Source organism: Suncus etruscus, chromosome 17, assembly GCF_024139225.1.
Source record: "Suncus etruscus isolate mSunEtr1 chromosome 17, mSunEtr1.pri.cur, whole genome shotgun sequence".
Classification (NCBI taxonomy): Eukaryota; Metazoa; Chordata; class Mammalia; order Eulipotyphla; family Soricidae; genus Suncus; species Suncus etruscus.
The window spans coordinates 7,684,424-7,756,512 of record NC_064864.1 but is presented as its reverse complement, the minus strand read 5'-3'; the positions used below and the strand labels follow the sequence as shown (position 1 = coordinate 7,756,512).

The window sequence follows — 72,089 nt, the reverse complement described above, 5'->3', positions numbered from 1 at the left end:
CTCACTCGAATCTAGAAATAAGCAGTGGCCATTTTTCTTATGGTATAAAGAACTAGTGGGACTCTATAAATAAATTATGCCTGATAAAGCTGGTACAATGCAAGTGTCTATGTGTGTTACAATGATGGAGCCAACTTAATCAGTTCTACCCATCTCAAAAACTTTCCAGGTCTCCAGAAGTGGTAAAGATATTTCTCTCCATGCTACTACTTCTCTTTTCCCCATGTCACATAAATCACTTGCACCCATTTCCCAAAAGCAAGGACATATATATATATATATATATATATATATATATATATATATATATATATATATATATATATATACAGGTTCTAATCTTCTTTGAATGGACAGAAGCTATGAATGAGAACTTTTTGCCATAAATATTGTGTTCTTAGTTCTTGCCCATGTATACTATTTATTTAATGTGTTGTTCATGAAACTTCTTTTCCTTTGATGAACATAAGCAAGAAAATATGACAAACAAGAAAACAATTGCTTAATGGGAAAAACAAGTCAGAATATCATCGTGGAGAGTTTGATATACATCTACACACTATCGTCACCAAATAAGTTTCATTCCACTGCAAGAGCTGGCAGGTAGTCAGATGTGAAGGGGAGTCCGAGTTTGTTCTGCTTTTCTCAAATGCTAATAGAATGTAATTGGTAGAATTGCAAAGACATTGACTTAGCATAATTTCACCACTGATGTACACAGGCTCGTAGTTTAGTTAATTCGAATGCATTCCTTTTTGCAAAGAAGCGAGAATAGAAACATTTCTACTGTTATAATTTCACTTTATTTATTTTCCTTATTTTCCTTGCCTCCCCTCCCTAGTTATTTAAGTCCACTCTATCCTTGCCTCAACTGTATAGAAGTTTGACTTCACGGGGAAAGACACCATCTAGAGACTGTATATTATACTGTAATGTCAAAAATGTGGACGAGTTGATATCATATAATGGAGAGCATATCACCCTTTTACTAAGAGATGTAATAGCAGAAATAGTCCTGACTGTGGAAACTGCCATGATAACTGCTATGCTCATTTTTTATTGATGATGGATAAAAATTCTCATAATACTGTAGCACAGTCACTTGCTGGAATATAGCCTCGGGCTGCCCTTAGGGCTGTCTTTATTTATGCACTCTACTCTTACTATTTGTAATGACGATGAGGATGATAATAATTATAACAATAGGAATGATAGCAATAAAAATATTCGTACTTTATAAATTAGAAGAGGAACTAGACGTTTCTGCTGTGTTATGTTTTTCTGAACCTACCCCATTGAATCTTCTTTCAAAAATATTCAAAGATACAAGAAAAATCCGTGATGTTCTTTACCTTAGCTTCTGTTGCTAATAGACCTGTGCTAGCAATTTGAGCAGAAGTGCAATCTTCCTTCCCACTGTGGGTTTTGCTGGTTTTGCAGCTAATATTATAGGCTTTAGAAAGATTATTAATTTATAAAATGCCCTGAGCCTTATAGGATATAAGCCATTGAGCAAACTAGGAAAATAAAATTACATAAATCGCTATTAAGTTTATAGCATCAACTACAGTGACTCTGCGATGACTCAATATAGTAAGTAGTTTTAGGGGAATAGGCACAATCAGTCCATTTTAAAACCCTTAAAAGATTAGAATTTAAGTATTAAGTAAAATTTTTCTAGATACTTATAAAGGGAGTATCAAATGAAGATTAGTAAAGATCCCAAGTGATCATAAAATATAAAGTAGTAAGCCCAGAGTAGTGTATAAATTCTTATATAACTTGGTATTTTTATGGCTTTAAAAGTATTCTTGTTTAAATGATTTTCTTTGGGAGGGGAGACACATCCAGCAGTGCTCAGGGGTCTTTAGTGGATCTGTGCTTAAGTATCACTGCTGGGGGGAAGGCATACTCAGGGATCCTAGGTTGTGCCAGGAATTGAACCCTTGTCAACCACCTACAAGACAAAAACCATATCCTCTGTTCTCTCTCTCTCTCTCTCTCTCTCCTCACTCCTCTCTCTCTCTCTCTCCTCTCCTCTCCTCTCTCTCCTCTCTCTCCTCTCTCCCTCTCTCTCTCCTCTCTTATCTCTCTCTCTCTCTCTCTCTCTCTCCCCTATCTCTCTCTCTCTGGCCTTCTTTTTAAATGATTTGAGAAAGATGTTCTTCACAGCCACTATGGAAAATTTACTGTTAGATATTAACATTATGCAGCCATCAGGAGAGTTTTTTTTCTATACGTGGATGTACATGGAATCCATTATACTGAATAAAATAAGTCAGAGGGAGAGAGATAGACACAGAATAATATCACTCATCTATGGGTTTTAAAGAAAAATTAAGGACATTTTTGCAATAATCCCCAGAGACAATAAAGTTGAGGGCTGTAAGGACTGTTCACAGTATGAAGCTCACCACAGAGCGTAGTGGTGCAGTTAGAGAAATAACTACACTATCATGACAATCTTACTGAGTGAGAGAAGAACGCATGTCTTGAATACAGGCAAGGGTTTGGGGAGAAGGGAAATGGGGAGCATTGGTAGTGGGAATGTTGCACTGGTAAAGGGGGATGTTCTGTTTATGATTGAAACCCAACTACATTCATGCTTGTAATCATAGTGCTTAAATAAAAATTTAATATATTAAAAAAAGAACGGTGGTAACTTTGAATACTGGATTTTTTTAAATGAAACCTAGAATTAATATAATTGATCAGGTTTCTATTTAAAGAAAGCAATATTCAAGTATATAGCCTTTCCAAAGTTGTGTATAGACATTTATGTAATAAGGTTTTCTCATTACTCCTGAAACTCTCCATGTTCCTGCTTTTTTATGTTTGGTAAGCTTTATAATCTGCTTAACTGCTTGACCTAAATTTTTAGTGGAAAGAGAAAGGGAAAAAAATTGACATTTTTAACTCAGACACGAAAATACTTTTTAATGTCAAGCTATAAAATCTATTTTTTATATTTATACTAAGTGTAAGTTTTTAAGGGACTCAAATTCTGAGTGCTAAATAGCTTTGAAAGTGGAATCAGTTCTAATTTGAATCAAGCTCTGGGTATAAGCAAAGCACTGCACAACTGAATATCATTACAGAATTTAATTCTATGGACTCTTTAGAAAGATGTTTTTTAATGTCTTTTAACTTATTCAGCTATAAAATACTGGTAACTGTGTGTACTTTGAAAACTAATTGTAAGAATTAAACATAATCTGCATGAAGAAGTAGTATTAACCATCTTGTAATTTATTTTTTCTCATCTGTAATATGCGTTTAATAGATTATTACAAGTAGAGTGTGCCTTGAACAACTGGCATATGTGATTTTCTTAGAAAAATCCATAACACAAGATACTGCAATTCTTACTTATCATTGTTCTTTATATTTAATGTATTTTCATTTTATTTTTGTTTTGGGAACCACACCGACAGGTATTACTCTTAGCTCTGTGCTCAGTGATCATTCTTAAAAGGGGTTCAGGGGACCTTATTCGGAGCATGTTATTTAGCGTTTGTCAGCCATTTTCAAAGTAAGCACCTTAACTCCCATACTATCATCTCTCTAGTCCCTTAATATATTTTTGTTTTATAATTTTTAATGAAATTATTGATTAACTTCTCATTATCAGTGTTGAAAATATAAGAATATCAAACTGAATGCTATAGAACTTTTGGGGAGGGTGTTTGGGCCACATCCGTGACACTCAGGGATTACTCCTGGCTATAAGCTCAGAAATTGCTCCAGGCTTGGGGAACCTTATGGGACGCTGGGGTATTGAACCATGGTCCATCCTAGGTCAGCTACATGCAAGGCAAAAGCCCTACCACTGCGCCACCTCTCCAGCCCTGATATAGTACTTTTTTAAATGGGTTTAGAGTGATTAATAAAACACTTTTCATCTACACTTGACCATTTTCGCACATTTGATTCTGTCATCAGAGTATAAAGGCTTAGTTTTTTAGGCATTTTTTCTTCCCTAAGAAAGGGAGAATAGCACTTTGGTCATGGATATAGAATGTTTTTTATACCACTGATACATAAAAATATATACATTAATAATTCGTGTCTAAATTAGAAAATAAATATCTATTAATTAAAATGTTAATTAAAATAAACATTCAAATTTTAAATTAATTAAATTTAATTTAAATTAACAATAAAATGAATAAAAAATGGACTATATATTCAAGAAATATCCTTTTAATTTCTTTATATAAGACATAAGTAGTAATGTCCTGAATTTTTCTTTCCTCTGACTTATTTTGCTTAGTAAGATATTTTCAAGTTCCATCAATACTGTAGTTTAAAAATAGATGATTTATTTAACTGCTGAATATTATTCCATTGTACTAACCATATACTATCTATGTATATAATTATATACTCACATACATAAATACATGCATACATAAATATATACATACGTAAATGTGTACTAGCCATAATAATTTCCACACGTGTTATTAGACACTAAAGTTTGTTCCAGAACTTGACAATTGTAATTAATGTTACCGTAACATACGTGTTCAGATTTTGACTTCATGCTTCCATGTCCTTATATAGAAAGTGCTGAATAATATGTTACCTCTCTTTTTAATTAAAAATTACTGAATTTTTATGCTATATTTATATAAAGATTGAACTTGTTTATAATCCCAGCAATAGTTAATGAGAGTTCCTTTTCAACATGTTGCCACTTGCAGCTTTTGATTATAGCCTTTTTTTTTTTTTTTGATTATGGCCTTTTTGATTGAAATGATTCTAACGTGGGTGACATTTGTATCATATTGATTTAATTTCAAGTTAAATTTTTCTAATAATATGTAACGTTGAATGATTTTTATGTATATGTGTATTATCTATACTTCTTGAATATTTGCTTATTCAGATTTTTTTTCTTTTGTTGAAAATATCATAAGACCACATATGGTAGTCCTCAAGATTTACTCCTGGTTCTAAGCTCAGGGACAACAAGCAGTGCAGGGTGTATAAAAGAGGATGGTTCCAGATCAGAGTCCAATGGCCTTCAGGGCAAGTACCTTATCCACAGCATTATTATTTTTTTTTTTTTTTGGCCCACACCCGGCGGTGCTCAGGGTTACTCCTGGCTGGCTGTCTGCTCAGAAATAGCTCCTGGCAGGCACGGGGGACCATATGGGACACCGGGATTCAAACCAACCACCTTTGGTCCTGGATCGGCTGCTTGCAAGGCAAGCGCCACTGTGCTATCTCTCCGGGCCCAGCATTATTTTCTTATGACCTTCTTTTGCCCATTTTTAAAAGTTGATCTCTTGTTTCCTGTACTGCTTAATTATGTAAATTCTTGGTTTTGTTTTCCTTGACGGTGGAATAGAATTTCCAAATACATTTTTGAGGCTGAAGTTCTGGGCTTATCACCTCTGTCTTCTATGTGTTATGCTTGGGGTCTGTTAATCAAGTCTTAAATTCACTTTGAATTAATTTCTGCATGTTTCTTCTAGGTCTTTCCATTTGTTTTCATATAGATTATTATAGGATCATAGTATAATTATCCTTCACAATTCTACAATAACAGTTGTAACTTTATCTCTTTTATTCTGATTATTTTAATCAAATCTCTCTATATCTCTATATTTGTGTCTATCTCTCATCCTGTATCTCACTTTGCCCTTATGGTTTCTGCTGAAATAATCAGGTTAAAGATTAACTGGTTACTTTGTATAATATATCTCCTACAATTCTCTTAACTGCTTACAATATTTTATATTATTCCAGTATTATCAGTATTACCCATTTCCAACTACGCTGTATACCCAGTAACTTCAACAAAAGTGAATATATGAGACATATATGTATTTATATATATACATTTTTATATACATAGTGGCATACCATGCAGCTGTGGGAGGTTGAAATAATGTAATTACTGAAATTTTAAAGGAATTTGATGACAGTATATATTAGGTTAAATAAGTCAGCAGAATAAAAATGATCACCATAGGTTCATCCTTATCCATGTAATATAGAATAATAAGACAAGAGAATTCAAGGTTTCAAATGCGGTATACCTAGATTACTTTGGTCCCTAAAATATAAAACTGAGAATAAAAGGGAATGAAAGAAATCCAAGGTGGTGAGTTAGAGAAGATTGATGGTAGGTAACAGGTTTAGGAAGCAAGGAAATTAGACCTTAGGGTGGTGTATAGGTGTGGTATATCTGAACCAAAGACCAACAACACTGATAGCATAGATCCTGGCTATAATAGTAAAACTTAAAAATAAGGAGGCAGGTTGTCTATGAGAGGAAACATCAGCACACTGTTAGATGATGTCAACACTGGTGATGGATTAGGTGCTAATGAATGCCTGAAACTCAACTATAAACGACTTTAGTAATCATGATGCCTCGATAAAACATTTTTACATAAATAAAGTGACTTGTGCTCAAAGTATGATTTTCAAAAAACTTCCTTCAAATTCCATACTTAGTAAACACATAAAGAAGCTCTCGTGTATAAGTTTGTGTACATATAAACATATACACGTGTGTAGAACAATATTATTGGAAATGCTAATGGGGCTAGACACAACTTAATCAACTAATTAAAGAGTAATGAGTGAAAAATGAGTTTAGAAGTAAATGGATGAGGGACCAGGAGATAGCTTAAAAGACAGAGTGCTTTATATGCAAAAGACCTGGATTTATTTTCTGGCACAGCAGGTATACCCAAGAGCCTCCAGGCCACTCGATGTGGATCCCAAAGCAAAACATATATAAGTGCATGTTCACTTAATCTCCATTGCGTTTATTCACTTAATTTTAAAAGACACTAAAGAAAATAGGAACATAAGTATTATGTTGTCAAAGGAATAATTCTTTTCATCATTTTCATTTGTCTTTTTAAATCAAAGGGACAAACATCTTAAAACTATGGTTAACTTTCACAACACTGAGGGTAGCATTAAATATTCTGTATCCTTGAAGAAAAGCTTGAAAGTATGTGTCTAAGTGTTGAGACAAAAGAAGAATGAAATAAAAATTCTAGGGAGATAAATTCCCACTGGCCACTGATACTTGGAAGCTTCCACTCCCAAACCCTATTGTACACAGATTATTCCAATGCAAACTCTGGAACAATTAAACTAGTAACTAAGCAGAACCATGGGGGAAAGAAAATGTTAAATATTCATGACTCATCTCCTTCTCACACAAAGTCAGCATAAAAGTATGCATGTACAATGTTTGCAAATAGCTGACTGTACTCACATTTTCTTTCATAAGAGATGCAGGACACACAGGCACGAGGTGCTTTTATGAAAGACATGTTATCCCACAGTACAAAAAAAATCTGTAATGAATTATTTTTTGAAGTTTATGGTTTCAGAGTAGTCATTCTCATGAAAGTCAAAGTCACCCCCATTCAGTAATAAATTCTTTTCAGATGCAATTCAGACTTTCCAAGGTTACTAATTCAGGGGACAAATTATAGTTCTCTGATAAGAGAAGATGAGGAAAGAAAAGTAAGGACTGTAGTCTACTGTAGACAGTAGACTGCAGGAGGTAACTGAGCAGTTAATGAGCATTTGAAAACATTTTTATGCCAAAGAATAATAATTATGTTAGGTTTGTTTATATATGCTAATAGAAAAGTCAGAGAAAGGAAGAATTATGGGTTTTGTTTCAATTTTTTACCTCCTGCAGATTTATGTGGTTTTTTTTGTTTTTAGTTTTGGGGCCTGGCAGATAGATTCATGTACCGACCTAAAATGCTTCTATGAAAGTGGAAGAGCAATAAGGGAAGAGACAGAAAGGAGGAAGGCTGTGCCAATAAAACTCAAAAGCCTCTGAAAGAGAACCCCCAGTCCTGCTTGTTGTATGGTACCTTTAATTATCCTAGTTTTGTAAGAAAATGTGGTAAGAGTTTCTGAGAGAGGAGGGACTACAGGTTTGTCTCCCCAAGTTCTGTTAATGTAGAAAATGTGAGAGTCTTAAGAAAAGTCTTTGAAATAATTAATGTCAGTATCAAAGAAATAATAGTGAACTTCTGCTTTGAAGAAATCTGCACAAGGAAAACCATATTACTGAAAATGGAAGCTGTGGAGACAACAAATTCAAAGACAGATAAATAATAGTAATTGAATCTCATTCTGAATATGCTGATAAATGTAGCTGTCATTATGACTTGGTTTTGGATCCAAATCCGGGAGCACTAGGACTGTGTTGATCAAAATTAAATTTGAAAAATTTCAGACACATGAGAAAGGTGAACCCAATGTAGAACTTTAAACTTACTTCAGCTTACTACTACATACTAGTTCAATAGAATCATTTCATCACGTCTTCCTTTCCAGGTTCTCATTTTTGTCGTTATTGGTTTATTTATTCATTTCTTTATTTATTTGCTTTTAGGGTCAATCTCTGTGAACAGAAATCACGCCTGGCTCTGTATTTAGAAATTATTTCTGAAAGTGCACTAGGGACCATGCCATGGATGGAGCATGGGTTCTTCATGTGTAAGATCAAGCCCTACCCATTGTATTATCACTCTAGTCCTTCTGTCCTGAGGTTCTGAACCTTTGGACTTGAACCTCTATACAGACTTAAAAACATGTTCTTTCAAAATATTTTTAGCACTTGAGTGCTCATTTCCTCATTTGAAAAAAATCTGAACTCCAGAATAGTCATGAGGGTTGAGCTAACACTAATGTAAACAATACGTGCACCAACTAATGTGTACAATTATTCTAGATAGGAAGCATTATTAACTAAAAAATCCTATTTTATTTTTTATAGACGTCATTTTGATTTTTCTTTGAGAATTCATTGTAAACTTTCATATCTTCACTATTAAAGAAAAAGATTCAATATTTGGTAGGCCACACCTGATGATGCTAAAAGCTTACTCCTAGCTTTGTGGCTGTACCCTCAGAGATCACTCCTGGCATTATTTAGAAGATCATAGGCAGTATTGGTGTATGTCAACCATGTGCAATGCAAACACCTATAGAACCAACATATTTTTTTTCTAGGGTGTGTAACTCAAAGTTTAAAGAGCAGGATCTAATTTAATCAAAATCCTTATGTGGGCCTGTCAAAGAGTAGTCAAAATGACACTAAGGTAATGAACCTTTTTGAGGCATATGAAGCTGTAATATAGAAATTATGATAGTATTTGCCATGGTTTCTTAAAGATTGTTGGATGAATCCTATGTTTTATATGTAATATTTTATTTAAAGACATTTTATTAAAGTTTAGAAGGAGGTAGGTAAGGCAGAAATTAATTCCCTAAAAGCTACTAAAATATTCCTGAACATCTGAGCAATCATGATTTTAAGGTCATAGCTATATATGCGATGGTATGGTATAATAAATGGACCAATGCCTGACAATTCAATCTTCTTTGGCAAATAATACAACACCAATATTTAAAGAATAAACTTATTTTGTTTAGCCTTAATATTACATCTTTGCCATTTGATGCACAATTTTAAAACACACGTGATTAATGTGTTATAGATTCCCAGCACATGACTAAAAAAGGGTATGTGTGAGTAATGGTATCAACAGAACCAGATATGTCTGCAAAAGTCTTAGTCAACAGACTTCTAAGAAGTAACAACAGTAGGTTCATAAATTGTTGAACACGGGTTCATATCCTAGCAACTGTAAATCAAGCTGAAATTATGTTTGTGTCATACATTTTTTTTTTGTTTTTGTTTTTGTTTTTGGGCCACACCCGGTGACGCTCAGGGGTTACTCCTGGCTATGCGCTCAGAAGTCGCTCCTGGCTTGGGGGACCATATGGGACGCCGGGGGATCGAACCGCGGTCCGTCTCCTAGGCTAGCGCAGGTAAGGCAGGCACCTTACCTCGAGCGCCACTGCCCGGCCCCCATACATTTTTTTTTAGAATTAATTTTTTACTCTGGACAAGGAGGGACATCCACTGCAATGGTTGGGAACAACTCTGGGTAATATTTGGCCTGATTGTGTAGATCTGATAGGTAAGTGATCTGGCCCATAAGTCATTTCTGTCAAGACCACACATAGTGGAACTGGTAATATGGAAACACAAGGGCTACACTTAGTGACCATGAGTTGCTAGGATTGAAGTGTGTGTTCCATGCAAGGACTGTATCCCAGCCTTTTGAGCTACGCATAGCACTGAACCAGTATTTTTTGGGGTGTGGGGGGATCACACCTGGGCGCTCAGGGGTAACCTGGCTCTAAGCTTAGAAAGTGCTCCAGGCAAGCTCAGGCCATATGGGATGCCAGGATTCGAACCACCTTCCATCCTGGATTGGCTGCTTGCAAGGAAAACACCCTACTGCTGTGCTATCTCTCTGGCCCCTGAGCCAGTATTTTTAAGTTCTTTGAATATCTTGCAGTAAGATTTCTGGATCCTGCAGTAAAACATTTAAATATTTTGAGAAAATTCCATTTTTCTTTCCATAAAAATTAGACCAATTTATGTTCCTAGGACCAGTGTGCCTTTTCTCTAAGCCTTCATCTGTACTTGTTTCTGATTTGTTGATACAACTATGAGGAGATCGTAGTTCTAAATTTTGATTCAAATAATTACTAATAAACAATTTTCAAGCACTATTGACAATTTTTATGTGTTTTTGGTAGACTGTTCATCTCTTCTCACTTCTGGGTAGCATAATTTACTGCTGACTTTTATGCATAGCATGTATATTTTATTTATTAGTTCATTTATATATGTTTGATATGCAAAAAGTTTCTCCCACTCTGTAGGATATTTTTTATTTTAATGACAGTTTTATTGACTGCCTTCAATATTTTTATCTTGATGGAATACTGTTTGGTTATTTGTGCCATTATTTCCCTTTATATTGGAGTCCAATTCCCAAAAGCATACTTAAAGCTTACATAACTTATGGCATAATATGGTGGCCTTGTTTCATTTTATGCTAACCTATCACCATTTCCATTTGTTAGACTTTCTGTTATTCACTAAATGTTGTTGATTTTGTCTGATAAATTGACTATCCATGTGTGTATGTGCCTATATATGTGTGAGTGTGTGTGTGTGTGTAAATATAGTCATTTGTAGGCTTGATTTTATCAATTCTACCCATTATCTGTGTATTTTAAGTCCAATGCCATAATGCTTTCATTATTATTGTTTTATAGCATAGTTTAAAAGTGGTGAGTAGACACCACCTCCATTTTCCTTTTTTCTCAATATTCCTTTGGTTACATAGGTATATGCTATGATTCCATACAAATTTCAGTAATCCTGGCTTCCTTGAAGAATGTCACAGAGATTCTTTTTTTTTTTTTCCTTTTTTTTTTTGTCTTTTTTTTTTAACCACACCCGGCTATGCTCAGGGGCTCTTCCTAGCTTTGCTCAGGACGCCTTCCTGGCATGCACGGGGGGCCATGTGGGATGCCCGTGACCGAACTCAGGTCGAGCGCATGCAAGGCAAGCGCCCTACTCGCTGTTCTATCGCTCCGGCCCCGTCACAGAGATTCTAATAAAAATCACATTAATTCTTTCCAGTGCTATGAACTAAATGACTATTTTTAACAATGTTATTTTTCCAAACTATGAACGGGAAATACCTTTTTTCTTTTTTGTATACATATTTTTCTTTTAACAGAATGATATGATTTTCTATGTATAGGACTTTCATCTCTTTGTTAGATTTATACTAGGTAGTAAATCTTTTAGACTTGATGGAAATGTGATTGTTTTCTTGATTTCTTTAGATTATATTTTCCTTTTTTAATGTTTGGTTATGTAAACTTTTACTTTTCTTTCTTGTAATCTAAGTAATCCCTAAGTTCTTTAAGTTGCAATGCATATAATTATAACATACTTTGTCTTATAATAATCTTCTACTACTGTTTTAATTTATTTAATTATTTTATCATAAAACCTTGTGATATTACTCCATATAAAATATTAAAAGTTATTATTATGTTTTAATTGTATATACCAAGCATTCAGTTATGTTATGAAGTGTACATTTGATAATTTGTGTTTCCTTTTAATACTTTAGGGTCATAGTGTAAGTACAGGGTTTAAGACACTTAATTTTCATTTAACCAAACCTGATTTAATCCCAAGAAACCATATGGTATCCTGAGCACTATTAGGAGTGATCCCTGAGCAACAAACTAAGCGTTGAGTACTCCTAGGTGTAAATCCAAAACAACATAATAAAAGTAATAATAATATAATAGAAATAGTTTGATGATGTCTAAATGCCTAAATGTCTAAATGTCTAAACTTGAAATGTGAAGTAATTCACCCAAGACCTTTCTCAAACAGATCTAATTGACTTATACTTATTTTACATTGCTATATAGAACAGATATATACATTTGCTATCATAACAAATGTTTACACCCTTAAACTTGCCATTTATTCTCCATATTGCTATGTGTTTTCACGCACCATTTGTTTTCTCGGTAACGGAAACTTTGCTGCCACTCTATTACTGTTTTCTCATCTACTCATCTTTTACCTCTCATGGGTGACCTATTTCCCTATCCAGAGCTTATTACTAAGGGAAGAAAAACAATTTCATCATCTAGGATTACTCCGCACACTTTGTGAACCCCATGGTGTACTGTGAGATCAACTAAATCCTCCAATTCTAGATCCCTGATGTCTAGGATTTTCTTTGAAAGAGCAGTGCTAATGAGAATAATAAGATAACACAGAGGTCTGTGATTTATCATTTATCATTGTCCTGCATTAATAATTGCATTGGAAGTAAACAGGTGAATCAATGGTGCCAGAAGTTTCTCCCCCACTTAAACTGAACTTTATCTTGGGCTTACCATTTCATTTTTTATTTTCCCACTGGATTTTTTTCCTGATAATTTTTACTAGTTGAAATTATCTTTCTATGTATAGTTATTATCTATCTTAGCTGTAATCAAAAATGCAAAGGATAACTTATGTATCTATTTATCTCTGGGCTTTGCTCATGCATAGCTTTGAAAAATACTGCTTTAAAGTTCATTCTTTTCCCTTGATTATGTATATTTATTTTAATAATACGAATAAGTCTGGAGAACAACAGGCAGAGCATTTGCATTGCACATGGCTGATCCAGGTTTTATCCCTAACTTCCCATATTTTTTCTGGAGCGACATCAGTAGTAATCATCAAGACAGAACCAATAAGCCCTGAGCACCAATAGGTGTGGCCCTCAAAACCCAAAGCCAAAAGAAAATTATGTTTTTTTTTATTTATAGACCTGCTTTTCAATTTGAGTTTCTTGAAACTTTAATAAATGTAATTATTCTTTGAGAATCTATGCCAATTAATACATTTACATGAATGTAGAATTAATATCTAAATACTATAAATTTCCCAGTCATTATCCTTAAGCACACACTCTCTTTTGTAAATATATATATATATATATATATATATATATATATATATATATATATATATATATATGAAATGCTATTTCTTCATTTTACTTTTTTCAACTTATTCTTTAAATTGTCCTATCTTTTTCATCTGAACTGCTCTCTCCTCCATTGGTGGTTTCATTCATATATTTGAGCCACATCTTGTCATACTTTGGGCTTATTCCTGGTTGTGTCTGGAATCACTCCTGGGGGTCTCAGGTCACCTTATATGGTGCCAGGGATCTAACTTGGGTTTATGGTATGCAATTAAGTACCCTAAATGTTACATACCCTTCCAGTCTCTTGTTTTGCATTCTTAAAAATGGCCCCTACAAAGTATATCTAGTTTTCTCCTCCATGTTTCTTATACATTCCCATGTAAATGTTCTTCTGACACTTCTAGTGCAACATGTCCACAAATAGAATATAAAACATGATTTCCCAAATTAGTTGCCTTCTTGAGATCTCAATTTCTGTAACCAGACCTACAATCTTTATAGTTATTTTGGCTCAAACTTTATGAATATATTTGATTGAGACACCTCCTTTACAGATTTTCTAAATCTTATTTTTACTTAGTATAAAGCATAATTTTCTTGTTTATTTCTGAGTATTGACTACATAATTGTAGTCAATTATTACAGATAAATACAAGGTATTTTATGGGAACAAAATTCTACATTGCTATGAAATTTCATCAATAATAATTCGGGGACCAATTTTTAGGAATAATTGTATTAATAATGTAATTTATTTCTAATAAAGCCTAATAACTCATAATAAACTTATCAATAATGTTCATAATAAGATTGATAGATAAATACATAAATATTTGTCAAACTTAAGTTTATGTAAATTTGATATATTCTGGTTAAATAACTAAGAACATATTAAAATAATTATGAATATTATGACCAATTTAATATAAAACTAGTTCATGAAAGCATCATAATCATGATGATTAATTATAAATGTCTAAAAATAGGGGCCAGAGCGTTAGCACAGCAGATAGGGTGTTTGTCTTGCACAGGATCAACCCAGATTCGATTCCCAGCATCCTATATGATCCCCCAAGCCTGCCAGGAGTAATATCTGAGGAGAGAGCCAGAATTACCCCAAGTGCTGTATTTTGTGATCCTCCAAACCAAAAGTACAGTCTAAAAATTAATGTCATCAGCAAACATCTTATAATGCCTGCCACATGTCAGTGAACTGTGAGAAATAAAGAAATAATCAGAGATTGTCCTTGGTTCTGAGGGAAAATTTATATTCAAAGTATTTCAAAAAGTGACTCTAACTTTCCTCAACTTTATTTTCTACCACCTACCGTCATGCCTGTGCAAGGCTCATGTTGATTCACTGTTGGGTTTGTGTAGAACATGAAGTTGCTAGTTTGATTCCCAATAAACACTCTTTGAAATGTGAGAGGTGAAGCAAAAAGGAAAGAAACAGATAAGGCCAATTCAAAAAAAAAAATAAAAGTTGTTTAAAATCATTCATTTTGCAGGCCTATGGCTCTTGATCACTGTGGGATAGCCCCTGCCAGATCTCTCATACATTGCAAGAGCCCATGTTTGTGTTATAATGACTTCAGATATAATCTGCTGCTTTTTTTTTCAAAGAGATTTTGTTCAGAACTCAGCCATATTGCTATGCTCAAAGTCTGAGAGATCGTTCATGTGAAAACACCAGGGAAGACTTAAAAGCATTACATGAACCTTCAGATTAATCTAAAGTGTTTTCCTACGGAATGTCCCAAACAGAAAATACTTATTTGTCACATGTGGGGGGGGGACACTGAGCTTTATTCTCACAGAAACACTGAGCTGAAAGCAAGATCGCTTGGAAATAGCACATTCTAGCAATCTCAATTACATCAAAAGAGTCTTAGAAGAAAGACATGTTTATATATATCGAAGATAAAAAAAGTCTCTTTCATTAGCTCTTTCCAAGTAGATTTCAACAAGTGTAAAATTACATACAAGTGATACCTCAGGATAAAGAATGCTATTTTGGAGTCACTTTTGAGAGCACATGTCCACCACTTCTCCTTTTGGTAAATAGCTCCCTATGTCGTTAAAGAAGTTCATCCAGGATATTTTCTCTTCTTGTATAAGTCAGTTACAAGTGAATGAATACAAAATATGTGGTAGGTCTACATAAAGTTTGTTAAGAAGAAATCTTAAATTTTCAACAACATGGATGGAACCAGAGAGGGCATTGCTGTACAAAGTCAGTTATGAAGTTAGAAATAAATCCTTGTGTTTATGTGAGTAGAGAGCTGAGGTTCCAGAAAGTGAGTGGGGAGTGGGAGCAAAGGTGGGGAAATAAAAGAAATAATAAAGTCATTTAAGAGTAGTGAGTCTAACCAGGCCTAGGGGGGGTGCGGGACTTGGGTAACCCCAGCACCCCTCTACCGCCTTGCTCCAGATCTCCAGGGCTTCCCCAGGCCACATGCCTGGGCAAGCCAGCGAGTTGGGTCCCTTGGCGGAGCTTGAAGGTACCCTAGGCTTTCCCCCATTCGGCTACTTAGGGAGGGTCTGGGTGGGGCTCTGAACTTCTGGCCTCCCAGCTTCTTGATGCAGTCACTGATAATCTCTTTCCAGTCTATATTTTCAAAATCGCGTGGGGGCTAGCGCACCCTTGTGCACCAGATATATTAATAGTACTATCATTGAATTATGTTTTTATGTATGCAGAATGTCTATTTTGTGCTCTGCTCTTTCGCACACCCCTACAAAAGATCATTTTTCTCTTTAACTCTCTTAACCCCTATCATCATTACTCCTCATTTACCCTCTTTAACTTAAGTACTGTAGAGTCCTTAGTCACAGACCAAGTGGTGTCCTGGAGTTAACACCCACCCAACTACTCCAAAAGGCATAGAAAGGACACATATGTCTTTTCAACGTTTTATGTGGTGTTTTTTTTTTGACGGCTATAACTTTTGCTAAATTTTCTCTTATACAGTGACGATCCCCCCCTCTTTTTTATCTTCTCTTTGTGAACTGTTCAATATGGAATTTGGTGTGAAAGAATCCCTCAGTTTAATGCTTATGTTTGAACCAAGTCATGGGTATTGTTGGACGTGTTCTTACGCCCCCATATACTCTGATAACGCCACGTGGCTTTATTTCTTGTTTGCATAGACACACTAAAATGGGAAAATACTATACATATAAATAAGTTCTTATCTAATAGAGATGGGAACACACAAATCTTGTAGTGCAATGGGACCTTGCACCCTGAGCATTGACATAAAGACCTGGCACAGGCCTCAGAAGAATGGGCATTCTCCATTCACCCCTGATCTAGAGAAGACATCTACGAAACATCCAAGGTTGTCTATAACATCACCTGGAGGCAATCCTCTACGAGGAAAGACCCTACTGCTGCTCTGACATCAACCTACTCAAAAGAGACTTCCCTTAACACTGAGAAGACTTAACAACAACAATGACCTGCTTACTGGACAGGGCTTTCTGTATTGCCCCTTAATTGTGAGGTGAAACTAGAGGATACTCCACACCAGCCTGACTTCAATGTAGGATGTGCAGATTCCAGAATCTTTAATACAGAAACCTGATGCCAACAATAGGACTGCATGAAAAATAAAACTGTATTGGCACTACAGACAATGACTTGGGTTGAATAAACTAGTTTTCCTGGAGCCTAGAGTTGGTCTTATGCCAGGAAACTTCAGGGGTAGGGGTCTCCTTGTATTTAGACCAAGGCTTTTCCTTTCTATGTCCCCCATATTTTGGTGGGCCTATGCAAACAATATTTGCCACTCTAACACCATTTTACTGTGTCCTTAAAAAAAAAACCTCTTAAACTTTTGATGTTAACTTAAACTAATATGTATGCACATGAAAATATAAAAAAATACTATGCCTTCAATGTTTAAGGAGTCACATAAATCTCAGGGCTTTAGGTTGTTTTGTGTACTGCTAAGAAATGTTATAATGTACTACAATCTGGGGACTTGGGGACAAAGTAATTGTACATGGGTTCTGCCTTATTTTTCTTAATGTTCTTTGTAAGTTCAATATTTAGGCATCAGCAAGGGGATTTCTTCTGAGAACTTTGTTTATGGGTGATTGTCCTTTCACTGTAACCTTACCTTGTCCTCTTTGCATCATTTTTCTCATAATTAAAAATAAAAAATTAAAAAAAAAAAGAGTAGTTAGTCAAGGGGCCAGAGCGATAGCACAGCGACAGAACTTTTATTTGCCTTGCACTCAGCCGATCCAGGATGGGTGGTGGTTTGAATCCTGGTATCCCATATGATCCCCCACCCAAGGAGCTATTTCTGAGCACAGAGCCATGAGTAACCCCTGAGTGTCACCAGGTGTGGCCCAAAAATCAAAAAAGAAAAATAAAGGAAAAAAAAAAGAATAGTCAAAATAATAAATACCAGGAGCTCGATAGAAAAGTATAAGAACTTTGTTTGTGGTCATGATATACTAAAGTAAATTTAAGTAATAAATTCAAATTCATAAACTCACCATTAACAGAATAAAAACAAGTCAATAAATTATAAAGCAGACTCAGCTGAGTTTAACTCCAGTCTTAGCAGAGATGGCAGAGAAGCTGATGAAATTGCTAGTTATTACATGAGGTGCAAGATGGCGACATACTGAGGACCAACTCTAGCAAGGTAAGCATTCTATTTATAAGCATTCTATTATGGTTTTTGAATATCCAGCGAGGCGATGCAAATCCAGGCCTGGAGTCCAGAAAAGAGATTAGATACAAATAAAAACCACAGGGGTTAGTTGAAACCAAAAGAGTTGATGGAATAATTATAGCATTTGACCCAGCTGTTAGCTGTCACTTGGGTCATATGGGAACCCTTGAATAATAAGGAAGAACATTATTTGCCAGAAGGTAAAAACATCGCCCAAGATCCCTGAACCACAACCATCTGAATTACCCAGCTATGTAGTTGGCAGAAGAACAGCAGTATCCTCAGAGAAAACATATTTTGCCTTCTTGATCCAATTTTCCTTGCCCAAAATTTTTTGTTTGAATACAACTATATGATGTGTGACATATGGTTGGTTTAGGAATTATTTCTTCTCAATAATCTGGTCAGATTTGCATACAATCCATTTGATCTCTAACCACAGAAAACTGTAAGTTTTACAGATATTTGACAGAAATTTAAAAAGCTTACCTAAGCAAGTTGGATGGGTTAGGATGGATTGAAAACATGCAGTCTCTTCTTTCTCACTCATAATTTCTTCAAATTTCTTTTGGGGGGAAATCAGTTTAACTAATATAATTCAATGTGAAAATCTCTATTTTATTTTGACATCTCTATCTCTATGAATATCAGGGAGTGTAAAAATGTCAAACTGGAACGTGAAAAGTACTCTCTATGGAACCCATCAAAGTCCAGTGAAATCATTTTGGTCACTTTGATTTTTCTATGAAGTTATGGAACTATTAATTATTTCATTTCTCAACATTTAATGCTTCTTATGGCAAGCAGAATGTGAAATGCCTTAAAGCTGTGATTTATCTAATGCTATCCTTAGTTATACTTGTAAAGTTCATATTTTCTTAGGTGAAAATGATTTATGTGATTCTGCTTTATATGCCAGATATGAGAATCAATACATGACAGCAGCAGGCTTTGTAAGTTGGCATGGTCTGCTTTTATAATTGCATTTAAAATTAAAAAAGCAATACCTAAACTTTCAAGCTATAAAAACCTGTGAAAGAAAAAATGTGAGGGCAGAGCAACAGTACAATGAATGAAGCATTTTTTGTCTTCCACACAGAATCCCATATGATCTTCTGAGCTTAACAGGCATGACCCCTGAGCACTGGACCAGGAGTAAGTCTTGAGGACCTCAGAGCATGACTCCAAAACACAAACAAGTAAATAAATAAATAAATGAAAAAGAAAAGACCTATGTTTCTGATCATAGGATAAAATCAGCATCATTTTTTATATATGTTTTAGCCACTTGTAAATTTATGGATGACATTTACTCCCCAAAAAGTGGAGAATTCATTAACATGGTTTATTGCTTAACAAAATAAAATACCCATATTTGCCAGCATATAAGATGACCCTTAAACCCATGAAAAACTTCCTAAAAGTCTTAAAAGTAAGTTACTTCTTAAAAGTAAGAGGGGTGCAGATCACTCATCCCTGAAGCTGAAACAAGTTTCAGCATGCCATATACCAGCATATAATATGACTCACGACTTTTAGGAAGTTTTTCATGGGTTGCAGGGTTGTCTTATATGCCAGCAAATACGGTAGCTCAAAGTTTATTATCTTCCTTAAAGATTAACTTCCTTCTTTTAAAAATCTCTGTGACATAATTCAATAATAAGCTTATTCACGACTTAATACCTTTCAATGGCAGTAACCATTCAAATATCTGCCTAAACAGCCATATGATGTTTATTTACACATATTTACTCTAGATTCCATTTTTTTTTGAGTGGGGAGTGGGGGGTGTATACCTCACCCAATGGTGCTCAAGGTTTACTTAGAGATCACACTAATGGTGTTTAGAGGACCATATGTCTACTGGTGATAGAAATAAAAGTTGACCACATGTGAAGTAATCACTGTACCACACTTTACCCTCTGCACAATCTCTTTAGCCCCAGAATACATGGTTTTGATTGTTCCCTTTTTGTGGAGAGTGGTCAGTTTAGGCCACACCCAACATCCAACAAGGTTTAGATGGCCTGGACTTGAACAGGATTTGAACACTTGTAAGTATTTTATCCCACATACTATTACTCTGGCCCCTGTAGAATACAATCTTAAATGTTGAGTTGCTGGGTCAGATGATAATTTCATTTTCTTTCATTTTAATTGAAAAAAATATCAGATTATCTCCTGAAAGTGGTGCACCAATTTTAATCTTCAAATGCACTGGGAAAAAAGTTCCTTGCTCCCCTCTAATATAGCATTAGAAGTAATTTTGAAAAATTGTCAATATAAAAATTGAAAAATGATATCATGTGATGTATTCTATATTTGACAAATCATATTTAATTGTGCTTTGACTGCATTTCATTAATCATCCTTTTACAGGGAATTACATGCATCTTTTGCTCATTTTTCCAAAAGTTAAATTTTTTATTTGTAAGAGCTGTTCGTTTTCCATGAAAATCAATTCTTTATATTAGTTACTTTATCATACTTACTACAGAAATATTTACTTCTGGGGCTGGAGCAATAGCATAGAGGGTAGGGCATTTGCCTTACAGACCTATGACCTATTTTCAAACTCCAAGCATCTCTTGTGGCCTCCCAAGCACCATCAGGAATAATTTCTGAGCACAGAGCCAGGAGTAACCCTTGAGCCCCACTGAATGTGGCCCAAAAACAAACAACAAAAAACTTACTGTTGTTTAATTTTGCTTATGTAATTATTACTAAATTGACTCTGTTTATAAATAAATTATTTATTTTCTATGATTTCTAGCTTTATAAGTTTCTTATGAAATTCTGACAATTGCAATTATAAAAGCAATGTTCTAGATAGATTTGCTTTTAAAAATAAAAATTTGCTTATAAAAATATTTAATTTTTATTACATTATTTTAGTGTTTAAGTAATTTAAGTATTGAAGTAGGGAGTTAATTTAATATTTTTCTCTAAACCATTTAAAATATTCTCTTTCCCAACCAATACATTTATAATAGATCATAAATTTTATGTATGTCAATGTATCTTTGATATTCCATTTATCTGAATGGAAAAATTCAGAATCATTTACTAATAATTATAGCTCTCTGATATATTAAATGTATACTAGTCCCTCTCCATTTTTAAATTTTTCTTTGAGTACTATCCAGATAATCCTTCAAATTTATTTTATGGCATGATCTTGGAATTACTGTTTAGTCACTAAAATTTAAAATATTATTTATGTCAATATGGCATTATGTTAAATATGTATATCAGCCATGAAAAATTGATTCTTTTCAAAAATATCAATATTGATTTCCACTCTACAAATAGATAATATCTTTGTTAATTCATTGACAGCATTCATGAAATAATTTTTTTTTGTTTTTTTGGGGGCCACACCTGACGGTGCTCAGGGGTTACTCTGGCTCTCTGCTCAGAAATAGCTCCTGGCAGGCACGGTGGACCATATGGAACACCGGGATTCGAACCAACCACCTTTGGTCCTGGATCGGCTGCTTGCAAGGCAAACGCCGCTGTGCTATCTCTCCGGGCCCCATGAAATAATTTTAATGCCTTATGTAACTCTTGAATATTTCTTATTAAATTTAGCTCTATAATAGTCATTATGATAGTTCTGATTAAAGAGAAAGCGTCTTCAAACATTATTTGTAATATGTGATTATGAGTGCACTCACATCTTTTTCAGAAAATTGTTCATGTGTTTATAACTTGCTCTTCCTTTTAGAAATTTCAAAACTTTACACAAGAAAAATTTTGTCTCTATAAATACCATTCTTTTTTTTTTAACTTATTCACTTCTGGTTTCCATAGCCTTCTTCTGATCTTTCCAATTTCCCATTTGCCAAAGACACATACCACATTATCTTCTAATATTTTATAGTCTCTCTTTTATATTGATATCTTTAATCCATCTGGAATTTATTTTTATATATGGCATGAGATAAAAAAAATCTAGTTTTATCTATTCCAGATGGTTTGCAATTTCCTAACATCATTTATTTATATGGTCAATCTTTCCATCGTAGTTTGATGTGCCACTTTATTCATATCCTAAATCAATCAGAAGTTTTAAATGAATCAAATTAGAGAACAAAGACATGAAAGAAAAATAATATTAAAGTAAAGTTGCACATAAACTCGTGTATATAATAAAATATAAATATCACATACCTAACAAAATAGTTTATAAATCATAAAGTGTAAATAATTTCATAGAATTTTAGTAAAAATATTCAGAGAACAGAAACCATAAATATATAGCAGATATCTAGCTAAATATTCATTGTTTAGATTTATTTTCATCTTACAGAATGTCATTTGAGGCTATAAACTTAAACATCTTCGGGTATCTATTTTACCACTAAATTAGATGTTTTTCAGAGTGGAGCGGAATTTCTACTAAGCAGAAGACAAAGTATGGAAACAAAACAAATATAATGGTCTCATTTTGAATTTTAATTAAGGGAAGTTTTGTATTCCACTTATATTTCTCAAGCTTTGCCATATTCTAAATCTCACTCATCTGGCACTGGCATAGAGAAAAGGTGAACAAAAACTTGTCTTTGTCTATATTTTCTCTTTCAACATGAGACTTACTTGAAAGTCACTGGACCCAATAAATCAATGATGTGACTTAAAATCTGGTTTGGGCACTTAAATAAATATGTTTGTAGGTTTTTAAAATTTTCCAGTAAGTATTGAGGTAACTTTTCATATAATAATAGTGAATCCTAATTTATTTTCTGGCTAAATATTTTTGCTCTTATTTTTCTGAGCTGATGTTAATAAAATTGAGAGTAAATTAATAGATTTGTTTAAGAATCATTTTGGAAGATTATGAAAATGAAAATATAATGTAAATTTTTATTTCTTATATTGCTCATTTCATATTAAAATACCATAATTTTATTAATCTTGTCAAGTTCTATGATAATCATACAATAAGTGCAAACAAAGAAAACTCTCACAGACTTTAGGTCGGGAAGGTATGTAGGGTGTTTGCAGTAGGTAGGGTGTTTGCCTTACATGTAGCTGATTTAGGTTCAATACGTGGCACCTCATATGGGCTCCTGAGTGAGCCAAGTGTAATTCCTGAGCTCAGAGCCAGGAGTAAATCCTGATTACAAACCAGATGTGGCGAAACAAATAAACAAAAAAGAGTAAAGAAAGCTCTACAGATTATAAACTATATTTCTACATGGCCTCCCTAGAGAATAAACTTTGTGCTCTTTCACATATGGAATGACTTCTTGGTTGAATTCATTTTCATTTGGGGATCCACAAATGGCTAGTTTCAAGGCTTACTCCCAATTCTGCATTCAGGAATCACTTTTGGACTATGGTGGTGCTTGTTACCAAGAATAAAAACGGAGTTGTTAGCATTCATGAAAATTTTCTTAACTCCTGTACTATATCACCAGCTCTAAAAAGATGCATACTTGAAGAAAATGTAATAAAATGTGCATCAAGCATTAAATAATAGCAATCCTAATTCTAATACTACTATGATAATAATAATAATAATAATAATAATAATAATAATAATAATAGCACGAGCTACTGCAAATAAGCCACTATCTTCAACATATGGAATTGCACTCTCTATGTAGTATGATGGGGAAGTATGGCAAACATCTGTTTGCACAAAAGATCTAAGTCTGTTATTACAAGGGAAAGGAAGTGAATCCTAGAATGTCAACATGTAGGAGGTAACTGCTCTTATAGCCACATTATAGTAAACACTTAGATGTTTAGCAATTTAGAATAAAACATACGTTTGGCAATTTGTAATAAAACATCCAACTATATACATTTTCAACATTCCATCAGGGGTTAGAGGGATATAACCTGGTCTTGTATTTTATTTTAAATAAATACAGATATTTTTTCTACTATGAAAACAGTAAGTGCGAGAGAGAGAGAGAGAGAGAGAGAGAGAGAGAGAGAGAGAGAGAGAGAGAGAGAGAGAGAGAGAGAGAGAGCTGGCAGTTAGGTTAACAAATGCTGCCCTTAGCAGATTTTCCTGGAAAACTTTACCAAACCATGTCTATTTTTGCTACCATTAATGGTTGAGATGGTTCTGGATGCTCCTTGCCTTCCTGGCACTGTAAATAAAGCAAGAATCTGGAAACTCTTCTATTTCCCAGGCCTTTGGAGGAGTGTTAATTACAAAATGCTTTACTCAAACACTAGAAGCTCATTCATGAATCCAAGCCAAGTCTCAGATTTGAAAGTATTTAAAAATATCCTTGCAACAGCAATACAACTTTATCTATTTTTAGAGGCTCAATGTTTGTTTTACTGGAAGAAAAAAATTAAAACATGAAAAGTATGCCATGAGCAAATCTGCAATAATAAATAGCACATACATGTTATGGAAGAAAACAGTCAACATAAAAACAGATTCTGTTGAGGCATTTTTATAAATTGTCATTATTATTTTGCTCTCAAATGCTCAGAATTTTATATAGTATAACTTGAAAGTTGTATTTCTTTATGCTAAAAATAAATATTTCTGATCTTAATGTTTCTAAATTTATTACATAAATGGAAATGCTTTTACACTTTTAATTCTACAACCAAATTTTATTGCAAAAATAGAAAAACAGGGAGGCAAATAGAGAAATGTAAGATAACAGACATGGAAGAAGCCATCCATCAGAAAATATTGATTTCTTTGCATAAAAATAGAAGTTTCTCATAAAATATAAAATATTTGGAACAAATACTAGATCAAAGAGTGAATTTTATAGGTAAAATTGTCCCAACTGGTTGCCATACATCTTATTCAATTTAAGTCTTTCATCCCCTGTCCTATCTTTAATGTCACTGTGAATTCCTGAGGATAATAAGTAGGAGGAAATATGCTTTGAATCTTAAAAGAACAGCTTGAAAACTGCTAGCTTCATTTAATTGCTCCTACAGAGCTAGGTAATTTTCACTCAATATCCTTCAAATCAAAATTCGTTTTTAATGGTTCTGAATCACTGCCATCCAGAAAGCACAAATTCTATAAAGAGAAGGCAGTCTGTTTCAATTTGAAAAAAATCAAGATTTAATTCAGAAAGGTAAAGAAATGTAATGATTTCCACAACTCGGTGGCATATTCTAATTTTCCTTGGTAATCAAGGTCTGTGACAGTGAGTCGGATTGATTTGAGGCTCCATCACCAATATTGTCCTAGACCAAAGACTGAGTCGTGTCAGATCAGGGGAACACTTACCATTCTGGTAAACACCAGAAACTATGATATTACACTTAATAGTTTCAAACACCTATATTCATTTCAGTACTTCCTGGTCTCAACCCACATAATTTGACTTGACATTATAGAACATGAGAAATTGAAGTTAAGAAAAATACTTGACGAATACCGCAAATCATGTTCAGAGTGGAAAGAGTGACTTAGCTAACATGTTACCAGTATTTCCTGCCTCTCAACCAGTAGATATATAACCCAAATGGCTTGCTGTGAATTTTGCAGAGCCTAAGCCAGAAGCAATAAAAATTTCTGTAAGAGCATATGCACCATGACAGATATCACATCAGTCCAGAAAAATGATTTTCTTTCCCCGGGAAGGTCTGTAGTACAGAAGAGGGCTCTCAATGCCGTAGAAGCTGGCCAGAGATTTCGACTGCTTCCAGCTCACAATGAGGTAATTTTAAAGGCATCATTCCCTTCATTTGTTCTGCATTCACTGAATGTACATTTTTTTTTATGTCAAAGGGACATTGCAGAAAAGATCAGATAGTTGGACAATGGTACTGCAGTTCAAAGCCTCTCTATTTTCAGGTAACAGCCACAATTTATCTGCACTAAATTTTTTAAGGGCAGGCCACTGTTGTCTGTTCGTAGCTTTCCTAACAGTTCAAGGCAAATAAATGACTTCACCACTGTTGAACAACTACAACATCTGATACTACTATCATAGCTAATAATCAAAGTTTTTCAAGTGAAAAGATTTTTTTCTTGGCTTTGATTTAAGGTCACTTTATGTGTTCTTCTTTTGAAAAACATCTTAGGCACCGATGTTAAAAAAAAAAAAGAAAAAGAAAAAGTTTGGGTCCTTAAGATGAACTGAAAAATCGAACATTCAAGTCGGATGGTGCTACCAGTCAGTAATTACGGTATGGAATGAGAGTTTTCGGAGTTCAATGGTGACATCTGCAAAGGAATAGCCAAGCCTTCCTTTGAATTACTCTCCAAGTCTTCAGGGGACACATCGCTCTCAACAGATTTGCCCAGACAGCTCTGCTCTCCTTTCAGAACTTTTGGTTGATTTTTCAAGGAAGCCCGGACATCCAGGGTCAGCACTAGAAGGCGGTATAACTGTAACACCACCACGAGGAAATTCTTGGCCGCAAAGAAAACCAACATCTGGTTTATGACTTTGAAATAGGTCATCAGTAAGAGGCGCACAGCTAGAAAGGGCCCATCTTGTATGAAGATGCTGATGCCGATGTTCCATAGATCGGCACTGTATTGGCTGAAGAACAGGCTGGGGAAGCCCCTCGCTGTCACCGATAAGGGGCACATGAAATGCTGCACTGAAAACACAAAATAAATCAGTTAAGGTATTTTATGAATAATTAGAAAGAACAGTGAAACGGGAACAAGTCTTCTGTGATGGGTATGTATGCTGATTAACATGTGGAAGTGTGTCTTTAAGTTAATGCTGGGAATAACAGGTAATGCAACCCTGCTATTGAATATACATAGTAATTTGATATTAAATATTGGATCCTGCTATAATTTCAACAAAACAGCAAAGAAAATTAGTCGTCTAGTTTCCATTCACATTAAACGTTCAACTCATGTAGGAAAGGTGCAAAGAGAAGTTAAAAAGGCTAGAGAGAAAGTGGTCTGCTACGTAAGGAGGAGACATATCAAAATATTCCTGTTTCATTCTCCTCACATGTTTTCTCATTTTTCTAGTAGGAAGAAGCTGACCAAGTTACTTAACTTGTATGAGCCTCAGTTTCTTCCTTTGAAAACAGGTAAACAGTGATGTTTGTAAAAAAAAAACAAAACCAGTTTTCATGGGGTTCTATTTGCTTCCATCAGAATACTTGTCACCCTTCTCCATTCTAGCATTCTTTATCCCTTGGAAGAATGAGTGACTTGCTTGACTGCTAAATCTGAGCTATGGAAGAGTGTATTGAATTCTTTTAACTCAGATCTTTTTGTTGGTATCTGCCCATTTGCTGATCAACTTGAATAGCCAGCCACATATGTAAACTGTGTCCTGAAAAACTAAGCGCTAATATTCAGATTCAAATTTCATTCATGTTAAACACATTTTTCTAATTGTAGGAAGAAAAAGGCCAAATAAACACCATTGTTATTTTATTTTGTCCAATTCCTTATGGCTTTGTTACACAGTGAGCAAAGGACTGGATAGAATTACTGATTTTTCAATTGAATAAAGGCAGTCCAATCAACAGATTAACTTTTTTTTTTTGGTTTTAATTCATGAAATGTAAATTTAATTCAAGGTCAATGATAGAAAATTATTCTCCTAAAATAATAAAGACTTTCATTTGGAGTTTTTCAAACAAAGAATGCCTTCATGTACTGGAGCCTCCAAGTATTATGAAGTAGCTTTGATATGTGTGAACAGAACGCACTGTTTGTTGGAAAATACAATGGTGATTCAGTCAGAAATAACATTTGGTCTTTATTTTTCAAACAGCTGCATAACATTATCACCCCTGAAAGTTTACAGAATTTTTTTCTTAAATAAAAAAATGTCTTAGCAAGCTGTAAACCACAAGAGATGAGAGGGTGTGGATCAGCCGTGTAAATAACAAAAGAAAATCCAATATAAACTCAATAGCCTTTTCTCAGAAATTTGTGTCAGGAGTAGATCCCAGAGGACCTTATAAGAGTTCAATAGCAAAAGTGATGGTGTTAATTTTGTGTCAGAATACATAGCTAACCAGCATGTTTAGAATACCTTCTAGGTAATATTCAAACAAAATATGTGTTTTATAAACAAAGATTTCATATTTTGCCGACAATTTGTTTCAGAGCATACATGCTAAGGGAGAAATGGCTTTTAAATTTCCGCTACTCAAAGTAACAAAAAAGATGCGAAAATATCTCTGCAATATTAATTCTCATTGTGATATTAAGAAGTGGGTGTTTGTAAAAAACAAAAAACAAAGGTCACTCTTAAAGGAATACCATTATTGCATATTAAAATTATTACAGAGTGCCATGGCATCCAAGAAAATTCTCAACTTAAAACCGCAGAGTTTCCAGTATTTATGGAATGACTTCTGATCAATGTTGTCCAATACAATCTTCTGGGATGGTAAAAAATATTCATTATCTTTGTTTTCTAATCCATGTGATGTCTTAAATATGGCTAGTATAACTAGTATATGGCTAGTATAGGTTCAAAAATATGAGTAGTATAGCTAAAGAATTGAACTTTTAATCTCAACTTTAAATTAAATTTAAGTCATTACATTTGACTATACTGTACTATAATGTGCACAGAGCTGATGTAGATCTTTCTGAACTTTTAATGCCTGGAAAATAGTTTAGCTATTGTAACATCTTACAAATTTATGCCTTTTTCAAAGAAATATCAGTAGGTTTCCAAAAGCCCCAACCTGGAAAATTTTGATTTTTTCATTGTAGCTCTAAATTGATTCTAATACTAGGATCTAAAATTGAGATAAAAGTAGCTTTTTTGTATTTATTGTTGCTTTGGAGTCACAGCCCATTGGTGTTGAAGACTAGCTCTGGCTCAGATTTTAGGGATCACTTTTGATATTATGGGCTTAGACTATACCACATGAGGTATTGAAGACACAACCTGTTTTGGCCATGTGTAAGGCAAGCACGATACAATCTCGCTGCACCAGTATTCTTTTTAAAAATTTCAAGAGATAATATTCATATATCAACACCCTTGCTAAGCATTTCTTTAACTTTAATTTATTGACTCATTGAAAAATACCCTCTCTCATGGCTACTCTGATTATCATCCACATTTCATGGATGAAAAAAACTGAAGCACAAATATAAGTAATAGAATAACTGTCTCACGTAAATGAAAAACTGTTCTTACACATCCTCCTAACTTTCCATGACCAGAGTAGATTTGAATATGCCTTTGCTAACTTTCAATCTATTCTCAGCTAAACTGGAACAATGAGATTATAAAATGACAAAACCAATAAAACTATCAGATTCCTGCTTAGCAGTCATAGAATTTACAGAAAATTGAAATTTTATGTGTCTTTGAGTAAACATCAGCACACCTGCTAGGTCAAGTGGAAACTGCAACATGCTCCACGTCCATATGACAAGGATTGCATAAACGAGTGCAGGACATTTCCTAGAATGCAGATAAATTTGAAAGTTAGTAACAAAAATATTATATGCGGAAAGGTTTGTTCCTCATATCTACATAATTATAATGGGACAATGAAATAGAAGGTCATAGTACAAAAACCAAGCAAAATATAAAATAAAATATAAAATAATAATAAATAAATAATAAAATATAAAATGCTATAAGCTGTTCTAGCTTTTAGGTGTTTGCCTTGCATATAGACAACCTTTATTCTGAGTGTGGTCCTTCCCTCTACCCTTACAAAACAAATAAACAAAAACAACCCCCCACAAAAAACACATTAAAAAATGACACATAAAACTCAACTTTGGGGGCCGGCGAGGTGGCGCTAGAGGTAAGATGTCTGCCTTGCAAGCGCTAGCCAAGAAAAGGACCATGGTTCGATCCTCCGGCGTCCCATATGGTCCCCCCAAGCCAGAGGCAATTTCTGAGTGTATAGCCAGGAGTAACCCCTGAGCATCTAACGGGTGTAGCCCAAAAAACCAAAAACAAACAAACAAACAAACTCAACTTTGACTGATACGAACATCTATATGAATGTTAGAAAAACTTCACCCAGATTGTTGTTTTCAGTTGGTCAAATATGGATAAATAAGGAGGAAAAAAACCAAACAATTCTGTAAAAGCCCAAGATTCTTTTAACAGATTTTATTAATGCACCATGATTTATAAAGTTAGTCACAGTGGAGTTTTAGGAATACAATGTTCCAGCATCATTTCCATCACCAGTATCAACTTCCTTTCATCACTGTCATCAGGTTCCTTTCCACACACCCAAGCTACTTCCCACCCCCAGCCTGTCTCCTTGACAGGCAGATTTATAAGTTTATTTGTGTTGATTGGATCTCCTGCTTTCAGTGTTGTTCTGTTGTTTAGATATATAGAGACCATAATTCTACTGCAACAATGAGCCCGAGGCTGCTGACTGGTGTTCCTATTACTTTTGTACACGCCTTTTACTTCCCCCTCAATTTCTTTCCTTCCCTTTCTTCTTCATGTACACTATGGTCAGTGGATCAATTTAAAACACAAACAAACAAATGCAAACAGAAAGATTAGATGATGGTCAAAAATTAAAAGCTCAGTATATAAAAGAAAACTATCTTCAGTTGGGAAAATATGGGAACAATTATCAAATAAAAAATTGACATGACATTAAGGTATAATGAAAGATAAATGGTTGTTTCATTTACCACTCTATCTCCAGAGTCTAGACCAATGTCAATGAAGTTAACATTTCTACAGCAAATAAAAATTTTCAATGTCCAAAAAAAAAAAAAAAAAAAAAGACCATACTTGGCAATCACACAAAGATCATGAACCTAGTATAACAGTCTTGGAAAATAAAGTCATAAATGAAATAGAGGCTAAAAAATGCAGAGAATATTAAAGAAGTATCAAAATCACTTTTTAAAGCAAAAGTACAATGAAGTCTATTAATTTGAGGTTAATGATGTGATAGACACTATTGCCAAATTCATTGTTAAGGATTTTCATATTTCAGAAACACATCAGGGAAGAGTAACTGAAATCACACCAAATGAGCTCATTTTAAGAGATAGTTTTAAGTGCTTCAAGTATAAACTCCCACTCCACAAATAGGCCTAAAACACCGAAGGAATTTATAACTGAAAGATCTAAGCTGCTATTGCCTATCTTGACAGCAGTGGTGAAAAAAAGAGGGTGACAAATAAGTGTTGAATTTTCAATTTAAGAAGTATCTTAAAAACATAATGTACATTTATTATTAATTTCTTCTTAGATTATATAAACAATTGTTCAAATAATTTCATAAAGCCCTTATTGGAGATGACTATAATTATTAGAATCAGCACTGCTCTCCTGAGAATAATTGCATTCACAAGATTATTTCCTCTTGTATTTTAAATAGAGAGGATCACCAGGCAGGTAATGATATGTAAATTAATAATGTACATTTATAGTTAAGTAAGACTTACTTAAAAATACATTGTATTAACAAGATCAAGAAATGTTCCCAGTATGATATAGTTAGGTAGATTCCCTACTGTGTAAATAAGTCCCTAGACGAAGTTCTCTAATATCAAATTACTGGCTCTGCCTCTACTCTACTCCACATCTCTCCAAAGAGCTGGTTGCCAACATCCACAGAGAACATCTTATTAATAGACATAGGACCTTGATATTGCATGAAAAATTAATATCATGAAAGGCAAAACTGGGATCTCCAAAGTATATAACTTGGTAATCTAAAACAGTAAACTGAAAAGTAGTATGTCACAAGCATTCTTTTAAAAAGGCTCAGAAATTTTCACTTTCTATTATCCAAAATTATTCCCCAGTATAACATAAATTTTGGTTTTCCAAATCAGATATTTCTTAACAAGATGTATATAAAGTTAATTTATATAAAGTATATATAACTTATGTGTAATGTGTAATATAGTTGTATGTCATATCTTATATCATATTATATTATACTATATTACTTATAATTAAATAAATAGCAATTATTTATTATATTATAATGTAACAATAATACTTATTACATATGAATAGCTTATATAACTTTATATACATTTATATAAAGCATACAAAGTCTATAAAGGTTCTATAAAAATTTATAACTTTTCTTTTATTGCAGTGTCAATGTGTATAGAGTGATGCTTCTTTATTTTAATCATTTTTTCTGCAGTTTCTTAGACTTTTTTCCAAAATTTAATTCTAGGATTGCAGTTAATCATCATGTCAACTTTACAAAGTAGTTACATTAATAATTTCTATTTTCCAAGGAAACAAACTAAAGAACAGATTTTTTTGTTTCTATTTTGTGGCAATACCTGGCTCTGCTGAGGCCTTACTCCCAGCTCTGCACAAGATCACTCCTGGATTTGATCGAGGGATCATAAGCAGTGCCAGGAATGGATCCAGGTTGTCTTTGTGCAAAGAAAGCACCTTACCAGCTGTACTACAGCCTGAGGAATAGAGTAATGAATATGTATGTCCAAAGTAATGAGCTATATTATTGTGAGAAGAAAGCAAACTGGAGAACAGATTTTAACATCCATCCTTTTAGCCATTGTACTGTTTTACTTTCAAAAATTAATGGAAAGTTTTAGCTCTTCTTTTTATATAATATTCAGAGTACATCAGAAATATTGCTGTGCTTAAAATTTTAGAACAGCTTTCAATTCAAAATAAAGAGATCGGTATTGTAAAATCAGCTTTCCTATTGAGATAGTTCAAGAAACTCAAAACTGTAGATTATGTCTTTAAAATGCCATTTTATTCCACATATTTTACCTATCAGGTGAGAAGGGAATTAAAATTATTTCTTGTGAAGTCAGAGAGAAAACTGCACTTAAAGGATTTTATTTACACTTAGAGTAATACAAATTTCATCAAAATCATGGAAATTATCTTGTAAATCAAAATAGAGTGAGATGCTCCTGTGGAGATATTCTATACTAGTAAGCATTGTCAAAGACAATATGAAAAAAAAAACACTGAAAAAAATTTTAGAAAGGATTTTGCTCAAGATATAAAAGATATTGGAGTCTAAAAGATAACACATTGGTAGGGCATTTGCCTTGCACTTGGCCAACCCAGGAAGGATCTGGGTTTGATTCCCAGTATCCCATATGGTCCTCAGAATCTACCAAGACTGATTTTTGAGCACAAGGCAGGAATAACCCTTGAGCACCACCCAGTTTGCCCCCCCTCTAAAAAAAAATGAAAATATTTTTAATAGTTACTTTGAAAATTTATCCTACTCCCAAACTACCAAAACAGTTTACACAATATATTCATGAGAAATTTATCTGCAAGAAAAAAGAAGTCAATGGGAAGTGGGTGTTCTGTTTTCATAGTAAAAATTCTAGCTACAGCCTTTATTAGAAAGAATAGATGATCCACATTAGTAAATTCATTACTATCCCAGAATAGTCATTAACAAACTATTCAAATACTTACTGGTTATTTAGCATCTGTATAGTTTACTCACATACAATAGGAGCAAACAATAATAATTATGACTCTGTTTTATTCTTAAATATGTGAAACATAAAACCTTTATAACAGCACTTGGTGACTAATTACGAAAGACTAATAAAATCTGTATTATCTTATACAATTTTACTTTATTTATTTTCTTTTCTATTATCATCTTATAAAAAGGTGATGATGGTAGTATTTGCCTTTAAGTGTTACTGCAAGAACTACTAATTGAAATTAACCCTGACCACAAAAAATTCTTAATCCCATTTAATCACAAAATACTTTTTCAAAGTGTTTTGAGCTCAGAAGATAACATGATCCAGAAGCAATAACAGAACTACTAGTCATATTAATATTATGAGGAAGAATAATTTTATTACAACTATGTGAATATTACTTCTTAAGTTTTTAATCTTTAAATTAACCTTTATAAAATCAACTGGAAGCATGGAAACACATATGGACTTTGCATCAAGAGACAAAAGGTCTTGAGGAGTATACTAATAAATGTATGACTTTTGTTCTCAGAAAATGTACACTGGAATACTAAGTTTTTGTAGATTCCTTGCACAAATTCTGTTGGGTCATAAAGAAAAATAAATTATGATTTTTTATATATGTAAAATAGAAATAAAACTAAAAGTAAAAGTAAAATAATCCTTAGCCTATGAAAATATAGTGGTGATATGAGGACAAAGGGGTGAGAGGAACAGTAGAGGTGGTCAGTAGAATGAATGATTCTAAAACTATCATGGGAGATATAATGTCTACAAATATCACAGTGTTACGCTGTATCCTTGAAACTTAGATAACGTTGTAAATTAATGGGAAATAAAATTTTATTCTAAAACTAAATTAAGTTCTTCATTCTTAATTGCTAACTTTGCAAAAGTATAAATATAATTTTTGGTAGGATAAATATTTATTTGAATTCATCTTTCATTCTGCAACTTAAAAAGCTTGGATGAAAATAAAGGTGAGAAGGACAAGAAATAATGAATCTAGAGAGACCATAATCTACAATGAACAGTGCTTGCCTTGCACATGGTTGGCCTCGATTTGGTATCTGGCACACGATATAGCCCTCCTAGGCCTGTCAAAGTGATCCTAAGTAGAACCAAGAGTTAGAGAACTCTGTAGAGCTAATAGAACTATGTATGACTATATAGTGAGCAGCCAAAACTAACAAGCAACAAAATAAATAAATGAACATAAAGTATCTATGTTAAAAATATTTCACCAAGTAAATGACATAAACAAAAACAGTATGGACTAGAAAAAAAATTCTTTCTTAAAAGGATGGTCAAGTCCCCACCCTACTGAAACCACACCTGCTGCATCCATCACCCAGGATCATTAGTTTGCCAATGGCTCTACCTCATCACCCTCTATGATTTCCTTCAGATATGCCAATCTGACCAAACTTCAAGCTAGTATTTGGGCTGATATCACCAACTTTATTTGCCGGCATATAAGACGACTGGGCGTCTAAGATGACCCCCTAATTTTGCAGTTAAAACATAGGTTTAGGCCTATATTGGCTGTATCAGACAGAACGTTCCTGTGCTACAACTGTATACCACAGTGAGCCAATCACAACAAGCAAAGGTCCAAAGGTTCTACTGTCATAGACGTCCTCTCTGACTTTGGCCAATCTGAGCAGGCTTTTGACAGTGTAGATTTGGGTCCAGAACATTGTCTAATTGGCATGCATCAAAAGCCTGCTTGGATTGGCTGAATTAGAGAGGCGGTCTGAGCAGCCTGGCAGAGATTGATTCAGGATCGAGTTGGAAAATTCGTTTTGTGGCAATATTCAGACAATTTTCGTTTAGCTTCATATTGAAACATTTTTCGGGATATACTCGGTATATAAGACGACCCCCGATTTTCGGGTTGACTTTTTTTGTTTCAAACGTCATCTTATACGCCAGAAAATACGGTAGGTTTTTTGGAGTAAGTCTAGTCACCTTCCTCTTGTATTCTTTCAGGATGCCTGACAGCTGTAGCTATGCCCTTAAAAGCTTTCGTATCAATAATAGTATTTTGGATTTCTGAACAACTTCATTTGTTTGATGCTGTCATTCCTCAGGGAACAAACCAATTTAACAGAATAGGCATCTAACAGCCAGAGCTTATTAACCTCTTGCCATTGTATAATGACTTCATTGGAGATACAATAATTTTCGCAGATATGCTTTTTACTGTACTTTTTCTTTTTTCTTTCAATTTAATAAAACTTTCTTCTCTTATTTTTTCCCTTTCTATTCTTTTTAAATAACTTTGCTCTCACTTATATGGAAACAAATGTCAATTAAGTCAACTATTTGATGCACTTTCTTTAAATAAAGTAAAAACAATTCTCCTTTGTGGAGTAAAATGCTCAGAATGAAGTAATAGTAATCCTATGGAAACAGTCTGTTATTATTATTTGTAGTAAATTATTTTTAGATTATCTTTTCTTTTAAAAAAAGGCTGCGGAAAGTAATTTCCATGAAGAATATAACCAATTAACTTCCTAGAAGTGACACTAAAATGAAACTTGTTAAAATTTTAAAGAGTAGATAGAGAATTATGAAAAAAAAATCAGTAAATCTCTTCTCCAACAAAATGATATATACTGAACAAATAGTCAAAAACAACCATTTCAAATTTATGGGAATCAACCAACTCAAATAACAAATTGAGTAGCACTTACTCAGGAAATAGTACTTGGATAATTTCAGGTAAATACAGGAAGTCTGAGATATAGTCACTCATACAATCAATATTATTATTTATTAATTATAGTTTTGAAAGTTCTAGTTAGAGCAGTTAGGCAAGGACAAAAAGCAAATATATTTTAAAAAGAGGAAATTTGTTACTAATTTTATATGATATAGTTTGAATATAGAAAAATCTAGAAAGTCTTTTAACCTAGAAATAATAAATTACCGCAGCAAGAGTGTTGTGAAATAAGTACATAAAATATGACGCATTTCCATATATAAACATAGAAAATATTAAAAGAACATACTTTAATTTATTATTGCTTTAAACAATTAAAATTATCTCATGAGCTTAAATGGAAAAGGTATTCTATTGTTATATACTTCGTGCTCTAATTTGTATGTTAGTTTACTCAGTAAATTGGAGTATTTTGCTCAGCTTTATGTTTCATTGTTCAATAAACACAGTATAAAGTAAACTGTATCATTAAAAGGCAGCCTTAGTGCAATTTATTTTTATAGTGCAGTGCAAAACAACCCAAGCTTAAAGTACATTCAGGCACTGAGACTTAAATCCCTAATGGTAAGAAAGTTGTTCCATAAACAGATGTGATCATGGATTCTGAGTTTATTTGCTTGTGGCAAAAATAAAAGTACCAACTCAATAAATTTTAATTTATAAGCATCTACTCCAGAAAGCCTTTGGGCACTTTGAACAAAACTGGCTAAAAGTAAAATTTAGTAAAATTAAACCTTATCCACCCTGTCTACCATTTACACCAAGGAATATAAATTCCTAGCTAGACAGGAGAAAGATCCCTCATTTGTTTCTATAATTCTAGTTTCCTTCACATTATAACAGGACTCCTCTGTAGAAGAGGAGCTGAATATTTAATAATCCAATACAGGTGGTAGGCAAAGTTATTCTTGCTCCAGAAGATTTTCAGATAAACCCAGCCCCATGGAATGTGTGATACAAGCAACACATATAGAGTTCTTTGGTTTCAATGATAAAGTAATTGAGAGGAAGTTTGCAGCGATGAGATTCAGGAAGTAGAGCATGTACTTAGCATGAGCAAGGCTTTGAATTTTATACCCAGCCAAGAATGCCCTTGGTGAGTTGCAAGATGTGGTCCTTGTAACCAACTTAGCATCATTAGGTGTGACCACCTAATAATAGATTTAAAAAAAAAATTTGTGGCCCTCAACTAGATTAGAGACTTTAGAAGTATGTCTGTATTATGTATATGGATAACTAACATATATCTGAACAGCAACAGAAATTGCATAAACCATATTTTTCTCTGTATGAGATGGGCTTGATCATAGACTTGGAAAACAAGAAAAAAATCCTAAAGCAAATATTTATCCTAAATATTTATTCTAAAGCAAATAAACTAAAAGATTTCATCAATTATAACAGAATAATATTTCAACTGTGTTAAGTGAATAACAGTCAATGTGACATTAAGAATCATTATGACTGTCAATGGACAGAATTTAAGTTTTGAGGACTCTTCTAGTTTTCTGGGAACTCCAAGAACTCCCGAGCTCTAGGTGATGTTTACTCCATAAGATGCACAGACATTTTCCCCACTTTTGGGGGCAGACGAAGTGTGTCTTACTGTAAGAAAATACTTTTTTGGGTCACATCCGGTGGTGCTCAGGGCTCACTTTTGGCTCACCCTCGGCAGGATGGGGTACCTTATGGGATATCGGGATTAAATCAGGTCTACTGCAAGCCAGGCAATATCCCTAACCTCTCTAAGATTGCTTAGGCTCCCTGATAACATAATTTCTAACATGAAAATTATATTATACAGAAAATCTCACCTAACTCACATAGAGTATACATGGTAGAATAAAATGAACATATCTGCAGGCCTTATCTAGAAAAGATCTTATATTTTAAGGCTACCTTACCTTACATTTTGTTCTTCCAGGGTTTCACTTGTGAATTCCAGAATGTCCGCAGCTGTCCCCACAAACATAAGGAGAAGTTGAGAAAGTTGGTCCCGTGTGATCCCACCTCCGATGGGTAAAAGCCATCTTCCAATTATTAGCATTAACAGGAACGTCTGATGCAGTCCCAAAGTCCAAACCTTCTCACATACTGTAGATAAATTATTTACAAACACTTTGGCCTGTTTAACAGAAATGTCATACAGACAGTATGATTATGAACTACCACCTTTGAGTGAAAGGCCTCCTTCACCATCATTTTCAATCAAGAGTTAGTTTTGGGGAAAGATCATTTTTAGAAAACAGTATCTTCTATTAAAACTGTGGAAGATCTTCCCTCAACCCAGCACTGAATAAACTGCTAATGTGGCAATTAAAATGGGGAAAGCTTATACCTAGGAGCAATTTAAGCCTTCACTTGCTAGTTGGATTGTATTGTATATTTTAAAAGACAATTTTATGGATCGTTGCTCATTTGACTATTCTATGTAACAAAGTACATAACATAAAAAATTAATTACATATTAAATTCTCTAAAAGTATCCTTTATTTTTATAGAATTCAAATTTGAATTTACTAAGCTAAGAATATTTACAGCTTAATATTATTTGCTTTCATTTTATTTCTTTAAAATACTATTTATCTAATAAGAAAAAAAATGTTTATTCATTACTTAACTGCAGTGCATAGACCTAAAGGTAGAAATGATAGTTGTCTATTTTTTATTTTGAATACTTAAAAAATATCACTAAATACATAAACTAGCAAACAAATTTTATTTGCTCTTATTTTTATTCAGAAAAATTTATATCCAATTCATATATTGAGTTGTGTCTCTTTCTTACTTGCCTTTGAATAAATGTTTAAAGCATATCATAAGCTTTTATCAGTGTGATTTTCCAAAGACCATTGAAGACTATACTGGCATAGGTTTCAAGTAGATTCATATTGATTCCAATTGATTTTGATTTTTTTATGTTTCTATTTATCCCCCCTGATCACTTGCTGATGTAAAGAGCAAAATCAAAGGGTAGATAAAAGGAAGGCAAGATCCTAACCTCCTTAAAACTATGCAATGAAGATCAAAAAAGCTTTTATTTGCATCACTACCTGGGACATCACATACACCTTATTTAGTTTTTACAGAAAGCATACTAGAGAATAAATATTATTTTTAGCTTTTATATTTAAAAACTGAAAGCTAAATATGAAATGATTTGTTTAAAGTATAATCAGAAAATGACAAAAACTTGAATTAAGATGATTTCAACTAAAAATATAAAATTAATAATTTAGTATAGTATTATAGTAGCAGCATTGTATATTATTATATTAATTATATTATATTATATTTAATTATTATATATTATATATGATTATATTATATTATCTCTTGTATATTATTTTCCAATGGGACATCATTCTTTGCCAAATATAAAAATGTTAGAAGAAAGCAATGATTCTGCCCTTTCTAAAAATATCAATTTTATTAATATAATTCTTTAAAAATAGAAAATTCAATGTCACTATATACCAAAAATACTACTGTGAATAATTTGTAATCCACTTTGGTCAAAATAAAAATTATTAATAAAAAATAGAGAAGATTCCAAATTTTAACTATTCATCTACAAAGACATCGCTCTTTATGTATTTTTGTATATATTTTCTAACCTAATTGTTTAAAAAAGTGCCTTAGTATTGTAGGATATATAACATATATTAATATATCACATATGACTTTTATTTCTTTTAAATTCTAAAAATATAAAATAGTAAGTTAATAACAGAGTTACTTAGTTAAAAATTGACAACTTTAAGAAAAACATAACTAAAAGGTGGGGAACATTTTATCCTCACCAAGTGGAAAGGATTTTATTTGGTCCTTGAATATATGGTGGACAAAGTTCTTACTGTTTCAATGAGATCATCTCCTCCTTTGGTTTGTTCACTTAACTTCAAAGTTTGATTGAAGTTTCCTTTGCTGCTGGTATTCTGTGACACCCCTTCAGATTGGCCACTGCAATACTAAGAGTTTTATTTTAAGGCAATGTGTCAAAAACTACCACAATATAAAGATTTTAATGTGACAAATATGTCAAGGAGACCATGAACAGAGATAGATTATTTGTACAGAACACATAAACATTTCCAAAAGTAAGATTATTTGCTTAAGATGAAATGTTATTATTAATTAATAGGAGACGAGTCAAATATACATATCTTATTTTTCACAGCTCTATGATTCTATAGACGTCTTGAATTTATGTGAATAATTGAATAATTAGTGGATCCGTAAATCAATCCATAAATTAAACAACTGCAGAATAAGCCGAAATCAATGACATCATTAAAATAGGTGCAATCCTGGTCAAAATTATAGTCTAAGTGTGTTTATATCCCACAAAAATAACATGTCTAAAATATAGAACAGGTTGTGCATGACCAACCTGGGTTTGAGCCCCAATCATATGGGTCCCCTGAGGAATACCCAGATAAATTCCTGAGTTCAGAGCTAGGAGTAAACCCTAAACATCTGAGTTTGGCTTCCCAGAATATATATTACATGATATATTAAATATATAAATGTATAATATATAACATACATAAATATATATAACAAACCACTCTTTTAATCTTGCTTGTTAGCCATATAAAACTTAATATTTTCTTCCACTAAAGATTTATGTGTGAGTTTAATGTTACAGTACATTTATAGGAAATTCTACATTAGAATAAAATTAATTACTTTCCCCCCTAGTTTTTCATTGTTTCATTTCATTCTACAGTAAGATGTGTGACTTTTTTTTTAATCCAGTGAGATGATGTTATTTCTTCTACATGAGGAGAATGTAACTACAGCCATTGACTATTTTATAAATTGGTGAAATAGAGAAGTCTGAGGACTTTTTCTTAACATCTGTAGTGCTAACATGCCTTGAAACAGACTCACACTCTTTACCAACACCACCATCACCACCACACATCCAAGATCACACATTTGAAGTTAGAGATAAATTATTTTTTAAATGATAATGCTGTAAGGAGTGTACTTTTCTTAATTATTCCAAGCACTCCACTGATCATTCTATGTGCTATTTGGAAAAAAAAATTAAAAGAATCTGTCAAGAAGCTATTTTTTCCTACCTTCCATCAAAAACAACTTGAGTTGTGGGTGAAATGACAAGAATAATTAAGAAAAATGGCCTCGTGCCATATCTCTAAAAGCAAAAATACAGCTGTTTTCATACTTTCTTTTTTATGGCTAAGGTTCCAGGAAATGATAATGAAGATAGGAAAAAAAAATCTTTGAACCAAGTCACAAATCTTTATTGTAAAATAGTTTAATAGGATTAAATGTTGGCCACTTTTTGCAGGCATAAAATTATATTTTATATTAAAGGTATTAACCCTGACAATCTGGAATGGTTTTTCAAACTTATCACTAAAAGTCCACGAACTTCTTGGTATTTTTTAAAAGTGATATATACTGCATTACCGATTATTAGCAAATAGCTCTGTATCCCTTACTATAGTATTAGGGCATACCAGTTCTCTCCCCACTTCGTATTTCTAATTATCATAAAATTATAAAACTTTAAGTAATAGTTATGTATTAGGATTGCAGTAAACAACTAATTAGACCCATTTTATTTAATTCGACATGTACCAATTTGTACAATATTATTCACATTCCCTATAAAATAAAGGAACTCATAGAGTTGAACTTGATACAAATAAATCATTTTTAATGGGATATCACTTGAAAATACCTAATAGCTTATAATAGTTTTAAAAATGCAATCTTGGATCAGATAGTATAGAGGTTAAGGCGCTTGCCTTGTTTAGAATTAACCCCACTTAAATTCTCAGAACACTAAACACTGCAAAAAGTAATCCCTGAGCAAAGAGCCAGGATAAACTCTAAACACTGCCAGTTATGGCCCCAAATCAAAATATATACACATTATCTCATATATAGATCATAAAAACTTGTGACACAACACCACAGCGTTTATATTTCTTCAGTTAAACCAATTTTTATGTAGACCTTACAAAGATGAAAGGTCATAATCATTGTCATCAATATTTTGTTTCAAATCTTATGTAATTTCTCAGATACAGAATTTGATCACCAATGTCAAGATATTTTCAAGTACTCATTGATGCATTAGAACATTTAAAGTTCAGAAAAAAATAGAAAGTGTGAAATGAAATTACTTTTCTCTATATGGAAATACAGATGCTTTTGATTAAGAAGAAAAACCCTTTAATACATTGTACACATAACTGAGAAAGGGGTTATGATTTAACAGCCTGGGGCTCATGAGCTAGAGTCTAAAGGGAAACTGTGTGACCTTGGAAAAATTCATCAACCTATCAGAGAGACAGAATATTTTTCTATAAAAAGAAATACATATATTATGTCTAAATAATGTTACTGAGGTCTGCAAGAAAATGTACCTGAAAATGCTTTGAAATAGGTACTGTATGAATAAAAATGATCATTGCCCCAATCAAAATTTACTACATGAATAAACTTATTTAATTACTGCCACCTTTTATTCTGCCATTTTAATATTTTGTTAAATGTAATCGATTTCTGTCTCTTCTTCTATTTCCCTTTCTGCCCACTCTGTCCAATTTAGTCTCTGGACATTCATTTTTATTCTCAGCATCAAAACAAGTCAAATCCAATCTCATGGAAGGTAAAATTTCTTTAATCGTATAAAATTTAGAGCATTGCCTAGGGCTCAAAATCATTTTATTAAAAGAGAGAGTATTTGATTGTATTTTTGTTGTAATAGGATTTGACCTGTATATCAATTAAATAAGGAATACATTTATATTACAACAGCATTTGGAAAAGTGAATTGCTATTGTAGATTATAGCCATGCCATAGAATTGATTTTGAAGAGAAAAATTATTCAAAGCTTATTTAAATTACAGAAGCTTATTTCCATAAAGTGATACATAGTAAATAAATTGAAATAGTTCCTTAATCATTTAAAGCAACATAAGTATTATAAAATACATTAGATAAAAAGATTTTGTAATTCAATATATATTTTAAGCAGGAGATTTAAAAAAGAAAGTCTTTTTACTTGTAAATTATAGGCACATGGGAGGAATCTTCAGAATAATCTATAGACCTTTGTGCCTAAAATTTGAAGAAATAATACAGCAGATAAAGTATAAATACATGAAATACTTTAGGAAGCTTTTATTTGTTATAAAATGACTATAACAAAGAAATCGTATAGAGGCAAATTTTTACCAAATTTACCTGAATTACTAACAGTGAATTGATTAAAATTATATCATATCATAATTATATTTTATCTGAAATAGAATCCTACATGAATCATGGGAATAGGAAATGCAGGACATGAACTGGCCTTCTCTGGTTTACAGTCAGTTAGCTAAATTAGTGGGTTATGGTCATACAGGGGATATTCCTGATTCTGTGCTCAGCAGCGACTCCTAGTGGAGACAGGGAACTCTTGGGGTGGTAGGGATTCGAATCAAAGTTGTAGCTGTCAGAAGCTTCAGCAAAACAAGATTTGGGACATTGGTGATGGGAATGTTGCACTGATGAAGGGGAGTGTTCATTACATGACTGAAACCCAACTACAATCATATTTGCAATCACAGTGTTTAAATAAAGATATTAAAAAAGAAGAAAAAAACAAGTGTCCTAGCTACTGTGCTTTTTTCAGTCCTTCAATTGAATGTTTTTGCAGGTGACCTCTTAAATAGGCAGTTCTTAATAGACCCAATTTCTTTTTAAAAACAGTTCACTCCAACACATATTGTATTTTAGTACAGAGATCATTTCACTCTTCTACTTTCCAAAAGGAAATACCTGTGTTTCATGGTGCATTTCAAGAAGCCATAGTGATGGAACAATGCTAATCAGATATAAAAATATGGCCGGAGAAAACCTGTAAAAAAACGGGGGAAAAGAAAAATTCAGCTTTTACATACTTTATTTTTTAAATAAATACACAAATCCTAACCACCCAAAGTCAAACCTTCTTCATTTTTTTAATCTCAAGTATTTATTTCAATAAGAAAAAAAGCATTATGTGATTTCTGCCATATGGATTATAGAGAAACAAAGTAACTGTAAAAAGGCACTAGCAGCTGTCATTCTCACTGAATTTCTAATCCAATTAATGTATGTTGATTTTAATACAGTTTAATTTGACACTGCCAATTAATTTTAGGCACAGAACTGTACATTAATATGTTTTACAAAAGCAAATACAACAGCAATAAATCTTGTATTTTGCAACATTGAAATTTCAGGAAGATTGGCTACATTTTCAACATTAACTGCAATTTTGAGCTCGAATAACAGCATCCTGTAGAACACAAAAATCAGGTGATAATGAATGCTAATGCACACAATTGACTGACTCTGAGTATATCTGCTAAACCTGGAAAAGTAGAATTGTAAACAAACAACAGATGAAGGGTTTAGGTTTGGTTTTTTTTAACTGCTATATACATATGGGCATACACACATGTAAATTATGCACCTGTGCCTATAAGTATATCTGTTTATGATAATATGCTTCAAAACCAGAGGACAATCTAAAGCGTGCACTTCGATAGTCAGACACAATCACATTCCAATGTCAATTATGCCACTGACTTCTGGCTGCTTCCTAATCTATGAAATGGTAACAGTCACTTGAGCTGTCATAAAAGCATCCTACTATCAACCAGCATAAATTTATTTTCTCACTGATCTGGAGACTGTTCAACTTGAAGTTCAACTTCAGGGTTTCTACATGGTTGCAAAGACTGCCATCTTCTTGCTATTGTTTTAACTGGAGTTTTTTCCATTCATAAACTTTATAAAGAATAAAACAGCAATGAAAAGATAAAAAAGAAGAAAAATTAAAATAAAATAAAACAAATTTCCTTAGTATAAAACCACCAATCCCACTGGATTATGTCTCATCCTTATGGTCTCAGTTTCTCTTGATAGCATCTATAAAGCTGTTACAAAACATGGGCATTTGGGCTTTAAAATATGAGTTTTGAGAATAAAAATAATAGTATATTAAATTCAGTCCATAATCTCCAAATTTATGTAATTTTGGATTAAAATTTTATTTTGATAATACCTGAATTAAAAGCAATCCCAGCTTGAACTCTTACCTTCAAAGACTAAATATCTGATGGAAATATAAGAACTCTCATCCACTGCTGGTAGGTATGTCTACAGATTCAAACTTTTAGGAAGACAATATGAACATTTTTTAGAAAAAATAACTAAGAATTTGGGGGCAGAGAGATAGCAGAGTGGTAGGGTGTTTGCCTTGCACATGCCAACCAAGGTTTGATCCCTGGCATCTCATATGGTTCCCGAACCTGCCAGAAGTTATTTCTGAGCACAGATCCAGTAGTAACCTCTGAACACCATATCTACACTTGATTTTAGCCAAAAAGCCAAGAAGCGATAAGCACCATTTCTGGCCCAAAAACTAAGGAAAATTTGATTAAAAGGAAAAAGAAAAAAAAAACACACAACAACTATGAGTTGTGATTTGATATGACCCAGTAATTCTTTTTCTAAATGTCTAATCCAAAGTCTCAAAAACTCTAACCAGAAAAAACCATTTGTTCTCCTATATTCATTGCAGCACTACTCACTATAACCCAAATCTGGAAACAATCCAGGTGTCCAGTTGCAGAAGATTGAGTAAAGAAACTATAGTGTACATGGTCAGTGAAATAGTGCTTGATAGAAGAAAGGACAAAATCATGCAATTTGCTGCTATGTGAATGGGATTGGAGGCCATCATGCTAAGTTAAGTCTGCCAGAAGGAGAGAGTCTGAGAAGGATCTCTCACTTGTGGGATATAAATAATCATAGTTGAGAAATAACAAAAAGCACAAAGCAACAATAAAAACCTGATCTACAGAACTGACCTTAACATGGCATTGATCTATGGTGGATAAAGAAATATGGAATTGAAGGAAGATGCCATAGGGAATCTTGAGAAAATGAAAGACACTTCACTGTGGGTGTTATATTGGAATGTTGTGTTCATGAAACCATATCATTGTCAGTACTCTAAAATTATTATAAACTATAATGATTAAAATTAAAAAAAAATCTTTCAACACAACACTACTGCAAGCGGCTTCTGTCTTGCAGAACCAGTCGATTTTGGTCAATCCACTTGAGGGAGAGTAGGTTTCCCAGGCCGGCGTACGGAGAAATATGAAATATGAAATAAATGAAAACACATACAGAGAATGTGCAGTCAACACGTTTCTGGCAGGAGTGCAACAAGTTTATTTTTCAAACAGGGGGTTTTATAGAGGTAAGCCAGTCACAGGTGAAGAATAATCACAATCACAAAGCAATGCACAGCAGTAACAATACCTAAGCTATGAGTGTGCCTGCAAAAACTCCAAATTATGAAGGAGAAGGTCACAACTCAAGGCAACTCTTTGCAAGCTTACTTCAAATGCAAAATCAGAACTAGGAAGAAGTAGGAAATGTCTAGAAACTTGATCTCCACTGGCTGGACTCTATTGTTTTAGAGGTCAAGTAAAGGAAAGAGCCAGTTCCCCCAAAATGTGTTTAGGTGTGGTTCCCTTTTTCTATGGAGTCAGTAGCCCAGGATCTGCTTTCTGACTTTGCCCTTGGTTACTAGAAACTGCAGCTGCGAGAACATATTTGAAAAAGAGAAAAAAAAAACATTGTCTTTGCTTTTAGGGCTAAATATTATCCAGAAAAGGGGTTCTCTTAGTAATCTTTGGTGCTGAAATTTCTGAGCCAAATTATTTGATAGAGGCCACAATTTTGCCTGATATTTACAAAGGAGAGAAGCCAAATAATGACCTAAAATGTAATGCCAAGCCATCTCTTCGGAAATTCCTCAACCATCCACGCAGGGGAAAAAGGTGTCCACAGTGGGCCTTTTGAGGAACCCCGTGGGGGTAATTTCAGTTCTCCCCACCAGGAAAATCTGAGGATACATCTGGTGGGCTGAGTTCCCCTAAAAGTTTATGTATGCGTAGCACAACACAGTCTAAATAGTATTCTTTTTCCACAGAAACCTGGTAAATAATCTCTAATAAGTAAGATTTCCTGTTGAAAAAAACAATCAAATTGACCTGTAAATTATAGGGAAACTTAACCAGCTAAGTTTCTATATTTTCAGAGATCATGTACCTGTTCATGTTTATAATGAATTGATTGGGAAAGGACAGTATGCTGGGCTGTCTTCAGCACTTAATCTTAGCTCTGTGATTAAGGATCATTCCTGGCAGTGCTCAGGGGACAATATGGTGATGGGGTGATGGATATTGGCACCAGAGAAGGTAAGCTCCCTAACATCTGTACTGTCTCCCAGCTTATTATTCATAGCATTGAAACAGTGAAATTCAAGGATAGTATCTGTGATATGGATGATGCAGTAATAGTTGCCTTTATTGTTAGCAGAACAGACCCTAATGGTAAAGAATGGAGAGCATGGGCATTCTTAGTAGCAGTGAACATCCAGGAAGAATGCTGGGACCAAAAACTGAGTCCTATTTTTTGGCTAATAGCATCTGAAGCATTGAATTTCATCATCATTCCTACAGAGAAATAATCTAGGAATAACCCAGAGATCTGACCAACCTGGTTTGAAATCTATACTCTATACCTTTTGAATACTGCCAGAAGTTATTCCTGAATGCAGAGCCAGAAGTCAAGTATAAATACTACTAGGTGTGATCCAAAACCAAAAATAAAAAGGAAAAAAATCAAATATTGTCAATAATACATAATAATAGTAATAATGCATAAATAAAAATCCATTGCAGGGACACCTAAGTGTACAAAACAATTATTAACAAGCATAAAAAATACCTTTACATTAACAAAATAATTATGTAAATCTCAACATGGAACTTACAACAATGAATTCAGAATCTAGACAGGAATTTAAGAAAATAATAATATAAAATGTAACTCAAAAGATGTACTTTATGTATTTGCATATATATGAATATATTTATATTTACATAGAAATCTACATTTGAAAACAAAAGAAAATACAGAGTGTATATTCTTCTCAATGGCACATGCAAGATTCTCTAGGATAACTCCTTTGTGTGACATCAGAGAAGTTTTAGGGCATTCAATAATATGTACCTAACAAATAACGTTCAATTTAATCCTAAATAATAATATTTTGGTTAGAATAAAATGAAAATATTTTCCTAGCAGCATGAGAAAATAAAAACTACACGTTTTGCAAATGTATTTCTTTAAAATACTTTTTTATGTTAGATTGAACAACTTTTACTGTATAGAAAAGTAAAAGTCAAAATGATCAATGTCATCATTATATTAATAATAATTTAGGACACACAATGTTTTAAAACTACCATAAATACTAACAATTGTCATTGTCAATAAACAATCTTATTTTGAGATGAAATCATTCTAAAATCATATTACTATAACCTAGAATAGAAAAGTAAATAAGAATGGAATAAAGTGTTTAGAACAGACATGCCATTAAAATTTCCTTTTAGTTTTTGTGGAAAGCAATATAGAAATGACAAGAAAAAAATAATTTATAGAGGCTGGTATGATGATTCAACATGCAGGGCACTTGCCTTACACATATTGACCTGAATTTGATCTCTGCCATTCCCAGATGATTTTCTGAACCCCACAAGTTGAGCTCCTTGAACAATGAACCAGCATAAAAATCTGAGCACAGACATATGTGTTTCAAAAAATCAGGGAAAAATATGCATGACAAGCACCCCCCCATCCTTGTTGTCCCACAAAAATCATTTAGGCATGATGTTATTAAAATTTAATTCAAAAGATGATTGGCCTGTAGAGAAATAACAAAGTTCAGGTTGCACTTACTTTTTTTTAAAAAAGGAACAAATTTGATCTAACATATCAAGAGAAACACAAAGAATTCTAGAATAGTTCTTTGCTGTTGTTGTTTGTTTGTTTTTGAGACACACTTGATGATACTCCTGGCAATACTCTCAGACATCACTCTTGTCTTGGGGGACCATATGGGATCCCGGGATTTGAACCCCGGTTTCTCCTGGGTCAGCTGTGCACAAGGCAATAATAGTTCTTTAATGAAACTTGGAATAAAATTCTAGTTGTATATGCAGTTGAAATATGTAAATGTTAATCTGGGCTATCAGATGTTGTTTTCACCATAAACTGGACTTTTATTTTTAGCAACATTTTTAAGTATCATGGTTACAGAAATGTTTGTAGTTGGGTTTCAGTCATCGAATATACACCACCTTTCACCAGTGAAACCTTCCCACCACCAATATTCCTCATGTCCCACCCACCCTCACTGTCTATCTTTGGGACAGACATTCCACTTCTCTCTCTCACTCACTCACTCACTCACTCACTCACTCACTCACTCACTCACTCACTCACTCACTCACTCACTCACTATTTTGGAATTAACAATACTTTGACAGTAGCCTTGGAACCATAGACTAAACAAAGCTCTTGAAAAATGCTAAAATAAAACAATTATCTATAACAAGTTCTATTCTTAAGTCCTATTCCGGCAATTGAAAAAAATACTATCCCATTCAGTATTATTCTCTCTAATTTAGAATCTTTGCTATTGTCAAAAGAAACACAAACAAAACTTCCCTTGACCTCTGTAACTACAGAAAAATCTAAGTTCCATAATCTGATATTCAAAAGCTCTATTATCTAGTCTTATCTCAATTTCCCCTTCCTCTTCAGTTACCACATCCTATGTGGAAGAGCAGTTAAATAGTTCTAACTGACTATGCCTTTAAAGCAAAGAAAAATAAAACAAAATGTCCTGAATAGTTCTTTCAAAGACTTAGCAAAAATTAGTCTTCCATTTTTTATTGATCCATTGTGTGTTAATGTGCTGGTCTTTCTAGTTAACTTCCTTGAACTCAGATCTGAGTCATATATGTCATTATGTCCCTTCCCCTTCATCATCTGTTTCAATTCTATGTTTTACTTGGCATTTTATAGGTCTTTAATGCTTTTTAAGCAAGAGTTTAAATGTTTGATGTTATGAGTAAAGGATAGACTTCTATAAGGATCTTTATACCCATTTCCAAACTCTGTAGCAAGTACACTACTTGATTTGTGTCTCTTGTGGAATTGGTGAGCATCAAAAGATACTTCACAAACTAGGAAACCATTTTAAATCTCATCGATTCAATTTATTTGTCTTTGAAAATACAATGTCCATCCTCGCCTCTACCTTAGTCTCATTGTCTCAGATCTTTTTCACAAAGCTTGGCACATGGTGAGGTTTCCATAAATGTTCAGTCATTTGTTAAGACCTTAGTTATTAATATTCCTACATTGTTGACATTGTGTTGTTGGTTTGACTAATGATCTATTCTTAAAATATGATTAAAAATTTGATTGTTTTATGAAGCAAAACAGTTTTATATAAGAAAATTTAAGGTGAATAGAGAAAGAGAGAGAGCACACACATTAGTTATGATTCAGGCAGCAGAGAGCATAAAAAATGACTCCTATCATAAATTTTACTAAAAAAAACTATTCTATACCCCATATGAATTTAATATATTTTGCTACTCAGAAATATTTAATATTTCAAGGTGACATTTAGCTAGTGTTCATTATTTTTAAAGTTTGCCATATTTTTGATCCATGCAATTCCCTTTCAGAACTAAGAGATGCATTCTAAAAAGTAAAATTTTAATCTTATTTCATTATTTCTTTCTGCAGAATAAAATGTGTGTCCTTCAAAAGAAACGAGGTATAAATGAATAGACAGCCTAGTGAATGGGTGGAAATACTTGTACATGTTAAATCAGATAAAGGACTAATCTCCAAGTTATACAAAATATTTACAAAACTCAACAACAACAAAACCAATAATCCCATCCAAAAAATAAAATTAAAAAAAGAAGACATGAAATAAACAGACACTTCTCCAAAAAAAAATCACAGAAATTTAAATCAAAGTGACAAAAAGTATCACCTCAGATCATTGAGAATGATATAAATGTTACAAATATCAAAAATATTAAAATCACCTAATATTGGAATGGAAAGCTTGGTGAATAAAAAACACTCATTTCATTTTGGTGGCAATGTTATCTGGTTAAGCCTCTCCATAAGGAAAATAATATGTATATTCTCTAAAAATTAATAATAAAGTTTCCATATGACCCAACAGTCCTACTTATTGGCATGTATGCATATAATAAAAATATATTAGTATTCCAAAGGGATACAAGTATACTGTTATTCATCATAGCTCTTAGCACAATAACCAGTTTAATGGAAACAACCCAACTATTGAACAACAAATGAATGGATTAAAAAAAAAGGTATGTAAACATTACACAATGTAATATCATTCCATACTATAGGACAAAAATATTGTAATTTGCTGCATCTTGGGTAGAATTAGGCAAAGGAGGGGCGGTATGGGATGTAGGCTGGGAACAGGGATGGAGGAAGTACAACATTGGTGGTAGAAGTGCCCCTGATTCAATGTCATTATGTACCTGAAATACTACTGTGAATGATTTGTAAACAACTTTGGTCAAAATAAAAATTATTAATATAAAAAAGATAAAAAAACAAATATCACATATCACTTTTATGTAGTATGTGGAAAAACAAAGATATTGATGATAACCAATGAGAACAAACCCTTAGCTTTTTATTGCAAACGTTTTGTGTTGTAATTAGAGGGATGGCATATCTAGTGGTGCTTAGGAATTATTCATAATTGCACGTAGCGTTTAATCCTGGTGGGTTCAGAGAACTATACGTGGTACCAGAGATCAGACCCAGGACTGAAGCATATAAGACAAGTACCAGATCAATAAGTACCCAAAACCTCACCATAAAGTTACCCTATTTGGCTTTGAATTTTTAAAATAATGAGGATTCTAGTATTCTCATCATAAATTTAAAAATTAATATTTAAACTAAACAAAAAAATAATATTCCAAAATTGGTTTGATATGAATAGGGATTCTATCTGTATTTCATGTCTCATTAGATTCTGTTTACCTGGTTAGAATGCAACTGCATGCATATTTGATCCAAATTTCAAAATCTCACACTAAACTGACTGCCGTGAGTGCCCTCAAAATAATATCTGAAGTACTTTGTAACAACAGTCCTGCTTTCACAACTCAGAAAATTAGGTTTCCATTCTTTTTGGAACCCATCAAGCTTACCATTTAAAGATTGTACATATAATATGTAGACTCATTTTTCTAGGTTTAGGTGAATTTACTAGGGTTTTTTTTCCCATCTGAATTGCTCAGAAAAAAAAAACTTTTTTAGTACACAGATAAAAATATGGGCTCCTACAACAACCTCAATATATCATCAACTTTTCTACCCATGAACGTGCTTAGCATGCATTTAATATACTTGTGGACTATACATGCTCTGAATATCTGAGAAGTCACTGATTCAATTCCATCCATACCACACTTTTTAAAAATATGATGGACTTCATCACTCCTTCTTGCCTTCTTGCTCAGACACCTTTGGCTCAACTGGCCCTAGAAAAAGAAGGGGGCTACAGCTAAGTAATTTTATTCTTTTTTTTTTTTTTTTGGTTTTTGGGCCACACCCGGTGACGCTCAGGGGTTACTCCTGGCTATGCGTTCAGAAGTCGCTCCTGGTTTGGGGGGGACCATATGGAACGCCGGGGGATGGAACCGTGGTCCGTCCTAGGCTAGCGCTGGCAAGGCAGACAACACCTTACCTCCAGCGTCACGGCGCCGGCCCCCAGCTAAGTAATTTTAAGCTCATAAAAAACCCACTACCACCACTGAAAAAAAATTATAGATGAAGTGTGCATGTTTTAATTATCATCGAGGTCAAATGATAAATTTGTGTGGTTTTGTGGGTGATTAGACTAACAAGAATAGTAGGGATAGGGAGGAATGGGTTGTGACTATCCAGTGCACTGAATTCATTCTATGTATTTATAATGCCTTCAAGGAATACCTGTATTTGGGCATTATATAATACCTCTGAAGATCAATATAAGTGTTCTTACTTTCAATTCTTATTAAATGTAGTTTACTTCCAGTGATTTTGTAAATAAGTCATATTTAAATCTGTTTCAAAATTAGCCCTATATTCCCCACTTAATTACAAAAAAAACTTCTAAGCACAAAAATTCAATTCAGTCGGATTAAAGATATAGATATCAGACCTGAATTTACAAATTATATTGAGAAAAGTATAGGGAGAAACCTTTATAACATTGATTCTAGAGGCATCATTAACAATTCAATGATATTGGCCAAGAAAATAGAAGATAAACACATGAGATTACAGTAAATAAATAAAATATATAAGTAAATAAATACATCAAATAAAGAAACTTCTGATCTGAAAAATAATAATCACCAAATAAAAAGATACTCCACCAATTGTGAGAAAATATTTGCTTACAGTCTTTTGGAAAACAAAATGCATACAGGTACACAAATACTAAGAAATGATCTTCCATGTGATTCAGAAATTACAATTCTTGGCATCTACCTCAAGGTCTCAAAAATAATATTTAGAAAAGACATGTGTTCCTATGTTTATTGCAGTGCTGTTCACAATAACTAAAATTTTGTTAATCACCAAAATGTCAAAGAACAGAGGACTAGAATAAGAATCTATGTTACATATACACAGCTGAATGCTAGTCAGCTGCAAAAATAAGCATGTAATTTGCCACTCAATGGATAAAACTGTGAGTATTGTGCCCAGAAGGAAGTTAGTCAGAAGAGGGACTGATACAGATTGACCTGTCTCGTGTGTTATATAAAGGAAGGAAGATACTGAAAAACTAAAAATACAGAATTTATGACAATGAGCTAACCCTGACGGGGAGATAGTTGGGAAAGGAGGGTTAAGGTGAGATAAGAGGGGACAGAGGCAGTAATGGAAGGAAATGGACAGCCTGATTTAAGGGTGTGATGTTGAAACACTATGTGCATGAAACCCAAATATTAATAGCAATGTAAATAACATGACTAATAATTTTAATTGCTAATTATATTTGAAGCAAGAATATACTGTATTAAAAATTGAAAGTTGGGGCCAGAGCTGTGGTGCAAGCGGTAAGGAGTCTGCCTTGCACACGCTAGCCTAGGACAGACCGCAGTTCGATCCCCCAGTGTCCCATATGATCCCCCAAGCCAGGAGCGATTTCTGAGCCACATAGCCAGGAGTAACCCCTGAGCGTCTCTGGGTATGCCCCCCCCTCCAAATTGAAACTTATAAAATTCAAGTTCCAACAGTATCAGTGTAATTAAACTAGTTATAAAAAACAAAACACAGGTTTATTTTTTATGTACTATACATTTTATAAAATTTCTAAAGCAAAGAAATTATGCCACCGTTTTTCTTCAACCCTAAAACCTTTTTTCTCTGCCCACTCCTGTTTAAAGGCTAGTTATTACAAATAGCAATGTATAATTCACTTACCTAAAAAAATGTCTTTTTCTAACAAGTCTACCTTACTAGCTGAAACTTCATGCTATATAGTTTTTCTGCTATTTTGGACTTAAGTTGTGAAAAATTATGTGTTCTCTGAATTCTAATTTGTCTTGTTCTCAATGTATATTTTTTCAAGAAAAAAAAAAAGCTCCTTGTAAAATAAATCCTCACTTAATAAAAAGGTGAGCTTAACCACTAAGGATTTAAAGGAATTTAAATACTTTATGAGAGGATGCAAGATTATGAATGTTGCTTATGTAATGCTTCACTTTTCATTATGTGAAAGACAATGATATTTTTTTGTCCCATAGAAAAAATTGATTATTTAAATCATCACTTAAAGACAATCTAGAATTTTTCTCCTGATGCCATTTTTTCTTACATTATTTTGGCTTTACCATAATAACTACTTGTACACGAATGTTTCTAACCAACATTATTCATGGTATAATCCTTTTTAGAGTTTTATCTAGGCAAAACTATACTAATATCTCTCTGCTATTTACTTGACCAAATTTAAAAAAAAAGTCTAGAAAGTTGACACTTTCTCTACTAGAGAAAATCTTCCTATTGTTTTGGAGCATATCTGATATTGCTCACGGCTGACATCTAACTGTACTAAATAATAATTCTTGGAGTTTTATAGATGCAGGGGATCAAGTATGGTGGGTACTATAAGGGAAATATCTTACCTACTATACTTTCTTTCAGGTTCTAGAGGAAATCTTTTGATTTTAAAAAATATATGCAGATATAATGCCTAAAACCAATATAATTGCTGAAAGATAAGCAGAACAGAATTAAGGATTTCGGTTCTAGCATGCTCAGTCTTTCTTCAATCTCTTGAATTTGGACTTCCTCGATGGCAAGTAAGAGCAAAAGACTGTCATAGGGTTTTACATATGGAGTGACTGTGCTGTTAGGTGTCATGATAAAGTCTGTTTGTATAAATGTGAGTGTTCAGCAGACACTGGAAGTTGTTTTTGTGTTTTATTATTAATAATTGTGACTTTAGATGAGTGATCAACCCTTAATGTGCAGCAATGTCTCATAACAAAATAGAATGGAGATGGAAACTAATTCACAGTGTCATTGTGAGGATTGCAAGTTATAATTAATACCAAACTGGCATTGTACATTATCACTACTGAATGACTGGTAACTGCTACCACTTCTATTTGTCATAGCACCATTACTTTCACCATAATCTTCACGACTGTTACTTAAAACAGTGCAAAAAAATAGTCAATTTATTCAGAGGCTATTCTAGGCATATTAAGATATATATGTCTAACTGGAGAGCTAAATAGAGAAATAAGAAAACAAAGGAAGGGTGGAGTAATAGAAAAAGTGAGTAATACATTTTCCTTACATGTGGTTGACCCAGGTTTAATCCCAGCATCTCTGTGCACAATAAGGAGTAATTCCTGGGCAAAGAGTCAAGAGTAATCCCTGAGCAGTGCCTGGCATAGCTAAAAAAAAAAAAAGCAAATGAATGCTTCTGAATTTGGCTAAAACTGGCAGGCATAGCAACAGTAAGAGGATAAATAACAGTAGGAGAAACTTTTTCCTCCCAATGATTATTAATTTTTTACTTAAACACATATAACATTGAGTCAATGGTACATCAGCTAGTCTTTGAGATAAGAAAGACAAAATAAATATAAAATATAATCCCCATTCTTGAATGTCATTGGTGAGAGGTTTATAGTAAGGCTGATATTAATAAAATCAATCCCCATTGTGGCATTTTATATTTATAATCTCTATGTGCCTAATATTACTTTAATATGACTCAGGAAATTTTACTTTTTAGTCATACATATAAAATTTTTCATTGAAAACAGTATTCTTTAACAGAGTGATTTATATACATAGGTCTAACTCTCATGATACTAGTACTTTGGAGGAACTAACACCTAGAGTAGAAAGGGTCATGCACAAAAAATTTGGCCAAAAACTATTAGCTTTCCATTATTGGAGAAACAAATTAATGATTCAAATTTGTCCTAATACTGTATGCATAATTATATATCACTGTCAGGAAAAAAGAAATACAAGAAATTTGGAGGTTGGGATATGTGTATGCTGATAAATTTATACCTAACTAATTTGCACTTTGTTTTTTTTTAAGTATAAAAAGCAACAAAAGAGTATACTTTTAAAAATATTTCTTATTCATTAAGGTACTGTTCTGTAATTTAAAATACTGTTAATGAGAGTTTCTCAAGTACGTAATTTCAATAGAATAGGATATTTTTTATTTCAATCTAACTATCTCATTTGACTATAGAATAATTATGAACATAGTCAATTTTCTAGGGGCCCAGGGACCAGAGAAATAGTACAGTGGGTACAAAATTTGCCTTTTACATGGCTGACTTTGTTGACTCTCTGGCTCCATATATGCACCCCCTCTTCCAAGCACCTCTAGGAGCGATTCCTGATCCCAGAGCCAGGAGTAAGCCCTGAGTCCAGCCATGTTTAACCCAAAAACAAAAACAGCAAGAGATATGACCAAATACGACAGAAATACATCACAGAAATGTTTTCAATCCTTCCCAAAAATTGTTCAAGATAAGACTCCTTATGGTATCTATCCAGTCTGTTTTTCACTTCTGCTGGCAAAACTTCTATACATATTTGAGTAATCAAAAAGGAATTTTATTTTAATTTTGTCTAATTGGCTTGAATTTGCAATCAATTTAAGATCAACTCTTCTGAGTCCCAAATTTATCTTTCCTGTTTTCAGTTAGGAACCACCCATCTTCGAACACACATGAGATATGGAAAAAGAAGCAAAAGAAGAAATGTTTTACTTGAAGAAGAGAAGAGACAACAAAAACTATGGGGGAATATACTTATCTCTCTTTTGGGAGTACAACAGGAATGTTCCAAGGCACATTTTGATCCTCCTTGGCTCTCTCTATGCCACACTCCCATTCTCTAATAGATTTGGTTCAAATTCACTCCTCCAACTTGGACTCTCTCGCCCACCGAAATTTTATTTTCCCCTGGTTGTCTTTCCTCTACAGCCAGAACAACGGACTTTCACAGTTTTGACCACATGTGTGTTGACTTGCATTTTTTTTTCAGTTATTGACTCATTTGTTTAATATTTACTTTGTTTGAGTTCCTAACTAAAATGAAGTTTTTTTATGAGCAGGATTTATTGGGTTTTTAAAACTTTTATGCTATTTTGTTTGATTTGATTAAAGGACAGATGACTGGGGTCAGAGTTGGTAAACTCAATGGCTATTCTCAACTCTATTCAGAGGTCATTCCTAGAGGTATTTCATGGGTCGTGTACTGTTCAGGAAAATAATGGCCCTTGTACATGCAAACTGTGCTCTCAGTCCTTAGAAAGAATTTTCTATATGGCTTTTCATCTTTTCTATTTACCTCCAAACTCTTAACATGCAAACTGTATATAGTACATATGACCCTTTTTATGCATTTCCATTGACTGAAGAATTCTAGGGCTCTGTGATTCCTCCAGTAATCTAAGTTTCCAATACTCATCTCCATTATCCTTCACCTCCCTTATCATTATGAATACTCTCTGCATTTCTCTATTCTAATGGACAACATATCCAATTTTCCTGCTACAACTCACACTCTATGACTCCTCACACCCTGAGTACCCAATGTAGTATTTTTCATTACCTCCTTTGCCTTCTAAATTGGTCACATGTGCGGAAGCAAAGAGGTTGAGTTTGGAGACCCAATGTCCCTGTTTCACTAATTGCCAACTGTGAGTCTAGGTCCTATAAATGAACAAATCTGTGCCTTGTTTTCATCAGAGATAGAAAAAAGAAAATTAAGATCATTGCAGTTACTCTCAGAATCAAATGAGTTTACCAGTGTTCAAGACTTGGAAAAGTCTAAACATAGGAAATGCTGGATATTTATATTTAGCTATTACTAATCCCACACAGTTGAATAATGAGTTGAAGTGTTATCATTTTTAATCTCAACTGTGTTTTTTATGTTACTACTGTCTGATTATAAAATGGATGATGAGTATTTATGAGACAAATTCACAAGTGATTTGAGAGATGATTGAACTTAAAAGACAAGAGAAAAAAAACCAAAGGCAATCAAATAGGGGAAGTCAAATTTATTTCCATTGCATTATTAAAATTAGGTTAAAAATAACTCAATGTTAAAAATCCTGTACTTTTGGCAATAAATTCAACTTGGAATTCTAATTCTGTGATATTCTCTGCTTTAATATGAACAGAGTTTATACTTAACACAAACAACCATTTTTACATCTATTAAAAATACTGTGCTAATATTTAATAGAAAACAAGTGAATTTTTGTGTTCTATTTGACGTTTTTTGATGCTACGTCATAAAGCCATTGCATTATAAGTCAAAATATAAAAAATTAAATCAGAGAAAAAATAAAACTATGGACTTCTAGCTTATAAAAATTTAAATTAATATGCAGATAAAACAAACACTAGGTGATAAAAGCAAATTCCACTGTGGTACAGTTACTGCATTAAATAATGCATTATTTTGTTGGCTTCTACTCCCTATCCTATAGGAATTCAACAAATCAAGCTTGTCCAACTGGCAAATTATTAACTTTTTATTGAAATAACATTCTTGTTCGTGCACAGCTGAGCTCAACATTTCTAATTCCATTTTTTTCCTTTCCATTGGATAACTAAAGAAATACTTTTGGACAAGTCTAATATGTTTGCTGCCCTTAAAGAAACTTTTATATTTGCATTTTCTTCTATAGATTCATTCATATTATGATTTCTACTAATTTATGTATTTAGAACTAGGCACAAGTTTTAGTAAAAATAAAAATAAGCACAGACTAGTATAAAGGAGGATCTTAGATTTGATGATACAGAAAAAAGAAGTTTCACCTCATTTTTACACTATTTAGATGTTATTTAATTAATTTTCTTGTCTTAAGTATTTCATTTAACAATTGCAACTATTTTACAAGTAGATATTTTTAGTGAGCCCATAATACATATTACCTTTATTTTCCTGATAACCTATCAAAAATATGCCACATCCAATTCATTATTTTAACCTTTGGTTCTCTGGTATAGGTCAATAATTACTCCATGTGTACATTAATGGATGATAAAGTTAATGTCAGGTTTATTTTATACTGAAGATGGAAATTAATATTTTACATAGTTTCTGTTGGGTAGATTGCAAAATATGAAGCTGATTAATCAAATGTTATATATTGATACACCTTTACCTACAGATACAGTAACATTTGCATAAATAGTGGATTTTATATACTGTCAAAATATTCACTTTGTTTATTCATCCATCTGATTTTATCATGGAAATTTCTTTGGAAGGGAATGGGAGGAGAACATTGAACAGTGCTTGGAGTCTACTTCCAAATCTATTCTTGGGAATCACTCCAATGGTGCTCAGGGAACCATGACATGCTAGGGAGCAAATCCAGATCTCTTTCACACAGATGATGCACTCAGTCCTTTGAACCATCTTTCAGACCTTGTAGACTTTATTTTTTTGCACTGAGAAACAACAAAATAACTATGTCATACTTTATACATAAAATTTAAATCCAGAAAAGAAAGATATCCCAAGTCCCAAATATGTCCCTTTGTTTAGTTTTGTCATTCTAAGGACAATTTTCTAGATTATAATTATTCTACTTTCTAATCATTTAAGACTTATGACACAATGGTGTGTGGGCTTTGTCCATCAAAATAAGAATCATATTTTTCCTCTATTTAATCTCTCATGGTTCTGTCTGACAATGTCATTAAAGCAAACACATTACTAATTATGTTTGAGTTTGGGCCATTTATTAAGACTAATTTGTTCCTCAATGCCTATAAGTCTTATCTATCAATATTTCTCTCCCACTTAGTTTCAAACATTAGTTTAAACATTGAGCCAACAAGATTAATAAGCATCACAGGAACATTCTGGAAAAAAAGAAGAAAAAAATTTTTATTTTTTTTACTGCCAATTATTAATTATTGGATAATCCTGTGAATAAATGTTTGATTTATATAGAGAAGACATTTGTTGACAGAATCTTTTCAAAAGAAATAAAAAAGAAATATTTTAGGATATAAAACCAATTGGCCACTAAACTGGAAGATTTCATCTAATTTTCTAACAGTCCATCAGTTGAGTATTAAAGATGAGGAAACTGATATTCAGAGAGTAAGTGATTTTCTCAATACCTCACTGTGAGTAAGTATTAGATTGTTATAACCTGGGATATTTTGAGATTATAGAAATGCCCTGTTTCCTTTTGAATTCAACTAATTGACAATCATGCATTTGCCCTGAAGGTCTGGATTGTAAGTAGCATGTAGTTTGCGTGAGCCATCAATGATGATAGAGACAGGAAGGTAAAATTCTTTGGGCTAAGGTGTTTCTCTTTAGCTCAAGTGGAATTTTGACTTATCCTGAGCTAAGGTTTCCGATGAGGAAGCTGGAATCTTTCAGAAATTGCTGTGTTGATCTGTCTTCTGAAGTACACAATTTTTCTCAGAAGCTCTAATGGGTGGTTGTGGGACTGCATTAAGTGGAACTATTTTTTACCTTCAAACTTCATCCAATACCTGAAGATATTTCCATAATTGTGTATTAAAGCTACTTCAGTAAAAAACGGAATCAATTTCATATGCTTACTGACTCTTTCCCCTCTTTTATTTCTCTAACCCTAAGGTCTATTTGGAAAGCTAATACCTCTTTGATTTTTCCGAAAGACACATTGGAAAGCATTCAAATACTTCTTACTTTTTGGGGAGGTGAGAAGAGTAAAAATCCAAGTTTCATTGCCTTAGCATTTTAGGCAAATAATTCTAAATTTCAAAAATTGTTACTGTTGCAAATTGGGCAAACAAGTACACATAATATAGAAGCAAATAATTCTAAATTTCAAAAATTGTTACTGTTGCAAATTGGGCAAACAAGTACACATAATATGGAAAGAAAACACTTTTGTTGAACTATTAAGAAATGCACAAGCCTTATTGCTTAATATGTAAATTTGTGGAAAAAGCTTTTATTCCCACCTTCCCCCCCCCAAGATAGGGGCTACTAGGTTGCTATGATTTTTGGAATTTTGACTGTTACATTTTCCTCTTACTCACAGCATTAAATAAAATTTGTTAAGTACTACTCTTGTGAAAACTCAGCCTTGCTGTTTTAAAAGAATATGAATAATAGAAAGGTCTAATCTGAAGAATTGGTGATGAAAATATACTGATTTGAAGGAATGGAGAGGTAGGGGCTCTTTATAAATGTAAATAATCTTTCCCCTCAATTCTCCTATTATCATCAAGTTCTCCATAGACATGAAGTTCCAAGCAGAGACTGGGGATTCTTCCACATTTTTGCAAAGTCTAACACACTGCTCTACCTGCTGGCCCATCCACCATCTCTAATCTCTTTGACAGAGGGATGATATGTTCCGTGCCTTGAAAGCCACCCACGCCACAACACCTGAACTGGAAACAGTTTAGCTCAAAGAGCTAGACTGGAAGGAGGGAGCCCCAGAAACTACAGGCTGCTCCGAGGGCTTTCTCCCTCTGGGTGCCTGCCAGATGTGCACTGGTTCTTTCTTAAGCAGCAGAGAGCCCAGATATGCTCAGGGGAATCCTGCACACTCCACTGGAATGTCTCCCTTTAGAAAGCAGCAGCACAGCACTGGTCCCCAAGTACATGTCCCAGAAGTCACCCAAATTTGGGTGTACTTTCTGCAGAAGCCAACTCCAGGGCTTTCCTTCTTCCTCCCCATCACTCCCTCTCACTCCCCAACTTTGCAAAATTTGGAAATCAGTGATGACACGTGGCTGCACCTCTGGTGCTCCTTTGGGACCAGAGACTAGCATCTCTCCTGCGCTGCTCAGAAGCAATCCAAGTAGGACAAAGGGGGGATTCGGGATCCGAGTCAAAGAATCAGCAGGCTGCAAGAAAGAAGATGGACTTTAAGGAAACCTGAGATTGTGTCCTAAGGAGAAAGGGACCATGCCTGGGGGTGGGGGGGAGAGTCTTTGAGGCTCTCCCAGTTCACTCACCATTTGTAGCCTCTGCCTCTCTTGAATTTGAGAGTAAGTGCGGTCTCCAGAAAGAGCAGGAGGTTGAGCAGCGCTAGCAACCAGTATCGGGGCTCCTTCTTCACCTCTGTCACCCTCCAGACCCCGACCAGCGAATGCAGTACAAAGAGCAGCCGGGTGGCCAAGGCATTGAGCAGGACGAGCCCCTCCATACCCGCTTGCGCGCGCTCTGCCTGGAGCCCCCCCAGTCTGCACCCCGCAGACCCCAGCCAGGAGCACCCTAAGCCCGCCCGTGGGCGTGAACCTGACTGCCTGCTTCCAGACCTGCTGCTGTCTCCCCCTCCTTGCCCAGCCCCGTAGAAGTGGGGAGAGCCGCTCGCCCCTCCCCAAAACTTCCTGCGAACTCTGCAAACTGGGGTGAGTGGACACCCCGGCTTCCTTTCACCGCCAGACTTTGCAAGCTGTCCAAAAGCAGTGTCTCCTGGGCTGCCCCCTGGATACTCTTCTTTCCGCACAGCCCCCCTGCAAATCACCATCTGGCACCCCTCTTCCTCCAGGGTTTCCCACCCACTCACCCTCCAAGCCTCCTTGGCATCCCCAGGAATTTCCTCGCCCTGATGGATTGGAAGGAGGAAGGGATGGAGACTGATTTAATAGTCAAAGGACAGCATTGTGAGAAAAGGGGGTTCAGGGGCGCACCGGATTGCTTTGTAGCCTGTTCTTGATTGGCTTTGAGGATTAAGTTCATTCACTCCTGGAAACTCGCTCTGACAGTGGCTCTGAGCTGGGACAGGGGAAGCCTGGAGATTTTTGCTATGCGTGCAGTTTTTCCTTCTGCTTAGTATGAAGAAACCGAATTTTCCCACGACCAGAGGAAAGAAGAAAGCAAGCTTCATCTGAGCGATGCAGGGGGGTTTCTATTCTTTGGAAATGGTGGTACAGTGACAATGATGTTACTTTGTGCCCCCCCCAACACCCCCTGTATTTTGCTTCAGGAATGGAGAGTACCCAGATAACAGGGCCAGGATAGGGGGCAGAGAGGGAGCAGTTAGAAGATAAGGGCAGGCATTAGATTAGAAGAACAGAAAGGGAGGTTGAGATCAAGGACGTGGTTTTTTCAGCAAAGAATGAAATCAGGATTTGCTAAAAGGCGTGTGTGTGTGTGTGTGTGTGTGTGTGTGTGTGTGTGTGTTTAATTCAGTCTCTTCCTACCTGCACTTCTATTTCCTTAACTTGTTTTGTTCAGATAAACTCATAATTTTAGTAAAGAAGTTTGAAAGAGAACTTGATTTATAAATGGAAAACCTGTTGATAATAGATCAAAGATAATTTGTAAATATAATGACAGTTATAGAAATCAGACTAGGATTCAATAAATAATATTGTCTAATAAGATATCAATAATTACTGAATATAGTTATTGAAATGTTGAGCATGACCTTCAAAATTCTGTGCCTCAGTTTACTCTTTTGGGAGAAATTAAGAAATGCTAGACACACTTCTACTGAATAGGAATGGATTCTAATCATTACCTTTGAAAACTGAAAGAATAGCACAAAGAGATTTTCTTTTGTTTTAACGTTCTTGGTTTAGTTGATTCAATTTCTGATCATTCTATATTTTATTTAAGATTCGACCCAATACTATGAGCTGTAAGATTAATGTCTTCACTTGTTGAAAAACATCCAACTCCTTCGATGAAACTCATTAACTATGGAATGATGACTAGAGTTTGCTTGTTTGTTTTCCTGTGACTGCATTCTTCCATGTTGTACAGTAGCTGTGATTTCTGAAGCTGTGTATTATATTCCCTTCAGTGTGGACTGAAAGCTCAGATCACTGAAGTAAAAGAGCACAGGAGAGTTAGAAGCTCAGTGGTAGAGACACAAAGCCAAAGAAATCCCCAGGGAAACTGGCTGCCTTGACCTCTTGGCTCAGTCACTTAAAGTAGTATGTTGCATCTCAGTTTTTTCCATTAATAAATAAGGTACTAAATATATTTAATTTAGACAAAACCATTTAGTTTAGACTAGACTATTTAGTTTAGACTAAACCTAGACCACAAGGCTACTAGGTGAACAAATGATTACTCATATAAAGTACTGGCAGATAAGTTCTTGGTAAACAATAACAATCTTTATCAAAAAAAAAGTTGTCCATAAGTTATTTAAAAAGTCCACGAGAGTGCTTATTGATAATCTGGGACAAATAATCATATGAATACGAGAGAGAAAAATTACATTCTTTAGGTCCATCAAAACTCTATAGTCAAACGTCATTAACAACACATCTGAGGTTGAAAAGATTGGGTTTGTTACTTTTATGGGGTGAAAACCTTACCCATGGGGAAATGGTGGGGTATTTACCTAAGAACCTTAAAAAGAACTTACTACAATGGATTTGGATACTTGTTATATGATTTCAAGTAATGCTAAAGAAAGTGATGTCCTATTCTATAGGCCCAAGAGATAGCATGAATGTAGGGTATTTGCCTTACATGCAGAAGGACAGTGGTTCAGATCCCGGCATCCCATATGGTCCCCTGAGCCTGTCAAGAGTGATTTCTTAGCATAAAGCCAGGAGTAACCCCTGAGCACTGCTGGGTGTGACACAAAACTGAAAGAACAAAAAGTGATATCCCATTCTAAATTAGATGTTATGGAGTGGAGTTAGTTCTACAACTGTGAATTTAAACCAAGTTTTTTATTTAGATGGAAGGGAGTGTTAATTCATTTTAAAGGCTTTGATATTGTGTTTGTTTATGCTTTGTTCAAATATATTTGCAGAATTGTCCTGTTTTGTCTTGGTCAATCAGGCTCACAGAGTGGCCGAAGTTCTTTTTGGGTCTCTCCTAGAGCTAGCTCCAGATTCTGAACTAAGGGCACTCCTGGTAGTTCTTGAAGAACTCTCTGGGGTGTTTGAAATTGAACCAATGAAGGGTACATATGATACCTGCTCTACTATCTCTAAGCTCCCTCTGGATGCCGAAGTTCTGTAGATGTTCTCTATGAAGTAGGAGAAGGCAAGGCGTGGCAGGAGGTAGTCTAACCAAGTATTATTTTCCTCATTTTAGGTCCTTCTTGCAGAAGTGTTCTCAAGAAGAAACGCTTAACCAAAAGTAGGAGGAAACACCCTGATATCACCACCATATTTTATTTATTCCCTGTTTTGAAGCTTTATATTAACTAATGTTTTGTTGTCTCTGGATCTGAAAGAGCAAAACTGCAGTCAAGAAGAATTGTGAGGTTATTTCATTTGTATTTGTTTGGGTCCATATTTGAAGACTGGAGACTTTGAAAAATATTTCGAGATCTACCGCTAATCCAAAAGCACAACATCTGTTTAAAAGAAGAAAAGTGGGGCTGGAGTGACAGTACAATAGGCAGGATACTTGCTTTGCACATTGCCAACTGGGTTTCACTCCTCAACACATATGGTCCCCTGAACCCCCCCAGTAGTGTTTCCTGATTGCAAAACTGGGAGGAAACCCTGATCATCATGGCATGTGTCCACACAAGTATATATATAAAAAAAGGACAAAAGCATCTACTTTGAAAAGGTGCTTACTTGACTAAATTAGCATCAGCCTTCTGCATCTAGGCCTATGGTATAGCAGTCATAAAGCTAAAGAACCAGCTCATACCACTATCCCAAGCCCCAGGAGCAAGCATGCCTTTCTTTCCAGAATATGAGCATAGTTTACATAAAGTGGACATAAAAGTGTGAATCGTTCTAAACTGGCTCAAGAAATGTGGTTGATTTTCAGAAGTTTACACATGGTCTAACAAGAGAGAGAATTTCTTGAAAATGAAAAACAAGATGCATAATATATAAAATTGAGAAATTACTGGAGGAGAAGAAAAGCTATGAATCAAAGTGGTTATAGAGATTTTATAAAGCAATGTGTGGAACTTTTTACAACTTTCTGGTACAATGACTTCAGGTCAATTCTCTTCACATTCTGAATTCTAATTCCCAAGGAAAGGAATTTAACTGAACTCATCCACCTTGAGGTAACAGGTCACTAAAAACCTATTGCCTGACAACAAACCAGTCACTGGCTCACTCTTTGTAAAGACCAAGGTTGTTTTCTTCATCCTTTTATAGGTTCTTTGCAGATTAATTAGAACAGGGGTGGAAGGAGAAATGGCGCGTAGATTGTAATTCCAATCTAGTTTAGGAGTTTCTGTCTGTCTGTCTCACACACATATGCACACACATATTTAATGTGCAATTCCAGAGATTATCTTGCTGGAGATAATATAAACACTGTGAATGTAATTATGAATATCTATGGTCTCTCAACATTGATGCAAATCCAAATCACAGCTATGTCCAGAGGCCATGAAGGATGCAGTTTGGTTTTCTAGTGTTGGTTATTTCTTGCTTGGCTCCATTTTAATTTTACCAAGCATTATTCATACATGTGTATGAAATAAAGTATGTGGAAGAACTCCATGCACTATAGGAACACAACTCTCCCCATAAAAATGATCTACGATTAACTATTTAAATTTTGATTTTTACTATGGAGTTAGTGAATCTGATCATTTTACTATAATGCCTTCTTCCTTTTTCATTTCTTCTACTGTACACATTTCATTAATGCTGTTGTTTATAACAACATACTGCTTTCTAGCTATAAGTCTACTGTTTCTTGTCAAATTATGATCCTAATAGTGTAAATGCAATGGAAGCACTAAACCTATGAAATTCTTGTTAAAAGTATTTTTCAGATGTAGAGCATGCTTATCCTGAGCTTTGACTGCATCTGGTATTCTCTAAAATTTATGTTACTTATAAGAAGTCAGAAATAGTCCACATTGTTTTATTTTCATATAGTATTTTTGTCTTAAGTTTCTTAAGTTTTTTAGATCCTTAGAATTCTTATCATGAATATCTATCTATCTTTCTCTATCATCTATCTATATATCTATATATCGGTCTTAAAAATCAGACTGCTTCATTTAAGTAATCAACTACGTTATTTTATTTACATTTTTTCTTTTGGATTTTGGATTATACCAAGTAGTGCTCTGGGTTTTGTTCTGAGATCTGTGCTCAGTAGTTGCTTGGGGGACCATATGTCCTCTGGAATTCAAACATTCAGCACATGCAAGGCAACACCTTATCTGCTACTATCTTTCCAGTACCAAAAAGTTATTTATTAATAATTTTGCTGTTATTGTCTAATTTCTCATGCAATGCCTTAAAATTTCAATCTTTGTCTTCCTAGGTCCTTTCAGTGTCTTCCCAAATAGGGATCAAAGGGGCTCAGAGGCTACTCCCAATATTTGTCAGACAATATGGTAGCACAGTAGGACATTATGGATTGACAGACTATCACCAGGGTTGCTCAGGCAGTGTTCAGTGACCTTTCTGACACTTTTCCAGAGCCATGTGGTACTGGGCTTTCCAATACGAGTCCTAATACTATCCAACACATAGTCCTATACTATGCTCTTACCCCAAACAGAGGTTTGTAACTTTAATTTCCAGATATATACCTTCATCGACAGATATTTTTATTTTTATGTGCAACTCTATCAATGATTCTTTTGCTCAACTTATTTTACAACCTTCTAATAATGAATTCCTCATTTAAAACTAGCAGCTTGTTCTTTTTGATAAATATATTTATGGGAATATTAACTTAACTTTTTAAATTGTGCTATCACCCCTGAATTATTTGTTTTTATTTTATCAATTGTTTTTTATTCCATTCCTTCCTTCATTTTCTAGGTTTTTTAATCCTGTAATCCTTAAATACCCATTTGCTGTCCATTCATATCTGCAAATAAAGAAATCAGTTGATTAGGAAGCGATTTTGGTATATGTTCTGAATTGTTATTAGTCTATTAAAATGCAGATTTAGCTATGATTCTGATTACTTGGTCAAGAAACATTTGGTAGATGAGTTTATTTTTATTGTTTGCAATGAGAAGAAAGAGGCAGTGGTGTCAAGTTTAAGTATTTAATATGTCTTATTTAGTATTGCCTAGATTTTATTCTCTCCCTAATACCTCAACTCTGATGATTGCAAAGGCACACACACACACTCACACACACACACACACACACACACAAACGCTATTTATACCCTTGTTAATGGAAGAACAGCGCTGAGATTTTAGCTTAGAATAAGTGGTCAGTCTTAGTAAAAAATAAAAATAAAAAACAAAGATCTACAACCATTTCCCGTTTTCTAAATATGTAATTGTATATATTCTTCCCACACAACTTCTCTTTGTTCTTACTGTTATGACCACAGCTTCTTAGGGACTCTCACAGAATTTTTGCTAGCTTAGATAGTTTTCTCGTGCTCTGGTTTATCCATTGAACCAATAATGTCTGTATTTTATTTTCTGGAATTCCTTAAAATTCCTGGCCTATATCTTCATGCTCTCAAGCATTGTTTTTATAACAGATATTTCAGGATTTTTTACATTATTGCTGCCATTTTATAAGTTTTCAGTTCAGAGTTAAACCAGAAAGATCATAAATTTCCTTAATATTATGAAACATGTGTATTGAATAAGAACAGTAACTACAACTATTTCATTGTGTATTCTGTGTGTATGTGTGTGTATGTATATAGAGAGACAGAGAAAAATTCTGGATAAAGAATTGCTTTCAATGAGAAGTAACTATAATATCTATGCTTTCGTAAAAATTAAAAAAGAAAAACAACAGGGTACAATGGGTAGAGTTCTTGCTTTCATGCTAACAACCCAAGTTCAATTCCTCACATCCCATATGGTTTCCAGGACCTGCTAGAAGTGATTTCTGAGTGCAGAGAAAGGGGTAAACAAAGAGCACAGCCAAATATGACCTAAAAACAAGAAAAATAACAATATAAACAAATACCAAATAAAAATAAACAACAAAAAAGCAATCTAAAGGTCGTTAGTAATTATCAATCATTAGACTTTGCAAAAGCTACCAAGAAAACTAATTTATAACATTCAAGTTGTTATAAGAACATTATATGAATGTTATAAACAATTAAAAAGTTAAATTTATATTATTCAATGTTCAGGATTAAGGTTATCTTCTTCAAAGTGCTTTCTTCAATCATAACTCCACTTCAAGGGACGTATTTATTGATATACTCACTACTAATCTCTTTGAGTCTTAGTTTCTCATTTATAAAATAATCATGGTAGTACTTTGATGTGTGCTGTAGAATTAATTTTGTTGATAATTCAAAAGTGCCTTGAAAAGGCCTGGAATATATGGGCAATCAGTATATACTTGCTGAATAAATAAATGAAAGTACAAGTGATCGTTGAATAAACATTACCCCCAAACAGGAATATGGCACCATCGCTGAGTCTTCATCAAAAGCCAGCTGCTAGTAAATGATTGGGCAAATAATAAAGCTGATAAATGTCACTGCTCTAAGCTCAATGCCTCATTATATCATGTGAAGGGAGATCACTAATCAGGGGAAACACTGCATGATCTGCTGTGATGAAAAGCAAGTCTGAAAACACTGGCGGTTTTACTGTTTTGAATATTGTGACATTCGTCTTCCAGAAAAGCTGAGTAGTCAAGATTTTAGCTTTAAAGTTAGCAGATTTGGTCATATAACAACTCCTGGTAAGCATTGAATTGTGCTTGCCCCAAATCCATAAATTATTATCCTAACTCCTGATACAACAGCTGGATTTGAGAATATTTGATAAAATAAGGGGTTGAATACAAAGTCAACCTAAAATCAGAATTACGTTAGTCCCACCTGTATTCGATTTGACTGGTGTTCTTTATGCAAAGAAGAAATTTGGATATGCAGGGAAATGTCAGGCATGCATACACACAAAGGAAAGGCAATGTGAGGACATAGTAAAAATCAGCCATACTCAAGAGACAGTCGTCAGATTAAACTAAACCTTATAAATCATTTATCTTGAACTTTCTGTCATTTAAGAATAGGAGATAAACTAAATTCTGTTGGCTCCCAATCTACAATATGTTACAGAAGCAGTTCTAGAAAACTAAATGCTTAACTATATAAATTTAATAAACTTGGGTGTGTTTCTTTCTTTATCACTAGGATTCAGTTTTCTCATGCATTAATAAAATTAATACCATGAGGATCTAATACAATTTAACCAATAGTTTTAGAAGATAATGACTATTATTATTATTGCCATTGTTGTTATTACTAATGCCTCTAGAAGAACTGTTAAGTTCCCTTCATTATTATTAAAAAATGAACAGTAATTGGTACCCATTTACAGTGTATTTTTGTACTGAATTTGTTTTACTGACATTAATGACATTAATGTTTAATGACATTGGAAATCTCATATGAGGGATGAATACTAAAGAAAATAAAGTATAACTATAAGAAACAAAATAGCTAGCTTGAAATAAAAGGGCCCTCAAAAGGTGAACTTAAATTATGTTTAGTGCCAGGAGTTTTTAGTTGTTTATGGAGTAGTTGACTTTGATACATTTTTAATCTGCTCAAACAAACCTAGATATTTATAACTGTAGTTGGAAGATGCCACATACTGCTGAATCATGAAAATACTTAATCACAGGAGTACTACAATAAATTTACATTGGAAGACATTGGAAGATTCTGCTTCATCTATGGGATTCTTGCAGGTGTGATTTAGAAAAAGATTGTCAGGGTATGAGGAAGAGATTAATGGAATTGGTATTCACTGTGCTTTAGGTCCAGAGCTCGCTTCAGGTCTTGGTTTATACATCTGAGTAGAGGAGGTCAACCAGTATATTTCATGATCTGCAAAACAATCATTCAAATAATCAATATGAAAATGTGCTGTAACATTTTGTTAGGTCTATAATCAAACTACACTGATATCATATTAAAAGAACATACCCTGGACGTGATATGGTGAGAGTAGCACTTTACATCTGTGGTCTTTCTCCTCATCCTCCTCCAAAGCCATAATCCCAGTGTAGCCCTGAGGAATTAAAAAACATTAGATAAATCTTTTCATTTCCCTGTCAATGTTTTTCAAGTGTGACAAGATCATGAAAAGCTTAAAAGGCTAAGAAGCTCTGACAAACCAGAGAAAATTGAGAAGACATAATAACTAAACATGGTTTGGATTCTGGAATTCATTAAGATGTAACACTTGGTCTGCCCCAATGGGAAGGGCAGGAGGGAAACTGGGATTATTGATGGCTGACAAAGTGCACTGGTGAAGGGTGTTGAACATTTTATGCCCAAAATTTAATCATGAACAACTTTATGTCTACAAAAAAAAAAAGAAAAAAATACAACTGTATTAGGAACAAACCTGCAATCACAATGTTTAAATAATTTTTAACTTTTTATTTACATGCTGTGGTTACAATGTGATTTATACTACGATTTTTCCCCACAGATAAAGTTGTTGGTGATTGAGTTATAGTCACATAATCACAACACCTGCACCAGTGTGCATTTCCTGTCATCAATGGCAACAGTTTTTTAA

General features: G+C 33.8%; 1 protein-coding gene across 1 annotated transcript; it reads right to left on the bottom strand.

The window, feature by feature from the left end:
* Positions 1 to 26,122: 26,122 nt before the first annotated feature.
* On the bottom strand, positions 26,123 to 62,846 carry TMEM26 (transmembrane protein 26). The gene is made up of 6 exons (XM_049790625.1): positions 62,656 to 62,846; positions 43,955 to 44,033; positions 40,002 to 40,115; positions 38,049 to 38,269; positions 29,351 to 29,427; positions 26,123 to 26,623 (listed from the first exon to the last, which is right to left on the bottom strand). Exons 1-6 carry the CDS (start codon positions 62,844 to 62,846, stop codon positions 26,199 to 26,201), a joined length of 1,107 nt encoding a protein of 368 aa, XP_049646582.1. The 3' UTR covers positions 26,123 to 26,198.
* Positions 62,847 to 72,089: the final 9,243 nt, after the last annotated feature.

Excerpts from the sequence above, each read along its gene's own strand:
- TMEM26 (XM_049790625.1), bottom strand. The coding sequence starts at position 62,846 with ATGGAGGGGCTCGTCCTGCTCAATGCCTTGGCCACCCGGCTGCTCTTT. Across the intron at positions 40,116-43,954 it reads AAATGCACCATGAAACACAG|TATTGCAGTGGCCAATCTGA; the intron begins GTATTTCCTTTT and ends TAAAACTCTTAG. Across the intron at positions 38,270-40,001 it reads GAGATGATCTCATTGAAACA|GCCAAAGTGTTTGTAAATAA; the intron begins GTAAGAACTTTG and ends TCTGTTAAACAG.